We start from the raw sequence: 69,995 nt of genomic DNA, 5'->3' as shown, positions 1-69,995 counted from the left end.
ATCACCCCAGTTACAGGGAATTCAGCAAGCACACCTGTGGTGAACATGCATGCATGCTTGCAAAACATTCATACATATAAAATGGAATAAGCAAATCTAAAAACTTAAAAAAATATGGATAATTGAGTCATCACACTTAATAGAAGTCAAGTGACATGACATGCTTGTATGTGCTACACGGATGAAGACAACATTGCTCAAGTGGAATTCCTACCAAAATTACTTCAATATACAAAATACAAAAATATAAGCTAAGCATCTAAGCAATTTCAATGCTCTTAAGGACCCCCCCCCCAATCATGTTCAGTCAGGTGATGAAGCACACACTTGTAACCCCAGCCTGAAAACTCAAGGCCAGACTGGGCTGTGTACTGAGATACTACTCAATAAACAAAGGGCTGGGCATGATGGGTCAGACATGTAAGCTCTGCACCAGAGATGGAGGGGATTACTCTAAATTCCAGGCCACCTAGTCTACACAGGGAGTTCCAGGCAACTTAGGGCTACATAGGACCCCCCCCCCGACAAAGCCAAAAAGTATGTTAAAGAACACTCAAAAGACCAGGCATAATGGTCTTTTAATAGCACATGCCTTAAATCCCAGCACTCAAAAGGCAGAGGCAGGTGAATCCCTAGGAGTTCCTGGCTACCCTGATTTACATAGCCAGTTCCAGGCAGCCAGGGCTATGCAGTGAGATCCTGTTATTTTGTTTGTTTGTTTGTTTTAAAAATAATGCTAAAAAGATATTTCACTAAATATAGTGTGTATACTGAATTAGTTCCCTCACCACAACCCTCTGTGAGACAAGGTTTCTCTGTGTAGCCTTGACTGTCCTGGAACTTTCTCTGTAGACCAGGCTGGCCTCAAACTCAGAGATCCGCCTGTCTCTGCCTTCCTAGAGCTGGGATCAAAGGTGTGCACCACTGCTTCCTGGCCTGAATCAGATTCTTACTTTAAAAAAAAGTTGCTGAAGAGGGCATTATTGAGACAGTGGGAAGGTGTGATAATGTGTATTTGATGACTATGTTTTAGAAAACAGCAGTGTCAGTGTTAGTTTCCTGTGTTTTCACTCTGTGGTCAGAGGAAATGTTCTTGTCATTAGTAGATGATACTGAAAGCCTTAGCAGTGTAGTGGTTTTGCATATGCTGCTTTGAATGGCTCAGAAAAAAAAATGTGTATACCAGAGGAGAGGGGAGAATTTTTAAAATTTATTTGTAAATTTTTGTGTTTAAAATTTTGTAAGTTGAGCATGGGCAAACACAGAGGCCTTTGTAGCAGATCTAGTGGGTTTAGAAACTTTTAAACTTTGTTTTCCTTTTGTTTGTGGAGCTTTGGCAAATCCCATGTTCCCATGAGTTTTTCTGAGTGTGGAGGTGATGAGGTGACTCGGGTTGACGATGTTGGCTGCGCAAGCCTGTTTACCTGAGTTGATCCCGGCCCTCACGAGAAGATAAAAGGAGAAGGTGAAACCCACTCACATGTCCATTCCCCAATCCTGTGTGTGTGTGTGTGTGTGTGTGTGTTTGTTTTTCTATCTCTCACACAATTTAAAAATGAAAACATGGGCAGTGGTGGCACACAACTTTAATCCCAGCACTAGGGAGGCAGAGACATGAGAATCTCTGTGAGTTTGAGGCCAGCCTGGTCTACAGAGTGAGTTCTAGGAAAGGTTTCAAAGCTACAGAGAAACCCTGTTTTGAAAAACCAAACCAAACAAACAAAGGATTGGAGAGATGGCTTAGTGGTTAAGAGCACTGGTGTTTCTTCTGGAGGACCCAGGTTCAATTTCCAGAACCCACATGGCAGCTCACAACTGTCCTTAACTCCAGCTCCAGGGAATCTGCTGCTCCGTCTTGGTCTCCTTGGGCACCTCATATAGATCACACATACACACAAATAAAAATAAGATAAATCTTTATTACTCTTTAAAAAAAAAAACCTTTGGAGCTGGAGAGATGGCTCAGAGGTAAAGAGCAAAGACTGCTCCTCCAGAGGTCCTGAGAGAGGTGCTGAGAGCCCCAGCAACCACATGGTGGCTTACAACCATCTATAATGAGATCTGGTGCCCTCTTCTGGCACAAAGTCATACATGCAGATAGAGCACTCATACATAAAATAAATAATTAAATAAATCTTAAAAAAACGAAAACAGTTTTGTACTGTAAACAGATCTAATACTAGTGTCCTGTCTGTCTGTCTGTCTGTCTCACACACATAATTTAAAAATGAAAACAGTTTTGACCTGTAAACGGATCTACTATTAGTGCCTACCCCTAAGGTTATAAAATGAAAGACATTGATGGATGTGAGGGGCTGAGCCAATGCTTGGCACATAGTGCTCAGCAGATGTTATCTAAGCTATGACTGCATCTGTTACCTATATGTGTTCACCTGAAGGACACACAGGTGGGAAAGGTGGATTCCCCTTTTCTTCTCCCCCCCCCCCGTGCCAGTACAGTTGGCATGGTTATCAAAAACCTTATCTAAAATAATGTAGGCCTCTGAAATTGTCCTTAAGTCATCTTCTAGGGAGAATAATAGTGCTAGAGGAGCCGAAGGTAGAAGGGTCAGTCAAAGCCCGAGGAAGCAGGGAGGTGTGGCCGGGATCCAGATAAACCCTTGGAGACTTATAGGTCTCATGATACTTAGATTCTGACCCTAGTAAGTAAGTCACTGGCTACTTTACCAGCTTTGCCTATCTATGCTTAATTTCCAGAGGGTGTTGGCCCCCAGCCTTGCTAACTGCACAGGTCATACGTTTGATGTTGTTATCAGGTGTGTGCCTCGATCTCTGCATGCTTAATACTTGTAGGGAAGAGGGTTCCTTAGGAAGAAATCAAACCAGAAACCAGCATGGTCCTTGTATCAGAAATTTTAATGAAATGCTGATTTCTTGGGTTTGCTGCGCAGAGCCTGTGAGGGCCTGAGACATGAACGTTTGTGTATGGGGTCTCCATTTTCCTTCTTTGCTTGAGAGATCCACAGGCTTCTTTCCTGGTCCCCAAACCAAGCTGAGAAGCCTGAAGCTCAAAGTCTGGAGACTTCCTGTTGTCATGGGCAGGGCCTCAGGAGACCTCCCAGGCTCTAGGGGAGGATACTGCTATAATCTCTAAGATATGGTAGCATCTCTGCCCTCCCAGGAATAAGTGGAAGTAGGGGGTTGATGAGTGCCATCCCCAAGCTGGTTAGGACTACAGCAAGCAAGGACAAGTGATACAGGATCAGGCTCTAGAGACCCTCTATTCTACTTCATCTCCAAATAGTTGATGTATTCTTGAACCCACTTCTTCTTTGGATTGGCACACACTTGACGGTTCCTTCGGGTGACAAAGCTGTAGGAGAGAGGAAGGGGTTAACAGTGGGGCAGCTTTTTGTACATGGAGACTGAAAAGCATAAAGGGAAATGGTCGTGGGAGGTGGGTAGGGCTTTGTTGTAGCTCGGGGCTGTTTTCTTCCTTTTAGAAGAAGACATTTCTTCTGCTGTAACTAAAGGCTCCCAGCTACAGGCAGAGTTTCAATCACGTTAATTCCCCACAAACACACACAAATCTAGAACTCAGCACGGAGTAGGCCAAGCATTGGCCTTTTCTTGGCCCTCTCCCTTGCTCTAGGCCTTATGCTGAGTGCTGAATTTAAAGAAGTTGAGCATTGATTGAACTTAAATCAGAACCCGAGTTGAGGAAATTAAGAGGGACCCCTAGGACTTGCTAGTGGCTCTTCTTGGCCCTCTTAGCCTGTAGCTGGGTAGTCAAAGGACCAGGATAACAACTCCCGCAGTCAGAATTTCTTGGACTTCCATTTCCTCCTCCTTTAGGTGGCATGTGATACCAAAGAACAAGTCATCTTGGGTAAGTCTTCCCTTCCTTCCTGCCTCCATTTTTGGGGCCCGTTGCTCATCTGACTTCCCTTTTACCTGCCTCGTAAGAGCAGGTGTCCTCAAGGACACTGCGCCCCTTGAGTTTTCTTCTCTCCAGCTCCGGCCCCAGGCCTGGCACATAGTTGATACTTGGTGAACATTTATTAAGTGAGTGAGTAGATGGATGATTGTATTCATTTCTAACACACACACACCAGACCATTTAGATAATGACAATAGCAGGTTGATCATTCTCTGTACCCATTATGTGCCAGGGGATGGTCTAAGGACTAGTATTCTCTCTGTGACCTAGTCCCCTCCCCCCCAAAAGTGCCATAATTACCCTCTTTGGAAGTACTGCAGAGAGCCTGAGGGGCCTCAGTTTACCAAAGGACATAACTAGGATTCTAACATGGCAGGGATGACCAAGACAATGTGGCCTAGCCTCTTTTTGTTGGCAGTTCCTGGACTCTCTCCTCAGCCCTTTGCTTACACTCCATCCAACATCTCCACGGACTGTCTTGCTGCAACTTTGCCTCTAGACCTGTGTTGCCCTCTAGACCTGTGTTGCGGAACACGTTTTAACTAGGTAAATGTTAACTTTAACTGTTGCGTCTGTTTATGCTGCATTTATTCTATTATGCAAAGATGTGTTGCATTTGTTTCACCTTGCCTGCCTAAGTCATCTGATTGCTCTAATAAAGAACTGAATGACCAATAGCTAGGCAGAGAAACGATAGGTGGGTTGGCAAGCAGAGAGAAAATGAGGAGGAGAAATCTAGGCTTGAGAGAGAAAGTAAGGGATATGGTCAGGGCCAGAAGCCAGGCAGCAGCAGCCAGTCAGATAGGAGAAGCAGGGAAAGTAAGCAGGGAAAGTAAGAAGGAAAGAAAGGTAAAAAGCCCAGGGCAAAGCGTAGATGAAGAGAAACAGGTTAAGTATTAAGAACTAGCGGGGCAGTCATAGATAAGGCCAAGCATTCCTAAGTCTCTGTCTTGATTTTGGAGCTGGTTGGTGGTCTAAAAGGAAAGCCTGTGACAGACCTGCACACCCACACACCTCTCCATCCTGCATCGAAACCTCAGCACAACCCTTATAGCGCGAATCCTGACCATAAATCTGTTACCCTGGCTGATTGAGCCTTCAAAGCTCCTGACTCTTGTTTCTTTTTGCCTCCGGGTAGCACTCAGACTACAAGACTGCAGTGTGGGTGATTTCAACAGCCTCTTGTCTAGACCCCCCTGTTCCAGGTCATTTTAACTCTGGCCAGCTCTATGCTTTTCTTCAGTTTTCTGACACTCAGGGTGCTCTCCTCTCTTCCTGTGTCCCTACAAACCAAAGTAGAAGCCTGTGAACATGTTCTTAGATACACCCCACCCCCACACTTCTCCTAATCTTTCCATGAATAGCATTGTACAGTACTCACCTCTGAACTGCCCCCTCTTGCCCCTGGAGCTGGACACACCCCCTCCTCTCTCTTAGTAATATTTTATAGGGTGCTTTAGTCATTCTGTGTCTCACAGCTCTTACTAAAAAAAATCTCCGAAGTCAAGGATCACAGTTTTATTCATCTATGCCTGCTCATAATAGATGCTCAAGGGATGGTTTTTAAAAATGCTAATTTTTAGAGCTAAATTTAGTAATACTAAATATTAATATTACACTTTTAGAATCAGGGTCACAAAACATTTTGGTTTGGGGCTGGAGAAATGACTCAGTAGTTAAGAGCACTGGCTGCTTTTCCAGAGGTCCTGAGTTCAATTCCCAGTGACCACATGGTGGCTCATGACCATCCATAATGAGATCTGGTGCCTTCTTTTGGTGTGCAGTCATACATGCAGGCAGAACACTGTATACACAATAAATAAATATATCTTAAAATATTTCTTGGATTAGCACTTTTCAGTCTTTTATTGTCCCATTTTCTTCTTTTATTTTTGGATTTATTTTATGCGTATATTTCATCTGAATGTCTGTATGTGTACCATATGTGTGCCTGGTGCCTGAGGAGGTTTGGAGAGAGGGTATTGGATCCCCTGGAACTGGAGTTGCAGATAATTGTGAACCATCATGTGAATGCTGGGAGTTGAACCTGGATCTTCTGCAGGAGCAGCGAGTGCTCTTAACCACTGAGCCATTTCTATAGCTCTCCATCTTCATTCTGTGAATCATTAGCATCTTAACTGTCTCTTCAGCTTTTGTCACTAGTGACCTTGCTTTGTAACAGGAAGAGGGAGCCCTAGAGACAGGCTCCATCCCTCACTCACTGTGCAGCACTGAAACAAACGCCTCAGAATCTGAGCTTCATTACACGGAGAGACTTGCACGTACCTGTCAGGGCTACACACAGTTTAGATGTGTGTACATAGATGTGACAGAGATAGGACACATGTCCTTGACCCTGCCTATTTCCTCAGAGGATTAGCTGAGCAGGATTGGGTGTGAACTTTGGAAACTTTGGACTCTTAACTGGAGAGGGATGGTGGAGCGGCTCTTCTCCAGGATGTTTCAGCTTGTGCTCATATCAAAGTTTGCGTCCTAGGCACTGTGTCTGTCAGGGTAGGCAGGATCCTCTAAGGCAGTGGTTCTCAACCTCCCTAATGCTACAGCCATTTAATACAGTTCCTCATGGTGTAGTGACCCCAACCGTAAGATTATTTCCGTTGCTACTTCATAACTGCAATGCTGCTACTGTTATGAGTCATAATGTCAAATATTTTTGACATAGAGGTTTGCCAAAGGGGTCGCAAAGGGCAGATTGAGAAGCACTGCCCGAAGGATACTGTGTCCAGTTCGTTTTATGTTTCAGCTGGGGACTGTGCTGGAGGTGAGGAGCCGTGGATCCTTGAGGAGCCTAGAGGGTGGGTGGGAATGATAAGGGGCATTCTCCGAGAAAGGTCGTGACAGGGCTATAGTCAGCACGGCGGGGGTGGGGTGGGGTGGTCGGGGCTTCTGTGCCCCAAAGAGGAACCCATAGGGCTGAGACTCACACGACTGCGGAGTTGGAGCACTTGCTGCTGGTGTAGAAATACTCCTTGACATGGGCACGAGGCAGCGTAATGGAGAGATAGGAGAAGCAACAGGGAGTGGTGTCTGCGCCATCTGGGGGAAGGAAGAGAGGAAGAGGAAGGAGAGCCTTTTATTAAAGGTCAGTTGCACTGGACTTTTACTGGGTCGGCGTGATTTATCTCGAAAGCAGTGTCTGTTGTCATCTATCCTGGCAGAAATGGAGGCTCAGAGGACACAGTTACCACACTGGAGATTTCAACAGCAGCCCAAGAGGATCTGTTCAAACCCTATGTGGTCCCTGAGCCAAGCTTGTGCATTATCCTCTGTCCTATCACCCTGCGGGGCACCTTCTCTGCTCTGGACCCTCTACCTTGTTCTTCAGCTCCCCTAGTGGATTCCAAGCTTGGTTTCTTTGGGATGTAGAATGCAATCTAGGGAAGCATCCAAAGACTATAACTTATGATCCTATATGGGGCCTGAAAGCGCCTATCACACCCCAGGGTTTGACTGGGCTGTAGTGAAGGGCCCTGCACAGAGAAGCTCTTGGTGGTCAATCAGTTCAAGATGTCACACAGCGGCAGAATTGTCATCTCACATCAGAGCTGTGGGGCTTATCTTCCCAGCCAGATAGGGCTGCTCAGTTTCCACACTCCAGCAGTGTGCACCTTAGACAAGAATCTGTCTCCTTGGGCCTCTGTTTTCCACCATAAGTCAAGAACAGCTACTGCCTAGTTGTATTAAACAGGATGGCACAAGTAAAGGAATCTGTATGATGCCTGACCTGGATAGGCACTTAGTTCACCTCTCTCTCTCTCTCTCTCTCTCTCTCTCTCTCTCTCTCTCTGCCCCATTTCTTTTCTATCTATGAAACAAGAGACTATCACACCTCACACACCTCGGGCACTTTAAAAAGTATTAGACATTTCTTAGAAACCATTCTGGTGACAGATATGAATCATTTTCCAAGGTCAGCCTGAGCTACCCTGCCTTACCAGTCCACACTTAAGGGGTGCCTGCAGAGTTCCTAGTGTAGACTGTGGAGACACAGACAAGTTCATTGTGGGGGAAGCATCCTGCCATAATGTGGCTTAGAGACCTAACAGGGATGACAAGATCGCTGTCAGTAGTATATAAGACACTGAGGGGCTGAGGCAGCATACATACTATGCCTGAACAGAGGGGAAGACCTGGGGTGGCAGGGTGGGGTGGGCATCTAGACAGAGTGTGAACTGTGGTGGCCAGAGCCCTGGACTTACGCGGAGAGGCGGATGCGGGAGCGCAGAGGGTGGTAGCAGTGAGGATGACGGCGAGGGCAACTGCGGAGATCTTCATGATGCCCAGGGCAGAGGTTGTGGGAGATGCCTTCGTTGTCTCTGGATCCTCTGCAGGGATGCTCTGCCGCTCAAGCAGACCTTTTATAGACGCCAGGGCAGCAGAGGAAGTGCCCCTCCCTCGGATTGGGGGAGTTTTCACAGTAGACACCAGACACTAGCTGCTGTCACAAGTGAAACACACAGAATGGAAACAAAAACTGAAATCTCCTCCAGAAGTGTATAACTCTGTCTCTACTGCCCTCCAGTCCAGGGATGACTATGGATTTCCTCTCTGGACAAGCACAGTGCGGGGACGGGGGATCCCCCACATCACTCTTCCTCTGCAGCATCCTCAGATCATTCTTCCCAAGCAGCAGGGAGCTGCTGCCTTAAGGCAGATGGGGGTCAGTTAAGTTAAGGTCAAGACCTATTGATCTTCACTTGGCAACTCCCCAAGTTCTTCCTATTTTCTCCATGGAAGGGTGTTTGTCATGTGTGCACTATATCAGAAACAGAACACACTTGTGCCCTTCTACAACGTCAGACTTTATTGATAATAAATTAACAAGGGATAGTGGGTTTGCTGACAGCAATTTGTCAAGTAATCCTGATTCCCTTGATGACCAGGTAGATATAGAGATATTTACTGTATGATCTGAGGGTTAATATTAGTAGTTAAAACAGGAATAAAAGAGCCCGTGTCTTGTCTGTCCATCTATTTATCTATAACATTAATCTCTTTATCATCTATATATCTACCTAGGCGCTAAGGGAACTGATAGGGCTTCAGAAGAGTCTCTATGGGATTAAAGATTAAAAACTGTTGAGATCTGTTGGAGGTGCCTACTGAGGAGTCAAACTTCAGGGCCACATGTCAGAGCCAAACCTCATAGTCTAGTCCCAGCTATAGGAGCAAAGTGTAAGAATATGGAAGCTGTAGCAGGGAAAGGGAGGACTAGGTCCAGTGGACAGTGGACAAGCAAATGGATCGTAGGGCCAGGGAGATGAACTAGTGGATGGTAATTCCAGTAGGCCATGCCACAGTCGGAACGGATCTGAGCTCAAGTTCTGGGCAATCTGGAATTCTCTGTCTGTCAGCCCTTTGACACATGTACCATGCGGTCAGATGACAGGTGGATGGAGGCTGTTACCACCATGGTAAGTGTTATGAAGTCACCTGTCCTGTGTCTCACTTTGGTCCTCTGTCTATAAGCATAACTAAATATTAAAGAATAGGGACTCCTTGAACCACAGGGTTAGAGGTAGGAACCTCAGCCCTTCCAAAGGATTTGGTGCATCATCAATTTAGAATTAGGGACAATTAAGCCAGGGTGTAGGGGCCGAAATTTTTTTTTCGTTTTTTAAAAAAATATTTATTTATTTATTATGTATACAATATTCTGTCTGTGTGTATGTCTGCAGGCTGGAAGAGGACACCAGACCCTATTACAGATGGTTGTTAGCCACCATGTGGTTGCTAGGAATTGAACTCAGGACCTTTGGAAGAGCAGGTAGTGCTCTTAACCTCCGAGCCATCTCTCCAGCCCCTGAAATTGGTTTCTGAATAAGAGATTAAGTACCTATCAGCAGTGACCAAAGTGAATATTGAAGAGTAACCAAATAAACACTTTGCTGTTGCTTGCTTGCTTCCTTCCGTCCTTCTTTCTTTCTCCCTCCCTCTTCCTCCTCTTCCTTCTTCTTCTCTCTCTTTCTCTTTTTCCTTCCTTTCTTTCTCTTTTTCTTTTATTCATTCTCTCCCTTTCTTCTTTCTTTCTCCCTTCCTTCCTTCCTTCCTTCCTCCCTCCCTCCCTCCTCCCCCCACCTTTCTTCCTTTTCTTTTCATTATTCTTTTTGAGGCAGACCGGTTCTTTCTATGTAATCATGGCTGAACCAAACTTATTATATGGACAAGGCTGGACTTGAACTTGAAGCAATCCTCCTGCCTGTGTCTCCTGAATACTGGGATTTATAAATATGTACTAACACATCTACCTTGTAGTCCCAACACTTGGGAGGTGGAGGCAGGAGGATCCTGAGTACTAATACATCTACCTTTTAGTCCCAACATTTGGGAGGCTGAGGCAGGAGGATCCTGAGTTTGAGCTTTTGAGGAAGTTGGTTTAACTTTAGAGGATGCAGGTGTGTAGCTTATGGTCATAACTTACAATGATAGATCTCACTGAGTTAGTGACCATTCTCTACCCCCCTTCATTGTTTCTAGAGAAACAGCAGCTCTTGTTAAGGCTCTGAGATGGAGTGGGAGGAGCGAGACAGATAATACACAAGTAAATATATGCTCCTTCACTGAGAACCACCTCTTCACTGCCTTGTCTCTTGTCCTTTGTGTTGAGAAAGGGCTCACACTGTAACTCAGCCTGACCTCAATCTTCATTCTTCACAGTGCTGGGATTCCAGACTTGTCTCTTAACTCTATGTGCATAGGATCTTCTAGAAGTTTATTTTCTTTTATGTGTATGTGTGTGTATCTGCTTGTCAGGATGTGTACCATGTGTGTTCAGTGCTCTTAGAGGCTGGAATAGGGTGTTGGGTCTCCTGGAAATGGAGTTACAGGCAGTTGTGAGCTGCCCAGTGTAGGTGCTGGGAATCAAACCTAGGTCCTCTGTAAGAGTAACCAGTGCTCTTAACGATCTCTCTAGTCCTGAGCACAGCATCGCATCATGTTTGGCTTCTGTTGGTCCTTTGTATTCTTCTCCTTCTTTTCAGCAAATGTTTTGGATAGGATAGATACTAAATCAGCAGTGAGTTAGTTTCAATCATTTCTTATGGCATGTTGACTAAGAACCTGGGCTCCCTAGAGTTGAAAATCCAGTCTATTATTTATTTTCCATTTTAAAAATAAAACAATGTATATTTATGGTACATCATGAAATTTTGACATAGTGACATGTTTACAGAAGGCATATGAACATGCTTGTCTCCTCATATAGTCACCGTTTTGTATTTATGTTGTACGAGCACCTGAAATCTCTCATCAAATTTCCAGTACCAGACATGGTGTGACTAACTGCAGTCCCCACACTGTGTTTTAGATCTGCAGACTTATTCATCCTGGATTACTGCAGCTCTGTGTACCCCGGGCCACTGTCCTTCCATACCCCCACCTCCCTGCCCCGTATAACTGCAGATCTGCTCCTTGTTGCTTAAGACTGTGTATATTCATGAAGTCACGGTTTCCCCAGTCAGCTCTCTATTGCTTATTAGTGACTTTGAGCAACTTGCTATTTCCTTTGGTCCTGCGTCTTCCTCTATGAACTGAGAAACTGCACAAAATCTATGTTGGTTAATCAAGCCATTTAAGATAAGATGATTTTTTTGAACTAATTTTTTAGAGACCTGAACAGATACACTTGTGGGCTTCTGAGTCCTTTTGCCAGCTCTTCTCAACCCTGACACCCGTGGTGTGTGTTTACATCAACCTCCCTGATAGCTCACAGTCCTCCAGCCACGCTACTCACCCCTAGCCTGGTCTAGTATTTGCTTTGCTTTCTTTCATTGAACTCTTTTCCCAAGCGGAGCTGGCTCTCGGCCCAGTCAGACTGATGTTATGAAGCCGGTTGCAACCAAAGGAAATGAAATTCCATTTCATATGAATCCCAGAGCTTTAGTCAGACAAGGGGTTTCCCCAGGCGTATGTGGGTCAGCGATGGCTCTTCTGGCCACTCCTATCAAGGTGTGTGAAGCAGGGAAAACCCAGTTTCTAGGCATCTGGCTCCCAGGAACACCAGAAGCAAAGCCGTTTCGCCCCAAGGGCTTTAATTTCCCCATACGTAAATTGTAGTATGCTTCTTGATTGGATCCCTTTCTCCTTCCTTACATCTGAGACAGCGAGCTGCTGGCTCCCACCCTCTGCTTCCAGAGGGTCCTGTTGGACAAGGCACTTACCATGTGCCTTAACTTAGTCATGCCACTTAACTTAGTCATTACCCCTGTTTCTAAAGCCGGCTTTCAACCACATTCAAACTCGAGGTTTGCAGCCTAGCCCCGGCAGCTCTTCTCACCTTCACCACACGGGCTCTGAGCACGCACTTGCTTTCTGCACCTGGAGACCGCATGCGGTGTGTTTGCTGATGAATGTGTGTGTGGGTCAGAGAGGAGCCCCACAAGGGTCAGGGGAGCGAGGCCAGAGTGGTGGGAGCTTGTGTTCTTCCAAAATTGCTCATCAACAGATAACTTTAGGCCTCCTCTGCCATGAGAAGAGTGCATTTTCATTGCTTTCTTCTGCACGTCGCTTCGAGAATTCCTTTTTCCCCCCCATACCCCTGGTGAAATTCTTTATCCTTTGCTCTTTAGGAATGCTTACTGCCAGAGCGCAGCCCCTCGGTTCTGCTGCCCCTCCCCTCCAGAAGGAAGGCTGATGGAGCAAGGCAGACTTGAATTTGAAATCAGATAGCTCTTGCTTTCTCTGCACCATTTGTTAAATCTACTGTTTCGTTTCTGTTATGGAACCTGGGCTGTGAACGGGTACCCAGTCCTAGGAGACCCAGGAGGACCAATGGAGGCAATCAGGCAATGGTCTATTGCTGGCTCTCAGTAGACATATACTTAAAAACCAGTTCCCAAACTTCCACGCTCCAGCACTTCTTTCCTACCGTTCTCTCCTCCCCAGGAAAGAATTCGTGTCAGCTGAGACTTTGGGGGCAGAAAGTAATGTCCCATCAACTCCAGGCGTCAGGCTAGACCCTTGAATAAACTCCAAGTCTCAGGCTAGACCCGTGAGAGATTATTCTATCTAGGAAGACATCAGTCCTGAATTCTCTGCCTACCATGCCTCTTCTCCCTTCCTGGTTGCCACGCCCCCACAGGCTGCCCCGCCCCCAATGCCGCCCGCCCCATAGGCTGCCCCACCCCCACAGGCTGATTTTGACAGACGGGCTTTTAAAGACAGTGACAGAAGTCCCCGGATTCTGTCCCTTTTTTGATCTGGCCCAGGAAAGTTCCTGGTTCCCTACGACCTTCTTCCGGTCTCATAGGCGGGCGTCTCCGATTCCTGGTTGTTCTATGCTGTCTCCCCTTCCGCCACTGCCCACCCCATCGGCACCAAAGCCTCAGAGTCTTCTCCCCTCAGAACCTCCCTAGGTCTGTAGTATTAGGGATGCTTGGGTGGGTAGGGAAGTCCCCTTGGGGAATTTTGTTAAGTTGGAGTTTGGAAATTCTACACTTTAGTCATGCTTCCTAACGTGGGCTTTGGATGTGGAGTGAGCAAGGAACCCGGATGTAGGAGGCCTAGAGTCTAGTCCCAACCGTGTGCTTGACCTCGCTGTGAGAAGCTGCGAGATTTGGCAAGGCTTTTGTGAATCTTGGTTTCTTCAGCAGAGGAGTAGAGGGGAAACAGTACCGCTTTGAGGCCCTTTCCTTGTCATTTAAAAAATAAAATAGTAGGTGATTTCTAGTGCACTGGAGAGAGTTAGAACTGGATGCCCATTTCCCCGAAAGTCAGCACACAGTACTCCTCCTGTGGGTAAGGCTGGGAGGGTTTTTTTGGTCCCTTCATTTTCTGGATCCTGGAGACTCACGGTACCACCCAGCTCGTGCAGCTCCTTCCGCAGGCAGTTCCGTGGTCCTCCATTTACCCTCCGTACCACCCTGTCACTCACCCATTTCAGCCTCCACCCCTCCAACCTTTCGTCTATGCAGTCGAGACATCTCCTGTCTATTAACGTACCTTGTTCACAAACGGATAAAGCAGCATTTGCTGGCTCAGTCAAGAAGGTGATGTGTTGGGGGTGATGTGGAGCAGTTGATAGAAAGGTCAGAACATAGGAGAAGCGAGTGAAAGAGGGGCAGGTGGCAGAGTGTTGTCTCTCAACTGGATACATGCTGTTCTTGTAACACTGAGGATTCCCAGTTCTAGGAGAGGAAATCCTAGCTTTGTGATTGGCTTGCTGGGAGGAGGCTCCTGATCTGTAGGACCATTGAGAACAATGCCGTGGGGAGGAGGGGTGATTCAATGCAGGAGTGTCAGGGTGTCACTGAGACTGAAGCATGTAGGCCATGTAGAAAAACTAAACAAATAAACTGACCGATCCCCTGCTCGCTCACATCCCTGTCTTCATCCACTCTCCTTCTTCTGTGTTCTTAGCCCAAAACTACACCTTTACGGAGTGCCCATCATATTCCAAAAAATAAGCTAAGCACTTAGACATGGTATGTTTGCTTTCTGTGATAAACACCACAACCAAAGTGACTTGGGGAGGAGATGGTTTATTTCATCCTACAACTTACAGTCCATCGTGAAAGGGATTCAGGGCAGGAACTCAGGGCAAGAACCAAAACCCAGATGGCAGAGGAGTGCTGCTTAATGGCCTGCTCTCTCCAGCTCAGGACTACTGTCTGAGGGTGACACACCACTCCGAGGCCTCCAGTGAGGAAGATCTAGAACCTCCTCATATGGGATTGACCATATGTGTAATTAAAACACACTAGTTTCTGTGTACTTGGAAGGCGTGCCTGAAAGCCCACTGCTGGAGACGAAGCCACTTCCTTCTAGGTATGGGACATTAAGAGATGAACATATCAGAGCCCCAGATGGTTTCTTATCTCAGGGAAGCCCAGAACGCAGCTGGGATTCAGCACACGGGGGCCAAGGTCTACCTCACTTTCTACATCCGTGAAACGGGAAGCATGAACATAAGAATCGTTTCCTTGGCTGCCTTCAAACGCTGCTGTGGAGGTGAAGTGAGTCACTTTCCAAGTGGCAAAAGGGGAAACTGAGTCCCATAGTTCCATGCATCCCAGAGTAGCTCCTGTGTTGCTGGCTATTTCTACACTGCCCACCACCCACCGGTGACACTGGAGAGGATTTGTAAAGTGGTTTTGATCCTTCGGTAGGAGGCAGAGAGCAGTTAGTACTAACCACCTCAGAGAAAGTGAATGAGCAAGGCTCTGGGGCCTAAGGCCGGTTGGGAATGGCAGCCGGATAATGATGTAGGTGTGCGCCTAGGCTTGGTTTCTTGTGGATTCAGATGGCCTCAATGATCTGAACTCTGAGCCCTTTGGGAGCCTACAATTATTTCAGCTCGTCGTAGGAAGGAACTGGGTTCTCCAAGCTGTAGCCAGGTCACCCCAGGAGCTGACGTCGACGGGCCTGTATGAAGCAGCTGGGAAGGAATTCACCAAGCTAGGAGGCAAAAGTAGAATTTGTAGACACAGTGCAGGGCATCAGGCAAAGCAATAGAGAGAAGCTACTGGCACAGAGGGAGTCCAAGGGGTAGTTTTTATTTTAATTAAAAAATTTGCAAATGTACAGCCTCACTGTGTAGTCCTGGCTTGGACTTGGAACTTGCTGTATAGGCCAGGCTAGTCTCAGACTCAGGCTACCTCTGCCTCCTGACTGCTGGGTTTAAAGTCAAGCATCACTACGCCTGGCTGCTTTGACAGCCGGGGTGGTTCCACAACAGCAGTTAGGCAGTATTCCAGTGTCCTGGATCGCAGAATCTTCCTGTGTCTGGAACAGTTGTAGCTGGAGCCTATCATGATTAACCATTGACCACAGCTTGGGGTTGAGACCACGATAGCCCTGACCCGAGTCCAAAATGGGTCAGTATCCTTACGAGTTCTAAAATGACGTTCATGCTTTACAGGTAGGGTTTGCGATAGCTAACATTCTAAGGGGGAAGGCCTGCTCAAACACCAGTGGCCTTGCTCCGAGGCAGACTGCATCAATAGCAAAGGCAGTCTCTTTCTAAGACTAGTTTGGCTCCCCGCAGCAGTCGGTCCCAGAACAGCACTGAGGTCACTGTTTGAGGTGGGAGGGGCATAGATTTTTAGAGGAATTCACCGTGAATTTGCAGGATGCAAGGCCATGACTTTGTAAGACAGGTCACCTCTTTGAACTTCAGCTCTCTCATCTGTGAAATGGGCTGCTAGATCATGGGAAGCGGCCTGTCAATGGCTCTGACTTATCTTCACTTACTCTCTGATGAGTTTCTGGGCTAAGCACAAGCCTGCCTGGCCCTACTTCACTAATCTCAAACAGCTAACCGTCTTTTTTCATAGGAAAAGCATTTCCTTGGCTGTCCTTCATTGGTGGTGAGCCGTGCATTACTACAACATCTGTGAAATTTGGCACAGTCTGCTAAACAAATTTGGAAAGAGCATAATGAATTAATAAGCACTTGGAATCCTACTTAATCCGACTTTCAGGGGGTCATCTCTCATTTGCACTCACACATCTACAGCTTACTCTATGTGATATTGGGGTTTGTGTTAATGCAGAGCGAGTGGGCACAACTGAAGTGTCCATCATAAAGGGCTGATAAATAATGCGGGCACTTTCATATGTGGCGTGTCGTACATCACCATGGGAAGGAGGCAGATCCCACACACAGAGGTAGAATGATCTGTAGGAAACGGCATGTGTAAGAAGGAAGAGTGGAAGAAAGGCCGATCGTTTACTACAGTGGGTGGGTATGCTGGGGTAAAATAAACTGAACCAAGAAGAGAGCTGAGCTGGGGGTAACTCAGTGGGAAAGCACTTGCCATGCAGGTATAACGCCTTGAGCTCAGCTCTTGGATTAAAGAGCTGTGTATGATAGCATGTATTTGTACATGTGCTGGCACGGTCCCTGGGGCTCACTGACCAGTCAGCCTAGCCTAGTCAGTAATCTCCAGGCTGATGAGAAGACCTTGCCTTAAAAACAAGGTGGACAGTTTCTGAGAAAAGACACCCAAGTGGTGTAGGAGGTCCTTCTGTCTATGTGTTGCTTTTATTGGTTAATGAATAAACAAACTGCTTTGAGCCTATTGCAGAACAGGCTATAACAGAGCTAGGAGGGGAAAACTAAACTGAATGTTGGGGAAAAAAAAGGGCAGAGTCAGAGAGAAGCCATGGAGCTGTTGCCGGAGACAGACGCACGCTGAAGACAGAAGCACGCCCGAACTTTGCTGGTAGGCCACAACCCTATGGTGATGTGCAGATTAATGGAGATGGGTTAAATTAAGATGTAAGAGTTAGCAAATAAGAAACTAGACCTAATGGGCCAAACAGTGATTTAAATAATATAGCTTCTGTGTGGTTATTTCGGTAACTAGCGGCCTCCCTACAACACCTAAGGTAGATTTTTCTTTGCCTCTACACACATGTGAGCACACATGTACCTATGTACCTACACACACACACCTTGCTTGAGCAGAGAGAGAGAGAGAGAGAGAGAGAGAGAGAGAGAGAGAGAATGAATCACCTATCATTAAAAACTAGTCAAGGTTACTTCCCTGACAGGAAGGTGAAGGAGGAAACAAGGGTCAGGGTAGGAGATCCCTTTCCCTAGTATACCATTTCGTACCTTTAGAACTTTAATTATCTGAAACTGTTGGCACAAACCTATAAATTCAGCACTCAGAAGGCTGGGTGAGAGGGAGGCTCATGAGTTGGAGGCCAACTTGAACCACACACTGAAAATTTGCCTCCAGAAAGAGCAATTAAAAAAGAAAACACCCCCTCTTCCCACCAAGCCCCTCAAACAAATGAAGAACTTCACGCCAGGTACGTGTTCAGATGTCGGATCAGTTCTGAGACGTTGTGGCTGGTGTTAAAGGACGAGCTCCGACACAAAGCTTCAGGCCTCAGAGCTCACTGAATCCTCTAAACAGACCCCCTGCTCTTGGTAAGGCTCTCTGAGGTGGTCTGACTCCTTCACAGCCTGCCTATGCCAGCCCCCTAGCCTCAGCCTTCACCTCACCCTTTACTGCACCAGGGAAGTGGGCTTTTAGAACCACGCTTAAAATAAAGCAACTTAGCTCTGTGCCTTCCTCTCAAAGAACAGGAGTCGGGAAGAGAGGGAGGGGGAGGTTATAATCTTCTCTGACTGAGGGTGTTGTATAGGGGATAGAGCTCTCCCCAGAGTTGCATGAACTTTGGTTCTGATGCTGGCCTCTGCGTTTGAAGCTTCAAAAAGTCAAGAAAGTGCCGTGGTCCTGCTAGGCAGTCCCTCCTCTGTAAAATGGGATGGTTTCTCCTTGGTGCCCGGGAAGAGAAATGGTCGTTTTATGTGATGCCTGGCACACACTAGGTGTTTAATAAACAAAGGCGCTTGTGCTCTGTGGCCTCTGTGATGCCTGACAGAGAATTCCCATGAAGCTCAGTCCCAGACCCAGTGAGAGACACAACTGCTCTCTGCAGAGGCTCTCTGAGGCCATGTGACACACAGTGGCTCCTCCCTGACTCAGCCCCTCACCCCAGATCTCACCTACTCTCCCCTGTACCAGGTAACATATCATATGAGCATTTCCCTTGTAAGCCTCACAGTTAAAAGTACATAGTGTTATTTTCCTCATGTCACAAGCAAGATGGCCTGAACTAGTTGGCACAGCTACTGAGTTCACAGCCCAGTGTTAGTTTTTGTTTCCAACTGCCCTCCTGTGAGCTGGGCAGGGAGAGGGCTGCTGTGTCAGAAATGGGAACAGAAAGTGGCAGGAAGAACCACAGGCTGGAATAGGGAAAGGGGTCACAGAGGGACTTGGGTGACCGAGGACTTTCACAAGAATATCCCTGCCGTTGTGAGGTGTCCATAGACAAGACTCAGCTGAACCTGAGGGATTCTGGGGCTTTGCTGGAGGGGAAAAGGCCCCCTTCTCTGAGGCTGACAGGAGCTGTAGAGCAATGAGACACAAGAAAAGGCAGGTGGGCAGCCAGTCAGTCCTGCCACAGCAGGGAGAAGGGCAGCAGGCCAGGGGGAACCACTGTGGGGGTACCTCAGGCTTCCCCATGGACCTCCATCCAGGGCCACATGGTCCCAGGGTAATGCCAGCAGTAACCACAAGTGACAATCAGACAAGAAAGCCCAAACACACAAAGAGATTCAAAGGAAAAGATACAAATCATTATAAGAAATACAAGGGCTGGGGCTGGGGAGCTGCCTTGGCAGTTATGAGCTCTTATTACTCTTGCAAAGGAACTAAGTTAGATTCCCAGCACTCACATAATGGCTTACAACCTTCCATAAATTCAGTTCCAGTGGCTCCAATGTTGTCTTCTGATCTTCATGAATGTCAAGCACACACATGGAACATAGACGCACATGCAGGCAAAACACTCATGCACATGAATTAAATAAATCTTAAAAAAAGGAAAAAGACAAAGTCTTCAGAAGTGCCCAGAGTCATAGCAAGGATCTCCGAGTGCATACTCACATGGACAGGACATGAGCATCTGCTCCCAAAACTTAGTTGGATGTATATTTCCCCTTGTACTTTGATGGCCTGGTGGGATACCCATATTAGCCTTTCTCAACCATGTCCAGGTATTTGGGGGCTCATAGGGCTATCTGTGTCTACAGGATCTCATTGAACTACCCTCCCACAGTAAGCATGGCTGTGAGTCTGCCTGCTGACTTTCTGGTAGTTGGAGGCTCCCCTTGAGAAAGGACATGACTCATCAGTCTTGGGGGTCCCTGCAGCCCTTCCTGTCTGGACCTTCCTGTCAGCTGGGATACATAAGCAACACCAGGACCCCCCAGCCTACACCAGGGTCTCCTGTTGGTCTGGAGGACATCTGCTTTCTTTAATAATTCGAGCAAAGATGTTGTATGTTTCCTCTTTGGTCCTTCCTGACAGGGTACGTAGCAAGACTCTACTCTCTGCCTGCCTCGTGAACCCCGAGTGTGCTTGAGTAACAGAAGAGATAAAAACAGGAAAATATGATTTCCTACCAGGAAATGGGAGAGCCCATCTTGTGATAAGGAGTCCTTTTCCACCGTCGACACCACGCACAGTGTGTTTATCTGCTTGTGAACTTGGCAGCCTGTTCTAGTCCCTGAGAGGGAGCATCCTGCCACTCCAGAGACACTTCTCCACTGCTCCCTAAGACCCTCCTCCCTCCTGAAAAGATGCTGAGTTCCACTCAGTGGACCCAGTCGAGCCCTCAGAGCTGGGTGCATCAGCCTTCCTGTGCCTTCACAGCATAACCACACCCAAGGAAGACACACAGACACCACCACCTTTACTTTGTCGTTGCAGATAACCACAGCGCTGTGAGCTCGTGAGCGCAATGACCGTGTCATGTACAGAAGACAGCATTGCACAACACTCCCCACCCTCCTTCAGCTCCTATGTTCTTTCTCCCCTCTTCTTCCATGGGGCCCTTGGAGCCTTGCTGGGGTTGCTATAGGTGTTCCATTTGGAGCTGAGCATTCCATAGCCGTGGATTCTCAGCTGTCTGACCAGTTGTGAGTCTTTGCATTAACTCTTGTCCACTGCAAAAGGAAGCTTTTCTGACCAAGGCTGAGAACAGTACTACTCTGTAGGTATAAATATTTAGAAGGCAGTTTGCCAGCATGAGTATTCAGGAAAGCAACTGCAGTGGATTTCCTACTACAGTCTGTGATCTCCCTAGCCATGAGAAAACCAAAAATTAAATTTATTTTTTATTTTTTTGCATATGACTGTTTTGCTTATATGTATGTCTGTGCACCACATGCATGGGTGGTGTCTGAGGAGGCCAGAAAGGCAACATGGCTCAGTACCTTTCTCAGCTGGGCAGGTTGCATGCTGCATCTTCGGTGGTCTGGGCAGGAATGGCAGAAGGAGCTTCCTGCTTCCCAGAATATTCCTGTTCTCTTCACTCCACCTCTACTTTCTGTCTGGTTTTCCCACCTATACTTCCTGCCTGGCCAATCAGCATTTATTTAAAATATGATTGACAGAATACAGACAATTCTCCCACACCAAAAGGGTACTGTCTTCCCCAATGGGACTTTTTCTACACCTATTGTCTCCCAAAATAATAAGATCATAATAATCCTTGTGTCAAAATGTTTGGGATAGCATGCATATTTATAAATATGTCCTGCACCTTGTTTATATGTATTCCAACTTCTGCCCACAAACCTATCATCTAAAATGCAACAGATTTTCCCAGGCTCTTCCTTTGTGGTAAATAGATTATTGTTCTGATTTATCACCCTTCTTAGCAACTGGCTAGTACATCTACACCGTGTGCCATAGAACCCTGTGGTGTAATATTTCATTTGTGATTCAAGGCCGCGACACTTGGTTTGGTCAGTGATACTTTTGCGGGTGAGACCAAGTAGAGACTAAAAAAGTACATGCAGCTGGAGAGATGGCTCAGAGGTTAAGAGCACTGACTGCTCCTCCAGAGGTCCTGAGTTCAATTCCCAGCAGCCACATGGTGGCTCACAGCCATCTGTAATGAGATCCGGTGCCCTCTTCTGGCATGCAAGCATACATGGAAGGAATGTTGTATACATAATAAATAAATAAATGAATCTTAAAAAGAAGTGCATACAGAGGTGAGACTGCATCTCCCGTGTTTCTAACACCCCAAAAAGATGTGCTTTGACTATCCCACTGTTGCAGGAAGGTGAGAGGCACTGAGCATCCTCTCAGAACCAAAAGAGTAGAAAGTCATCACTGTTAGTGACTAGACCGTGGCAGACATCAGCATGGTAAAGTTGAGAGAAAACTATTTCTCTAGGATCACATTGCTGCCTAAACCATGTTGCTTATAAGCAAAAGAGACAACTCAGTGCCACTAAGCCTGGTGACCTTAGCTCTGTCTCCCAAACTCACCGATGCTTGCAAGTTATCCTCTGACCTTCACAGGCGCACTGTTAACACTATCCTGACCCCAGCCATAAGCAAACAAATAATGTAATTTATAAATGAGAAAATTTAAACAAAACTAGTTGCAACAATATCTTTTGAATGACTGCTAATTTTCCTTTTCTTTTTTTGAGATGGGTTCTTGCTATGTAGCTCAGGCTTTGAGCTTATGATCTGCCCGTCTCAGCCTCCTAGTGCTGGCGTGTATGCCACCATGCTTATTTGGTTACCATTTCCCCCAGCTTTGACTAGTTTCTTCCACTCTGGACAAAGATAACTGCAATTATTATTAAACGAATCCCAGCTTCTTCTTAGTCCCTCAAAATATTCAGCAGAAGCCCAAACCGTACAAAAGCTCCTTTCTACTTCTTGCTTTGGTGACTTGCCTCTGCTTGGAAGCAAACTGCTTGGAAACAAACTGAATAAAGCTTTGTTGGTGTTTTCTTGGCAGTCTTTATCATACGAGCTCTTCTGGGCACAAATAATAGTCATTTGGCCGAGTTTAGTTTAGACCATGCGACTTGTGGTCAGTGAAGTGAATCCTTGTTGTCTACTGAGGTTCCATAGTCACTGGGCTTCATGCCCCGAGTGACGGGGCTGGGATTTGAACAGAGGTTAGGGTGATCCACGGCTGCTATGCTTGCTGTGCCTCATTGCCTTTTGGGAGATATCTCTCCAGCTTCCATCCTTGCCTATGCTGTGTTTCTCAACTTCTGTGTGTAACTCCACCTGAAAAGCCACAAGATCATTGAGACTGGGCACTGACCTGGCACGGCAGGTCGTTTGGTATTTGGTTTCTTGAAGGAGCAAAGCATGAGAGTCTGATCTATATTTTTACCCCTCAGGAAGGTCTGTGGTAGACTTCGGATGTAAGGGTGATCTTTCACATCTGTCTGTCTGTTTATTTATGTGGAGATCACAGCAGGATAATCTGACCAGAGGACAATCTGCAGGTAATTGCTTCTCTCTGACCACTGTGTGGGCTCTAGGGATCGACCTCAGGTTGTTAGGTTTGGGGGCAAGCGCCTCGATCCAGCGAGCCATCTCCCTGGCTGGATCTTTGGTTCTTACAGTAGCTGCTTCAAAGTCCTTCTCTAGTGATGCCATTATCTGGTTCACCTCAGAGCTGGCCTCTATTGCTTGAGGCTGGATCTCATTTCCCGGTGAGTCGCTTTGGAATGTGTCTTGGACACTATGAATGTTATGCTGCGGTAACTTGAGGTTCTGCTCTACTACCCCACTGAGTTAGGTTCGAACCGCAAGCTGTCATGGATAGCAACTCAGATCTTAGTTTCATTCTTTAGCTGCCAAATGATTTTAGTCTAACCGAATTCGTATGCCTTAATGGTCGGCCAGAAGCTTGCATTTGTACAAAGACTTTGGGATTCCCCTCTGGTGGTTTTCCCCCTTTCTGTGGTTCCCCTCTGTTCTCCCTGGTGACTGTTGTCCCAGGTGCCTTCCTCTGCTCCATGGTCCAGAAATACCACATAGTTTTTATTGGGTTTTAATGAGCCGTATCCATCGTCAATGGCAGCTGCTGTTGACCTCATGTTACTAAAAGATTTTAAAGATCACAACCTAGGTCCTGGCCACCCTGACAAGCTCTCAAGACACCCGTAAAAGAGGCAAGTCATAGTGAAAAGCAGAGTGACCACTGGGAAGAGATCAGTGACAACCCCTCCTAAGTCCTTTTTTTTTGGTGTGTCGGGGGTTATTTTTTTGTTTTTTGAGACAGTGTAACTTTGGCTGACCTGGAATTTGCTCTGTAGACCAGACCAGCTCTGAACACAGAGATCTGTCTGTTTCCACCTCCCCGAGTGCTGGGATTAAAATCGTTCATCACCACAACCAGCCCGAGTCCTTCTTTGAGGTACTGACATGTGACTTAGGTTTGAGTAGAGGACAACAGGTATTGGTAACTGAGCAGTCCTGTTCAAGGTGTGGTCTGTTCCATCATTGGCCCATCATTAACTCCCGTCTGGTTTGCAAGGTGGCCTTACCATTTGTCAGAACTGGGAGAAAAATTTCTCCTCTAGTGGTGCCAATCTTCAGATTTCCCTCCCCCACCCCCCTTCTCAGATGCCTGGGGAAATTCCAGTTCTTCGGGTTCATTATTTCAGTAATCTGATCGCCAAAAGGAGGATGCCCTAGTTCACTTCCTTGTTGCTGTAAATAAACACTCTGAGCAAAAGGATCCTGGGAGGAAAGGTTTTCTTTTGGTTTGCAGGAATTCAGGCAGGAGCTTGAAGCAGAAGCCAGTGTAGGACCGCTGCTAATTGGTTTGCTCTCTGCCCAGGCCCATCTGCCTAGGGGTGGTGCTGACCACAGTGAGATGGGCCCTCCGATATCAATAAGCTATCAAGAAAATGCCCTCCAGACATGCCCCAAAACCAATCTGCCTGAGACAATTCCTTAATTAAGGGTCCTTCTTCCCGCATGGCTCGAGTTTGTGCCAGATGACAAAAACTGGCACTGAGGGATACAAGTCTCTCTTCAGAACATCTTTTATTCATTTATTGCTCGTTCGTTGGTTTTATTGAGACAAGATTTCACTTTGTAGCTTTCTTTAGATTGTCCTTGCTTGGGCCTGGAGAGATGACTCAGTGGTTTCTAGCACCGACTGCTCTTCCAGAGGACTTGGCCTTGCTTCACAACACCCACGTGGCAGCTCACAGCTCACACACAGCTCACAGCCGTCTGTAACTCCAGTTCCAGAGAATGCCCTTTTCTGGCCTCAGTGGTTCACAGACAAACATGCAAGCTATGCAAGGGCCAAAGTTAAACCTGCAAGCCCCACTTGTCCAAGGACAGGTAGCTTCCTAGAATGCTGAAGGCTGTTGTTTATAGGTTATAACAAACCACGTGTTTTCAGTCCCCTAAACAATTTTTTTTGACTCAGTTGCCCTGGATATGCTTGTTTGCATGTAGTCAGGAGGTATGTGGGCAGGAGATAAGTCAGGATGTATGCTTGCCCCTGATTGGACCTGATGGGAAATATGGTGACTTTATGGTTTTGTCTTTCTCTCCCTCACATTCCTAAAGCCAGCCACTAAGGTCTGTTCCCTTATTTGACCACTTCCTTCTCCTAAGATGGACCACCAAGGCCCAGTTATCAAAGTATTGAAGCCCAGCAATCAAGAGCCTCCTTGTGGCTACCCTCATTAACATGCCCACCAAAATAAACCAACTTCTCCTAACACAGGGCTTCCTCCTTCCACTTCCTTTGAGCCACATCTGTCTCCTCTCTGTCCAGAGGCAGTCATTTGTCTCCCCGGGGCAAATATTCCTTGCCCCTCTCCCTTTGTCCTTTCCTTCCCCTCATCCTGTCTCCTGTCTTTGTCTTTTACTCCCTGTCCTCTGTCCCTCTGGGGCAAACATGCTGTGTGCCCTTTGCTGACTCCAGTTTTTTTTTACTGTTGTCTAGATGTGATAATTACCATCTGCTGTGTGGAGAAGCTTCTCTGATGAGAACTGAGTGACACACTGATCTGTCTGCCTGTCTGTCTGTCTGTCTGTCTGTCTGTCTGTCTGTCTCTATCTATCTATCTATCTATCTATCTATCTATCTATCTATCTATCTATCTAGGGTTTCCATATGACTTTTTGTTTTGTTTTGTTTTGGTTCAGTTTTTCAAGATAGGATTTCTCTGTATAATAGCTGTGACTGTCCTGGAACTCACTCTCTAGACCAGGCTGGCCTTGAACTCACAAAGATCTGCCTGCCTCTGCCCCCCAAGTGCTGGGATTAAAAGCATGTACCACCGTGTCCAGCTCCATGTGACATTTAAAAAGATCTTTAGTGTTAGCTGTCCCCCATGTTAAAAGCATGATGGAATTAGTAGGAAACAAAGTTTCAAATTATTATTTAAAATTAGCCCTTTAAAAATTTTATTAAAAGTAGGTCAGTATTTGCAGAAGTGTCTTCTCACATCATTTTCACTCCTACAGGTAGACCAAACACACACACACATACACACACACGCACATGCACACACATGTACACACACATGCACACACACACACACACACACACACAGGAATTGCTGCATGCCTGCTGCTCACTTCAATTTTCAATGCCTCGCCAAAGTCTAGCTGCTTCTGTAGTTCAAGTTCTCAGTCATATTTTCAAAACTGCTCCTCAGGGTTTATTGCCCTTCCTTGTGGAGCAGTTAGTCAGGTATTTTAGGTGCTTGAGTCTCTGGGCTGGAAGCCTAATCCAGGGGGATTGGTGAATTAGGACCTGAAATAGGGTTCTACTAACGTTACTTTTCTTGGAGGGCCTCATCAGAGGGGACCAAGCTGTTCTTTCGCAGTCTTCCCATTACTCCCACCCAGCTTCGTCACATTTTGTGGAAACTGATGTGTGTGTATGTTAGTGTATGGTCTCTCTACTCACTCAAAACTGAGCTCTGTGCAAATGGGATTTAATCTTCATGTCCGTAGTTTAGATCAAAAGCCTTAGTTCCCTGACAAGGAGAGAATGCAGGCAGAAGAGGGGAGGTGCCTTGGTAACTGGACATACAGACACACAGGTGTTCTGAGCTTGCCAGCCGTTTGCAAAGAAACTAATTGCCATGGCTTTTAACCACTAGGTGGCAGTATCTACCAATTTTCCCAGGATTAAGGTAGTCCAATTTCTCCAGGATTGGGTTGGTCCTAAATTAGCTCCAAATCCTTCTCTTTCCTCCGGGAAACAATTTAAAATGCTTGTGGTGGCTCATCTAGACCCCTACCCTTGGCCTGCAGCCCAAATGGCCATATAACAATGACTACCATGTCCCACCCCAAAGCTTTGTCTGAATCTCAAGACAGATGTTTAGTGAGCCTTGGGTAGGAGCAGACAAAGGACAAGCAGCAGTTGGTCCCGACCAAGGGAACCGGGCAGCTGAGTTCAACTGGCTCGAGCTGTGCCCTGAATGCAATGGATTCACTCCTCTCCTGTGCATTTAAGAATGGGGTCAGGTTATGCATTATCTTTACAAGAACTGAGAAAATTGTCACTCAAATTTCTGTGCTCTGTGGTGCACAAGAGAAACCCCCTGCTTAGGGTCCAGATGCAGACTCCTGTTGTAGCCACACAGGGTCAGGTTCTGAGTGTGTGTTCAGAGCACTAGGCTGTGTGCTGTTCATGACAAAACTTTTTTCCCATTGACTTCTCTGTTGTCATAGACAATGTGGGGACCAGACACCACCCAGTGTCTCTGCCTTCACTTACCAGTGAGTACCTGCTGATAAGCAGCCTTTCTCTGGGAAGGTGCCTGGGAATGTGGAATCTGCTGTGAGTGGGGCAGGGCACTGGACGCTTCACACCTGTGAGCTGGTACTATTCTTCATAAACCTACAACCGGGAGCGTCTCAGGCTCCACTCCATAAACCTACAACCGGGAGCGCCTCAGGCTCCTTTGTACAGCAATGTTCTCTGAAGCCGAGAGAGGCCGAGGCCTTTACACATCAGTGTACACGTGTGTTCTACATTCTCCTGTCTTTGAAACAGTCCCTGGGCCTGGTGTGGTGCCACGAGCCTGCAAGTCTTGCACTCAAAGGCTGAATGAGGCAGGAGGATCACCAAGGCCAACCTGGACTGGGGAGCAACTGCCTTTTTCAATAACCAAAACCAAACAAACATCCTCCCTCGAGCCCACATCTGCTTCTCACTCTTGCTGAAGTTTTGCTTCATTTCATAAAAAAACATCTTAGTGTTGTTTATAGTGCTGGGCCAACTTCCTCCCCACCCCTTTGGTTGGGCTTCTGTCAACACTGCCACTGAAACTTCTCTTGTCAAGGTCTCTGGACAGTCTTGATTCATTTTCAGTGACCATGTCTCTCTTCTTCCATAGGTCAAGGTTCTGTGCCTCCCACCACCCACCCCTTGGCTCCCAGCCACACTCTCTGGAGACTCTTGTCTCCCTGGCCACTCCGGCACTCTGTTCTTGTGCTGGCCCAGCTCAGCACACGTTCAGATGCTCCTGGGTCTGTGACTCATGACACATCCTTCTCCTGATGACATCTGTGGCTCCCAAACTCTTTTTTTTCCCCCCAACTTGACTCTTTCCTGGCCCTGCAGGCACACAGAGTCCACTCTCTCCTCAACATAACTGCATGGCCATCAGCAAGCATTTTCAAATTAACACTGAATTCCTAAGCGTATCCTCAAAGAGCTTTCCTGTATTTTCTGTAAATGATACCAACACTCACCTAGCTGCTTAAACCTGTCGTTCTCAGTGTGTGTTTCCAGTTGTGCCCTCAACCTTTTCTCTAATTTCCTACAGTCTTTTTTTTTTTTTTTTTTTTCCACATCGTCTGTCCCTCTTTGGTCCAAATCACCATCCCCTGTAGCCTAGGTTGCTACAGGAGTCTCCTACTGGTCTCCAGGGCCCTCATCAATCCATCTCAGCATGGCAGTCAGTGCTGCTTCAGACATGTGTATCAGATGACATAGCAGTGGCCCCAGCATGCTGGAGAGGAATCACTCACACCTTACCCTCGTTCACAAAGCTCCACCACACTTCCTCTGTCCCTCATTACTCACGCAGCTGCTCTCCTCAAGCCCTCCCTACTCACTGTATCCTAAGCACCAAGTTACTATTTCTGCCCCAGGACCTTTGCACTGGCTCCACCCTCTGACAAGAAAGCTTTCTTCCCATACTGCTCTCATAGATACTGCCCTCATCTCATTTAGCCCTTAGGTTAAAGATTGTCTCTTCAGGAAGGCCTTTATAACCATCCTCTTATGAAGTTAGCCAATCACATCCCTGGCTTTTGAGACTCTGGAACCCAAAGCCTCCACACAGTGCCTGCCAGTCTTCAAGGACCTGCATCATAGTTCTCAGTTTCTAATTCCTTGCTCTGGGTGCTGCCTCTCTCTCTCTCTCTCTCTCTCGCTCTCTCGTATGTACATTGGTGTAAGGGTGTCAGATCCCTTGGAACTGGAGTGACAGGCAGCTGTGAGCTGCCATGTGGGTGTTGGAAATTGAACCTAGGTCCTCTGGAAGAACAGCAATGCTCTGAACTGCTGAGTCATTCCCCTGGCCCTGCTGACTGTATCTCACGTGATGCTGTGTGTAAGAGTTCTCTCCCTTATCTCCTTCCCCTAAACCTCTTTTGTCAAGTCAAGTATGTCAGGGGTCAAAGAATTGATGCCCTCTGAGGATCCCAGGCTCTTCTTATGGGAGCCTTAAAGTTCTAACCTTTAGGACTTCCTTTCATGGTTCAATTAAAGATGCCATGATAAGCTAAAGGGGAGGGGGGCTAAAAATCTGAGGATTAGAATCCGAGGGTTAAGAAGTCTGCTCACAACAGGTTCCATCTATCCATATTTCTTTATTCTTCTTCTTTCTCATTTCTATCAGTTCTCCCAGTTCCAAGAGTTCCTAGTCATATATATTTTTTAAACCAGCAATTCCCCAGCCTGGAATTCTTTTGCCCCTTATAAGGGTTCTCTCTCTCTCTCTCTCTCTCTCTCTCTCACACACACACACACACACACACACACACACACACACACACACACACACAAATCTGAGGCTGTCAGCTCAAAAGTGCATGCCTGGTGAATTCCTTAATGGAGAAAGTTAGTTAAGAAAGGAATTAAATCATCAGGAATTCTAGACAGGAAGGTTAGTGCACTATGCTACATTTTTAGGTGGTTAGTAAAGAACTAAAATGTTGTTTTTCAGTGTGCTGCTTTCCCCCTCTCCCAGCATGCATAGAATCAGGTAACCAGGGAACCTACATAAACAGTCAGAGAGAAGCCAGGGCTCTTGATCAGATAGCACATACAGCAGATGCTGCAGTTTCTCTGGGCCTACAGGTCTGGAGTACATACCTAAGCAGTAGAGATGGGGGTGGGGGAGAGTCAGAACTCTAAACTATCAGTTCCTGGGTAAGCTGTTATCAGCTGTTCTGGCCCTGGGGTAAAACCAGAGCAGCAGTGCAGCAGCTTTATCAAGTAGTAATTCTGTGTCCTTGGAGATCTGTGAATATCTTAAACGGAATGCTCTTGGCTGAACCTTAAGCACTGGCCAACCGCCTGCTGATGAAGAGAATTGCAGGAAAGCTGAACTCTGTGTTTACATAGGAAAGAGAAATGGAAGCCTGGCAGTGAGAAACTGTTTTCACACATAGTGAGGGAGAAACAGTGCTGAACTGTGGGAATTAATCCCCAAATATGTAACATAAGAGAAAAATCTACAACAAAGGACAGCCACTCATTCACAAAGCAATAATGCCAAAAAGCCTTGCTTCTTGGTTTAAAAATCTTCACCAAAGGCCTTGGCTGTGGTAAGTCCCTCTGAAAAGGCAGCTGAACAATTACTGTATAATGTTGCAGCTTGCAGCACTCTTCACTGCACAGTCTCCTGTTTCTTTCCTTGATCTTTTCACCCCTCTTCTTAGATCCCAGGGGCGAGCCAGTTTCTTTTCTTAGTCCACTCAGGAGTCCTTCTGCAGTCTCTGCCCTAGTCTATGCCCACAACCTCGGAGGGGAGTTTTTTTTGCCTTAGGCGTGGTTGCCAATGTGTTTTCTTGATAGGGTTTGTTCTGCCTATGGGATCTTGTTTTAGTTTTTAAGAGGACAACTGTGCTTTCTACTTGCTTATAATGATTGTTCCAGACCCTGTGAGGGTTCCAGCACCTCTGTGATGCTTATTCCAGACTCCATGAGGGTCATAGCACCTCTGTGATGCTTGTTTCAGACCCCATGAGGGTCACAGTACCTCTGTGATACTTGCTCCAGACCCCCTGAGGGTCACAGCACCTCTGTGATGCTTCAGTTCTAGACCTCGTGAGGGTCACGGCACCTCTGTGATGCTTATTCCAGACCCCATGAGGGTCCCAGCGCCTCTGTGATGCTTGCTCCAGACCCCCTGAGGGTCACAGCACCTCTGTGATGCTTCAGTTCTAGACCTCGTGAGGGTCGTAGCACCTCTGTGATGCTTATTCCAGACTCCATGAGGGTCACAGCACCTCTGTGATGCTTGCTCCAGACCCCCTGAGGGTCACAGCACCTCTGTGATGCTTCAGTTCTAGACCTCGTGAGGGTCACAGCACCTCTGTGATGCTTGCTCCAGACCCCCTAAAGGTCACAGTGCCTTTGTGATGCTTGCTCCAGACCCTGTGAGGGTCACAGCACCTCTGTGATGCTTCAGTTCCATTTTCAGATGAAAAAACCAGCTCTGAGAGTTTAAGGCTGTTGCTAATAAGTGTTGCACTCTGGGGAGAATTAAAAGTATTTTTTTCCCCCGTATTTTGCGTATTGCTTCTTCAAAGCCTTTTAGCAGGCATTGGAAAATAGCTGAGTGGAGGCCAAGCCCCAGGCAGCCCACACCATGGGCCAGAACATTTCAGGCACAAGCTCAAGTGTCCCTTCCTTTAGTCAGATGACCCCAGTCTGCTCCATACTTAGATGAGGCTCAGGTTTGCATAGATTTAAGATTTCTTTTGCTTCAAATATGCTTCCAGGAGCTGGAGAGATGGTTCAGTGGTTAAGAGCACTGGCTGCTCTTACAGAAGTCGTGAGTTCAATCCCCAGCACTCACATGGTGGCTCACAATTGTATATAATGGGATCTGATGCCCTTTTCTGGTGTGTAGATGTACGTGCAGACAAAACACCTATATATGTATATATAAAGTACATAAATAAATAAATCTTAAAAAAATAAAATACACTCTCAGAGTTGGAGGAGGATGGGGCTGATATGACCAAACAAACCATATATATGTATGAAATTCTCAAAGAATGAATTTTAAAAACGTCCACACTTCTAGTGTCAGATGTACAGTGGTGGTTTGAATGAGATGTCCCCTATAAGTCTCAGGGAATACTTGGTCCCCAGTTCTTGGTGCTGTTTGGGGAAGCTTAGAGGGTGTGGCCTTACAGGAGGCAGTGTGTCATTGGGGGTGGGGTTTGAGGTTTCAAAAGCCACACACCATTCCCTGCTAGTTCTCTCTGTTTCCTGCTTGTGGTTCCAGATGTGAACTCTCAGCTGCTACCCTGCCACCTCTACTAGGCCGTCATGGACCCTCTGGAACCATAAACTTCCCAATAAACTTTTCTTTCTACCGGTTGCATTAGCCATGGTGTGTGTGTGTGTGTGTGTGTGTGTGTGTGTGTGTGTGTGTGTGTGTGTGTTTAATCACAGCAACAGAAACGTGACTAATACATGTACCAGTGACTTACAGTGTGTCCTTGCTCAGGTTTCTGTCTTCTCAGGGTGGGTTCCTTTCACAGGAGAGAAAACTCCCTCCTTACTGTTTCAGTTTCTTTTCTTGTTGCTGACTGTGGTAGCTTTGAATGTAATTGGCCTCCATAAGCTCATAGGAAGGGTCACTATTAGGAAATGTGGCTTTGTTGCAGTGGGTATGGCCTTGTTGGAGGAAGAGTGTCACTGTGGGAGTGGGTTTTGAGGTTTCCTATGCTCAGGATACCATTCAGTATATCAGTTGACTTCCTGTTGCCTGCAAGATGTAGGATTCTCAGCTATTCCTCCCACACCATGTCTGTTTGCATGCCACCATGCTCTCCATGATGATAGTAGACTGAACCTCTGAAACTGTAAGCCAGCCCCAATTAAATGTTTTCCTTTATAAGGGTTGCTGTGGTCATGGTGTCTCTTCACAACAATAGAAACCCTAACTAAGACACTGATAAAATATTCAGACAAAAGCAATTTATGAATGAAAGGCTTTGTGTTCACCAAGTTAAAGATAGAGTCAGTCATGACAGGGAAGTCAAGGACGGCAGGAGCCCGAAGCAGCTGCTCACATCACATCCACCATCAGGACCAAAGCAGCTGCTCACATCACATCCATCATCGGGACCAAAGCAGTTGTTCACATCACATCCACCATCAGGGAGCAGAGAAGGAAGAATGCATGCTGCTGCCCAGAGCCCTCTCCATCTCTACAGGTCAGGACCCTGCCTAGGGAATTGTATCCTCCTACAGTAAAGTCTTCCCACATCAAGTAAAGTAATCAAAACAAACAAAACCCACAGGTGTGCTCAGAGGCCCATCTCCAGATGCTTGTAGATTCTGTCGAGCTGACAATGAACAGTAACTGTTACCTGACCTGGATGGAGTCTGTGCTCTAAAAGAAAGTCACACTGGAATAACAAGGCCTGTTTGGTGAGCACCTACTAAGTACTTCCTTGCATGGCTTCTTACTCCTTTCTACATTGAGAAGTGAGTTATTATGGTCCATTTTACAGATTAGGAAACCGGACCTTGGAAGGACTTAGTATATTTCTAAAGCCTTACAGAAAGTTGCGGAGCTGGGATTTGAATCTGGGTTTGCCTATGTGACTTTAGAGCCAGTGACTTTAAATGATTTCTATTTATTTACTATTCTGTTTTTATGTGTATAGATATTTTGCCTTCATCAATGTCTGTGTACCATATGCATGCCTTCTGTCCACAGAGGCCAGAAGCGGGTGTTGGATCCTCTGGGCCTGGAGCTATCTCCTGGGTGTTGACTTCACAACCTTGGTGTTCTTAACCACTGAGTCACCTCTCCAGACCCTAGAAACAGTGATTATATTTTATTATTATTATTTTTTTTGAGGCAGGGTTTCTCTGTGTGGCGCTGGATGTTTTGGAACTCACTCTGTAGACCAGGTGGCCTCAAACTCAGAGATCCTTCTGCCTCTGCCTCCCAAGTGCTGGGATTAAAGGTGTGTGCCACCACCTGTCCTGCTGGGACAGTGATTTTATATATTTTTTCATAAATTTATTTATTTTACATCTGGGCTGCAATTTACCCTCCCTCTGCTCTTCCTATCCTCTCCTGCCACCCCTTTCTCTGTTCCCATCCCCCAATCCACTACTCTGTTTCTGGTTAGGGAAGGACAGGTCTCCCACAAGTATCAATAAAACATGACATATCAAATTAAAGTAAGACTAAGCTTCTCCCTATGTATTAAGGCTGGGCAAGGTGACCAAGGATGGGGAGTAGAGTCCCAAAAGTAAAAGTAAAAGAGTCAGAAACAGCGCTTGCTCCCACTGATAGGAGTCCCACAAGAGGACCAAGCTACATGCTGTAACATATACAGAGGGCCTAAGTCAGTCCCATATAGGCTTCCTGGTGGTCAATTCAGTTTCTGCGAGCCCCTATGAACCCAGGTTAGTTGATTCTGTGAGTTTCGTTATGGTATACTTGACCCCTCTGACTCCCACTATTCCTTCTTCCCTCTTCTGAAGGATTCCTTAATGTTTAGCTTTGGGTCTGCATCTGCTTTCATCAGTTGCTAGATGAGGCCTCTCTGATGAGAACTGGGTGAGGTACCTGCCTGGTCGCTTATCCGCTATTGCTAGGAGTCTTAGCTAGAGTTATCCTTGTAGACTCCTGGGAGATTCCCTTGCACCAGGTCTTTACCTGAGTCTGAAATGCTCCCCCCTTTCCAGTAGTCTCTTTCAGTACTCTCTGCTGTGGGATAATCCTCTTGTACACTGTAAAGATTTGTCATTAGAATTAGTTTAAAAAAATGCTGACAGGCTAGAAGCTGGGCAGGAAGTTAGGTAGGAAAGCAAAACAGAATGCTGGGAAGAAGGGTGGGGTGAGGAGTCATAAGCCAAACACAAAGGAAGCAAGATGAGAATGCCTACTGAGAAAAGGTACTAAGCCATGTGGCTAAATACAGATAAGAATTATGGGTTAATGTAAGTGTAAGAGCTAGTTAGCAATAATCCTGAGCTACCAGTCAAGCATTTATAATCAATATAAGCCTCTGTATGATTAATTGGAAATCAGCTTTTGGGTATTTGGGAACTGGTGGGCAGGAGAGAACCATCTGTTGACAACTCTCCCACTTCATTGCCCCTCCACCTGATCCTTCAAGCTCCCATCCAATCCCACATCTGACAGAGGGCTGATTTTCAAAATATATAAAGAACTCAAGAAACAAGACATCAGCAAATAATCCAATTTAAAATTGGGGTACATATCTAAATAGAGAATTCTCAGTAGAAGAATCTCAAATGACCGAGAAACACTTAAGAAACACAATATCCTTAGCCATCAGGGAAACGCAAGCTATGTTCATAGCAGAGTTATTCGTAATAGCCAGAACCTGGAAATAACCTAGATGTCCCTCAGCTGAGGAGTGAATAAAGAAATGTGGTGCATTTACACAGTGGAGTGCTACTGAGCTTGTAAAACAAGGACACTTGGAAATTTGAAGGCAAATGGATGGAACTAGAAAAAAATCCATCCTGAGTGAGGTAACCCAGACCCATAAAGACAAACATGGTATGTATTCACTCATAAGGGAATATTAGCTGTAAAATAAAGGATAACTATGTTACAGTCTACAGACCCAGAGAGGCGAGGTAAGAAGGAGGACCCAAGGGGAAACTCATGGATATCCCTGGGAAGGAGAAATAGAGACGATCTCCTGGGTGGCTTGGAGACAGGGATTTAAAATCATGTCCCCTAAGTCCAGCTCAGTCTTTTGGCAGTAGTTAATCATGTGTGTCTTATATGGACTCTCCTCAGAAGAAAATCTTGTTCACATGGCCTCTCTGAAGGCCATTAACATTTGGAGATATCCTTGGGATATCTTGGTGTCCACCCCAAATCTTCATGGTGGCAGAGAGAGGATGTTTGACCAGAAAATGTTCTTTATTATTCAGAGTTACTTTCTTACCTTCATTCTGTCCCAGTTTATCACTCTTGTTTTTATGTGTGAACTTTATTTACTTGGGGTCAATCCTTTGTGTCACGCGAGAGTAGAAAAAAATCTACAAATACAGTTTTTCTATTCTACTCCCTGCCAACTGGCCTCCTGTGTTCCACAAAGCTAGTCATTGTGTAAGATACTTGCAGATAGATAGGTTTATGTAGGTGAGGTCTTTAGGATGGGCAGGGTTTAAATAGCCCTATTATGGGAAAGAGGAAGTGTGTGAGTTCGAAAGACAGGAATAGCTCTTCCAAACAAACACAACCGACCAAAGTCCTTCTGACCTAGGAGTTTCTAGCAAGCTTTATATTCTGTGCTGGGTGGGGATTTGCCTTTATGTATATATGTATAGTCTCAATTAGGTCTCCAGGTTGCTATCTAACTTTGAATGACAATGCCATTTCAGTTCCAATCTGCCAGTCATGGCCCCATGTTTCCCGTTTTCAGTTCCATCATGTTCTACAGGACTTTGAACCTCAGTTCCCTGAGTTTGGCCATGATACTGGCTAAGGACCCCAGTACCTTTTGCTGCTTGGGTGTATACTCTCATACTGTTTTGACATCTGTGTTGATCTGGTCTCTGCCACTTCTCCCTCATCCCATGTCTAACTCTGTGAATAAATAGCCAGGTATGACTATATATTGATGTTGTTGGTGACTGTGTAACTGTCAGGCTGTGAGCTGGAGACAGAGGCTGGAAGATATGTACCTCTAACCCTTGAGGTCTGATTGAGTGCAGGGCAACGATTGATAAATTCCTACTTCGAACAAGGCGTAGAAGCTCACATCTCAGGGAGGGACAAAAGCAGTCAGTGCTGGTCCCTGGCTGGGGGTTGAGGGTAGAGTCATCCACTTTCTCTACTTCTGTGTCCCCACCTGGGTGCAGTGGTGACTGATGGACCCTTATACACACAAAGATGCTTTCGGTGCAAATGACAGAAACTAAGATTCACTGACTGTGAGTAGGATTTTAAAAGGGTGATGTGAGCCATGTGGTGGCGCACACCTTTAATCCCAGAACTCAGGAGGCAGAGGCAGGTGGATCTCTGTGAGTTTGTGACCAGCCTGGTCTACAGGGTGAATTCCAGGACAGCCAGGGCTACACAGAGAAACCCTGTGTCAAAAAACCAATAAAATAAAATAAAAATGATGTGTGAGAGCCAAAGTCATGCTTTAAATTTTAATTACAGTGCCTGAGAGATCAATTAAATGAAAATACCTCTAACCTGTATTGCCTTGAACAAAGGTAGATACTTCCTGAAATGCTGGAGGATATTGTTTATGGGAGATAACAATCCACATATTTTTGCTCAAAACACACTTGTTTGACTTAGCTGCACTGGGATGTGCTTGCTCACATGTGGGTAGGAGGGATATGGGCAGGAACTAGGTCAGTATGTATGCTTGCTCCTGATTGGACCTGGTGGGAAATAAAAGGTCTTATGAGTATACCTGAAGGCGTAAGTCACAAACAATCCCACACCAGTTTGGAATTATGATTAATAAAATGGTTATTTATTTAAAGGGAAAAATCTTGCAGATCACCGTCCCAGACAACAGGGCAATCAGGAAAGGAGTCTAGTAGCCGGAAGCAGAGCTGGAAGAAAGAGAGTGAGCACAAACAAAAGAGACCACGCCCAAGTGGGCTGGTTTCTTAAAGACTATTGGCTGAAGGAGCAGAAGTAGCTCCCGCAGCATATGCCTTATAAGCCTTGGCAAAATTGATTTAGGGTCATTTTCTGAGAACCCAGGAATGAATCTGGGCAGGGTCCATCATCCTGACCAGTATTTAATTAAAGCTTGCTAAAAATTTGTCTTAAAATTGTGGCAGTGGTCTTATTCTCACCCTGTGGATTAACAGATGCTGTAGGTCCTTTGATGGACAAGCTGGAGAAACAGACTGTAGACGCTCCACACCATAGAGCATTTTCAGCTATAAAAGAAGAGTGACATTCTGATGAATGCTATAACATGAATCAACTTTGAAGGTGGGATATTGCTTGACATTGGTATGCCTAGGTTGTGGAAACCCCCAAAAGACAACCACAGAGACCGAGTCCTGTATGTAAAAGCAAAGAGCCTTTATTCAAGTTTGAACTCAGACTCTCCATGTGTCCAATGCATTGGCTCTATCAGAGAGCCTTGAGGTCAGGTGGGATGGGGTTTTTATAATAGCAGAGGTTGGGGTGAAGGGATTCTAAGGCTCAGGACCCCTGATTGGCTGACATTTGTCTAGGGGTGTCCCCATGAAAGAGGATGGATGTGTGCTGTGTGTTGGGCTTTGGAACTTTTGGTATTTTCTCTTGGATGGTGTATTTCTGGGTGGTGCCTGGGTAGTCTTTCTTGGAACTAGGTATTGCCTTAGGATAAACTGAAACTCAGGCCTCTTTTGAGCTTGTCATGGCTGGGCCCTGTAGACATAAGACAGTCATAAACGGAAAAGTACTATGTAAATCCACTTGTATGGTTCCTGGAATAGTGAAGTTCACACTGACACAAAGCAGAGTGTCCCCAAGACTGGGGAGGCAAGAATAGTGACTTGTCATTAATGGGTACAGAGCTTCCAAGTGAGAGACGATTCTGGGATGAGTAGAAGTGATGGCTACTTAAACATGTGGATGCATTGAACTGTACATGTGAACACTATTGAGATAGAGAATCTTCAATGTATCTGAATATACATGCAAAACCAACTTAAACCAATCAGCATTATTTCAGAGATGATAAATGCCACCATGGCCTTATAAGATTTTTGTTATTTTGTTTGAAGGAATAACTGTTAAGATGCTGGGGGAATCTCATGGAACTAAAAGATGAGCTGACTCCCCAGCCTGGAGCAAAGTCAGGACATAGGATAGCTCAGAACGCCCGGCCATAGGCCAGTGGTTCTTAACTTGGGGGTTGAACAACCCTTTCCTATGGGCCCCATATCAGATATCCTGCATATCATATATTTACATTATGATTTATAACAGTAACAAAATTTCAAATTACAGTTATGAAGTAGCAATCACATAATTTTATGGTTGGGGGGTCACCACCACATGAGGAACTGTGGTCAAGGGTTGCGGCATGAGGAAGACTGAGAAGCAGTTAGACTTCCTGTGGGATGTGTCCAGCAACTTCAGTGTTTCTAGCCTCTGAATTTCCATTCCTTCTGGAGCGTCTGCTTGGGCAGCTGGATCAGGTGGATGAGCTTGGCCTGGAGGTGTGGCCAAGTCTTCCAGCACTGCTGCTTCAAAGCAGTCAGGAGTCCTTTAAAAAAGAATTCAGTTTCTTGGTCAGTTCTTTTTTTTTTTTTTTTGGTTTTTCAAGACAGGGTTTCTCCTCTGTGGCTTTGGAGCCTGTCCTGGAACTAGCTCTTGTAGACCAGGCTGACCTCGAACTCACAGAGATCCGCCTGCCTCTGCCTCCCGAGTGCCGGTATTAAAGGCGAGAGCCACCACCACCCCACATTCTTGGTCAGTTCTTAGAATGATCACCCCACCACTCCATGATTCAGTTAATATCTTAACCTATGGTCTGAAAATATTAAGTAGAATGTCCCAGAAATACGCTGTTCCTGAGCTTTTAGTTTTAGATTACTCTGAATAATGTGACAAAGCCTTATGCAGCTTCCCTGCCATAGCTGAAGTAGTGATCCATGATATTGCTTTAAAAAATCAACTTTAACCATGTTAATGAATAATACACAAGTCTAAAACATGGACAAACATTTGCCCACAAGACTTAGTATGTATACTCAAAACTGTCACGTGGCTCTATGGAACAGTCACCCTCAGGGCCTGCTGTATTTGTTCATTTCATTAAAGCCTCATGGTAGTGTGTATAAGAACTGGAAACATTTACAACAAATTGCCCTCCACTAAAAATAAGTGTGCATCATTTCTAGTATTTAATATTTCTCATCAAATCATTTATTTCTATCAGTAGCCCTTCCAAAGTACCATGTAGTCATTCTTATCTGTTAAAGAAAGAAAAAGGCAAAGTTATGAAAGAAAAATATTATTTTTCTAAGCAGTCCTGCATCCAGAACTTCTTACACACACACACAGACACACACACATACATATACACAATCACTTTATTGTGACAGGCTCACAAATGAACACATCACACTGCTCCATTAGCATAGCCATTCAAACATTGGCTAAGTCCCAAACCTTATGAATCTCACTGAACTTCCACCCAGTTAGAAAAGCCATTCGGAAGCCATGGAGCTTTGGTTATGGTTTTAGACTTTCATTGTGTTTATATTTTATACACTTATCAGCCACAAATTCGAAGAAACACCAGCAAAGTTGAAACTAGAAAAGCAATGCTCCCATAACTTTGTCATGACTTTGGGCCCTTGCTGCATCCTGTCCTTCCTTGTCACCTTACGTCACTCTTCCTTGTCCTCCTTTCTATGTGTTACAATGTGCCCTCACTCACATCTGTTCATACTGCACATCCCAGGCTGGGACAAGCACATGAGGGAGCGCATGGGGTCTTCTTGCTGAGTTTGTGTGACCTTATTTAATATTATACTTTGTAGGTCCCCCACTTTTCTACAAGTTTCAATTTTTCTTTATGTCTGACTAACATTCTGTGTTACACGTGTACCACATTTTCATTATCTGTTCATCAGTTGATGGACATCTAGGTCAGGTCCATTTTGTTACTATTGTACATGGGGCAGCAGTAGACATGGATGTGCAAGTGTCCGTGTTATGATGTAGTGTTCTCTCATATATGCCCAGGAGTGGCATAGCTGAGTCACAGAAGGTCTGTCTGTAACTTTTTAAAGGAGCCTCCATACTGGATGTATCCGTTTATACTCCACCAGCAATAAATAAGTGTTCCTATTTCTGCAGAGTTCTGACATCTGTTGTGAGATTTCTTGATAATTGCTATTCTGACAGCCTCTAACGAGAGTCAGCATACATTCATATGGATTAAATGTATACGTACATTGTAATAGGAAGGTCTTAATCAAAGTTTTGGTATCAAAAAATGATTTGACCATGCTATGTATTGCATGTTGGCATTTCTCCATTTTTCTGCAAACTTCATTTTGTCTTGTGGGGGCGGGGAGAGGGTGGGAGAGAAGGGAGTCTTAGATCCTCAAATAGCATGCTCAGTCACTCTTTTGGGGCTCAGTTTGTTGTCCAATAGTTCTAGCAATCTATGCCAGTACTGAGAGGAAGGGGTATCTAGGTTCAAACATCTCATTCCGTCTCTCTGCACCCCTTTTAATTATATGCATTTGCGATAATTTCTCTAATGCTTCCTTATTTTCCTCCCATATAATTCTTTCTGATCTCAAGATCCCCACAGGATACGTGACTGGCTTGCTAGACTCACCCACCTTTGGAATCTCTGGTCTCAACCAATCCCAGTTCTACTTACAAGAAGAAATGAAAGACGGCAGCTGAGTTTGAAGGGACCCCAGGGCTAATGTGACCAGAGACCTGGCAGTGCCTTTGGCATTGCCTTGCTGCCATTTGCCTAGTCTCCTTTTTCGTCTCTGGATTGCAGAGGCAGGCGACCCACTCTGCTGGTTGTAGAAAATAAATGCTGTGCCAAGGACGGCGAGGAGGAGGAGGGAGGCCAAGAAAATCTTCATCATCTCGGCGGGGTAGTCCGGCGCCAGGGCAGAGCTGAAAGGCAACGCCTACCCCGTAGGTCGTCCTTACTCTGACTGCTCAGATCTCTGGACTCTGACCACTGCAGAACTGATGATGGAGGAGGAGACACAACAGGCCTCTCTCTCGGCTGAAAGAGAAAGTGCTGGAGTCCAGAGCTGGTGCACAGTTCAGGGCCATAGGATTGGAATTTGTGTCAGAAGAGGCACGGAGGTCTGTGACAAGGATGCTCTGTCAGCTACCTTGCATGGCCGTCCTTGTTTAATAGTGTGGTTGTATGACCACCCCCTGAGGCCACGGACATTTAGAGGGGGTAAACAAGTTGTCAGGGCCTCAGTTAGATAGGTTGTACCTAGAACAGAGCCATTGGCTTTCACTATGTTTCCTACAATTGTCTCTGTTGAGGTGGGGGGAGGATTGCGGAGGCCCAGTTTCCCCTTGGTGATTGGCCCTTGTGGAAGGGTAGAAAGCAGGGTTAGAGACAGTGAAGATTAAGGCAAGGACAGGGTGTAGTGGCCAGTGAGGAGAATATCCTCCATCTCCAGTACAGGAATGCTGAAATGACTTTGCACTCCTCCGGGACCGTGTGTGTGTGTGTGTGTGTGTGTGTGTGTGTGTGTGTATAAGTGCCCATCTGTGCATGTACCCACAGAGGCCAGGTGAGGGCACTGGATCCTCAGGAGCTAGATTCAAGGCTTTGGGATATTCCCAATATTGGCGCTAGGGCCCCAAACTCGAGTCCTCTAGAAGAGCCGGAGACACTGTTAACTGTTCAGACATTTCTCCAGCTTCTCCAGCAATTTTAGCTGCAACAAGCTAATGTCTCCTGAGTCCTGCAAGTACCCACTCATCCAGCTGTATGCCTGTGGCCAATTGTGCCCACAGAGGATACTGTCCAACATAATGGATCTGCCGACCAGCTTATGAAGCCTTGACTTTGCCTTTTGCACCTATGGCCTGGTCTCCAGCCTGATGATCTCCATAGCATCTTTGTTCCTTTTGTTGTTCCAGGGTCCAGGTCCAAGTCAAAGGCAGCATCCAGAGACGTGGAAGATGCAGGCAGTTTTGCCGTGACAGGACTGTGTTCAAATTGACAGGTTGAACAATGGGAAACAGGGGTAGAATAGTGATGTGCAAACCGTTAGGGGCTTGGCGGCTTCTAAATGTGCTTGGTCGCTGGTGGCTCAGGGCAGCTACAGTTTTCTGTTATATGCATAAGGTTCACGTATGTTGGGACCGTTCCTTGATCACTGTTTACAAGAGGTGAGAGGGTCTGAGGAAGCCTGACTGTGTATTTAGTATTCTGGTCCCTTTGTGACTCTTGCCTTAGCCCACAAAACCTGGTCTGTAAAATTGGGACCAGAGGAGGGTGGTTGGTAGCTAAAACTTGCTAAAGGTGTGGAAATGAATTACCCTTCAGGTGAGAGCTTCTTGGGTGAGAGCTTTTTATAAGAGAATTATTAGCATCATTATGGTGCCACAGGTGTGTGGACGAGTCCTGAAGGGAGGGACAGAGAGAACTCCTTGTTCTCATAGGTTTCGCAGAGCAGGCAGGGGAGGTTCCCCATCACATGACTTAGCCTGTGCATTTAGGAGTCCTGGATGCTCTCTAGAGGCCTGGGGTGGGGGAGGTCAAGAAGGCGCTAGATGAGAGAGTAAAGCTGAACTGAGCTATGGTTGTGAATGTCTTCAGTCCCAGCATTTGGGAGGCAGAGGCAGATGGTTCTCTGTGAATTCAAGGCCAGCCTGGTCTACACAGTGAGTTCTAGCCAGAGAGACTCTGTCTTGAAAAACAAAACAAAACAAATAAAATAAAAATGGCGAGTAAAGCTACAATTCAAGGTTGCCTTGGACTGGCCACAGCAGCAGCAGCATGGACAGAGGAGGGACTACAGGGCCGCAGCAGAAGATATCCCTCAGCTCCCTTTAGCTGTGCCTTTGTAGGCTAGAGGACTGTAGGGGGCCAGATATATTCAGAGCCCCAGCTTGTAGTCTAACAGGGTCATGGTCCCTACATTTAGTACACACAGACTCCAAACACACAAACTGTCATAGGCCTAGAAGGAAAGCCAGCCCATTCTGGAGCAGAGACCTCCACTCCATCCCTGCCTCATTCTTTCCTTTCCACCCACCCTCTCATCCATCCCCCATCTATTTCCTGAGCACCATCTGTGGTGCAGGCACCCTTCTCCTATTAGCCTGGTGTGCATGGCCTAGCAGGAGACACAAAAGAGAGTAGAACAAATACAGTATAACTTGTGTATGTGTACAGAGAGGGGAGGATTGGATAAATGTATATCCAAACTATCCCTATCTTATACAGCAGTGAAAAAAGGCCTTGGAGGCAACGCACAGGCATGCACCCACACACATTCAAACACACACACACACACACACACACACACACACACACATACAGACTTACATGTCTACACAAATATGCACACACACATCCATGACCACACACACACATTTACATAGACATACACACACAGAGACACACAGATATATACCCACAGGTACATAGACACACATACACAGACATATTCCTACATACAGATCTACATAGACACACACAGGGATACACATATATACACATAGATATCCATCATACACACAGATATACATATACACACAGACATACATCTATAGACACACACACAGACAGACATAGACATGCAGAGAGACACACAGATACACATTAAGAAGCAGACATGAATATGGAGATACCCCCCCCCACACACACACTCACACAAACACAGACACATACACACACTCACCTCAAGGATAAAGACTCGGTCCCTCCAAATTTCTAAATTGTCTAAACATATATTTTAGAGGAAACAAAAAAAAAAATCAATTGGCTTTGGAATTTGGCCCTTGTATGAGATGCCGGAACTGCAGCTAGAGGTGCCTGCAGGATCCTGAGAGGTCGAAATGTTGACTTTTATATTCATTCAAGTCCTTCTTCAAAGGTAAACAAAAACTGCTGGGACTTCAAAGTCCTACAAAGCATATTCTTTGTATCAGTTGTCATTCTTTTTGGGGCAAAGCAGTAGAAACTGGCTCTGGTTGATATAAACTAAAAGAAGCTGTTTCAAAGATTTGGGGTCATGCACAAAATTGTGAGGAAGGCTTGGAAGAGGCATAGTACTCTACAAAGATCAGTTCCAGGGCAGCAGCACTATCTCCCCAGCTGGTATGGACGCTGCCCCTCTGCTGGGCACTGCAAATGCGCTGGTCCTAGGATGTGTGTGTGAGCTGCCGGTCTGGAAGCTGGTGCATCACCACTGTCACAGAGCAAGGCCTTTCTTTCTGTACTTGCCTGTAACACTGGCTCCGGGCTGGAAGTGCTAAAAGGGAGTCTGAGCACGGGCAGCCAGGGAGTTGAATGTTCCTGGCCTGGATTCCATGGGCACAAGGGAGAGTGTTTGCTTTTGCTGTCTTGTACAGAAGGAGGAAGCTCAAGGGTATATTCTAACAAAGTGAAAAATGAACCCATGGAGAGATGCTGTGAACTACCTATCATGGGGAATGAACTCCTGGCATGTGATTGTGATAAGGAGGCTTTCCAGAATGACGGGCTTTTGTTTTTGGCAGACATAGCATAATTTCTCTGAAGCAAATGGAAAGTCAGGCAGTTCTGGAAGAACTTCCCTAAGAATGAAGTAGGTACCATAAAGTCCATGGTATGACTGGAAACACGAAATAATATTATAACAAAACCCAGGAGTCTCTGTTGGCTAGTAGAAAAAAATTGTGGGGAAGCCAAAATCTATACAAGACTTTTGATGAAGCAAGTAGGCTCAAAGTATAACAGTATGACTTAGGCAGATAAGGGCTAAGAAAAAACCGTTCTCATAAATCAAAAGGCTCTTCATCCCAGACTTGCAAGGATGGCTCAGCAAACATAAATCAATGGATTCAATCCACTGCACAAATGAACTCAGTGATACAAATTTCATAATTATCTCAGTAGAAGCAGAAAAGGCCTGTGACAAAATCCAACAGTTCTTCATGGTTAGAACCCTGAAGACCCTAGAAATGCAGGGGACATATCTCGTTGTAATGAAGGAAGTAAACAACACACCTGTAGCCAGCATCTGCTAACCGAAGACAATCTAACTGGCAAAACAAAGGGTGTACAATAAAAACTTCAAAACACTGAAGAAAGAAGTTGATGAAGATCCCAGGGGATGGAAAGACCACTAATGCTTACAGTTTGGTAGGCTTAATATTCTGACAGTGGTAATTCTACCGAAAACAATCTACAGATTCAATTCAATCCCCATTAAAATTCCAAGGCAGTTCACCACAGGATTTGAAAATAACAATCTTAAAATTCATAAGGAAACACAAAAGATCTTAGATAACCCAGCAGCCCCGAACAATAGAAACATTGTTGATGGCATTGTTATTTACAGAGCCATGGAAACAAAAATAGCTGATGTAAAAACAAACTGATCAATTGAATAGCATTGAGGAACCATCAAACAAGGACTACCTCCAAAGATTTTTAGATCTGTCTGATGGTTCCCTCACTGGTGGGTAATGTACATCTTCGATATGAAGTCTACATTAGAATAAGCTGTGTTCTCTGAAATTTAAAAATTGTATTGTGATGTCTTTTGCTTTGAAGAAAATAGACAAAGTTATGTGGTTCCTCCTGTTCCCTATCCCCCCATTCCCACCTGCTGGGGATTCAAGGAGAGTGAGTGAGATACTTCCTCCCGAATAGTCCAATTTCACCCCCGTTCCTATGCAACTGAGGAAAAGACAGACTTGTGGCTGCATGGATGATCTTTATTAGGGGGTTTTGCTGAACTAAGGGTGGCAGGAAAATCAGTTGGGATAGGCATACATATGGGCTAAGGCCGGATGGATTTCTTCCTAGTGGAGTGGACTTAAGCCGACATCAGAACCAGACACATTCTCAAGCCCCACAGACCACTCTCCTACTTTGTCCACTTAACAACCTGCTGGGAAGCTATGCAGGAAAACCCAAGAGTTCTTCTGAGGCGATCATGGTGGCTACAACTCAAGGTGGCGCTAGTCACAGTGAAGGTGAATTCATAAAAATACTGCAAACACTACTAATTAAAGGGCAGAATAGGGCATCAGATCCCCTGGAATTGGAATTGCAGTTAGTGTGAGTGGGAATTGAACCCAGGTCCTCTGGAAGAGAAGTCAGCAATCTTAAACCACTGAACCACCTCTCCAGCCCTTGCCCTCTTATCTTAACCACACGCTATGTGTAGACACTGAGGTCAGCTTCAGAGCTTTCACGCACTTCTCAGTTTTCAGATCCCTGGGGTTGGCACAGATAAGATCCCCCTTAGTGACAAAGCTATCTGTGTTGCTTTAAACTGGAACAGAAAAGCAAATCTTTTGTCTATTAATCAAAACGAACATTTAGCACTCCTTAGGTGGTCACTGTGGAAGACAGAGGAAAAGTGGCTGGTCGTACATGCCCTTCTTCTCAAGCACATGCTGTTGTTCGCAGGTCTGTGGTCATGAGTTTGGCTTCAGGACTTTTATGCATTTCTGAACTTTCAGATCTCTGGGGTTGGCACAGACCCAGTTCCCCTTCTTGGTGACAAAGCTGGACAAAAAGGAGAAGAAAGATTACAAACAGAAGTCTCTAGTAAATAGGGAAGGGAAACCCAGTCCTCTGGACTCTCTGCCCACTCAATAGTCTATTCTTTCCAGGAGGTAGCTCAGGCCACCTCCTCTCTGAGGTCTTCTCTAGGCCTGCGAGGTTCTCTAATGGCTGTGGAGTGACTTGAACAGTCTCCTTCTCTGTGCCCTGAAGTATTCTCCACGACACCTGGCAGTATCCAAGGATGGGACTTTCCTAGATACTGACTAAGTCTTTCAGTATCCTGGAGGCTTCTTTGTTCCCAATACAAAGTGAGTGAGTTGGACACTTACATGATGCCTGGCTTGATACAGCTACCACTGGTTGGGAAATAATAGACAAATTTTGAACACTTGGTCCGTGAGACATAGGCATAGGAGAAGCAGCAGTCGGAAGACTCCTCAAAGCCTGTAGGAAGAGAAAGGGTCACTCAAGGGCCAATTCTTTGCTTTCAAGAGTTCTGGCAGGGTGTGTGTGTGTGTGTGTGTGTGTGTGTGTGTGTGTGTGTGTGTGTGTGTGTGTGCAGGACTTGGAATGTTTTCTCCTCATTTTACACTCATTGTCATCTCCCTTCACACCCTCTTATGGTCTACAGCAGACTGCAGCAGGGCTGGGAGCGTGTCCACAGATGGGAAGCCATGCACAGTCACCAGTGGCAGCTTCTGCCCCAAGTGGGCAGATCGGGTGCCTAGAGAAGGGAATAGTGGGCGGAATACTCATGGCCCATCCTGATCTTCCTGGGGATGTTGCTAGAAATTCTTTAACATCCCTGGTGATTTCTGAAGAGCATCTTCAACCCCCTCGTGACCTCGTTCTGTTCTGTCATCAGGGAAAAGGACGCTCTGGCACGGATCAGCCCCCATCTGGTGCTTCTCAAAGCGTGTTGTAATGAAATATTTACCTAGGTGAAGTACCCGAGGTGCAAGTCCTGGCTCTGCCTTCAGGACTTCTCTCTCTGCTGCTGGAAGAAACAGAGTGCAGAGAGCAGCATCATTGTCTCAGCGTCCCCACTCACCCACCCCCTGTCCTCACCAAAGCAGATACGCCCCAGTGCTGGACCTCCATCACACCTTTGGGCTCTAAGGACTGTCTCCAGGCCCATTAGGCCCCTTTGGTGACATGAGATTTTTCGGGGATCATTTGGAAACATTCTGCTGACTCTGAAGCACTCTAAGTTAAGTGCGAATGTAACATGACGACGTTAATGAGGTGTCTGCGTAAGTGGTACGCCCACAGTTCTTGGTACGTTTTTCTGAAATCTTCAGGAATTTGGAAACTGCACATTTCCCCTCAACTCCTTTGGGGGCACAAGGTCCCCTGAAGTGAAATGGGGCTCCTAAGAGTCTAAGTTTATAAAAATGTCTGGTTAAGGGATGCTCTACAGAAATCACCAGGGATGTTATGTGATATCCAGAAACGTTATCACTTCTTAAAATCCAGAAGATATGCATCCTGAAATGTATCTAAGGCCAAAGGTTGTTGCTAAAGGATTGGGAATTTGCATTGTGCTAAGAAAAGGCAACTAACCCTTTACATCATGTCTTCAATAGTTTCGTATGAATTATGTGTAGCAAGGTGTTTTGTTTTTTTTTTAAACATGCTTGATGTGATGTGGGTGGGTTTCCAAAGTAAATCTTAAATAGCCTTGCCTTTTCCTAAATACTCCATTACTAATTCACTCTTCGTTTTACCCTTTACTTCTGTGTAGTCTTAAGTTACTGAAGGCTTCTCTGCCTCAGTTTCCTCATTTGGAAATGAGCACAGCTATAACAATATACAAGGCTGTGCAAAACTGCTCATCTTTGAGCTGCTTTCTTCCCCCGCCCACAAGAATGGTCAGTTTCCATTTGTCCTACCCCTCAGGGATGCTGGAGGAGGAATGAATCAGCTCCTGTGAGACAGAACAGCGTCTGCGTGGCACATAGGGAGTGCTAAAATTCTTGTGAGACAAATAGAATGGCTAAACGACTCTACTAAGCGTATTTATTTTCTGATCTTATGTATTCTGATATCTTGACAGCAGGGAGAGGTTAGCCGATTCTTAACAAAGGCTTCAAACCGACTCATGCTGAGTCCGACCCCTGCTTTCATCTCATCCTCGAGAGCCATATTGGCATGTCCCTTGCCCTAATGTTTCTTAAATTTAGATCTTAGGCAATTAGAGACCATCCATATATTCAAAATCTGCCAGACTTCTTCAGACTAGGAAGCCTCAACTATACCCTGCACTGTGCCCCTTTTCCCAGTATCCCCAATACAGAACCTGAAATGAGTTTCTCTATTTCTATTGCTTATACCTCCCGACCCAAGCCCAGTATTCTTAACTCCCTGGGGTCTGATAGACCTCTCTTTCTTGGAAAAGATAAAGAATAAATTATTTTATTTTACAAGACTTCTCTATATTGAGTCCTAGTCACCACCATAAACTAAAATATCAAAGCTTCAAATGAGACGGTGACCATGGGTGAGCCATTTTCCTGGCTGACCCCAATGCCTTGAAAAAAGATTGGTTTTATACTAACTGGTGTCGAACAGTTCAAGCATCACAGAACTCTTGTCTATTTTCACAAACTTACTAACTATAGTTCTTTTGAACTAGCTAAAACATTAGCTAACATTATCTTAAGTCATCAAATAATTCTAGCTATGAAAAGGAAAATAATTGTTTCTTCAAATAGAAGCAACTCATCGATCGACCAGGATCCACGGCAGTGATTCTCAACCTTCCTAACACTGGGACCTTTAATACAGCTCCTCATGGTGTGGTGACTCTCTTCCCCCACCATAAAGTTATTTTCGTTGCTACTTCATAACTGTGTTTCGATACTGTTATGAATCATAATGTAAATGTCTGATGTGCAGGATGTCTGATACCCACAGGTTGAGAACCACTGATCCAGAGGCTGCAGGCAGAGGCGGATCTGTAATTGGGTGCTGTTTCTAAATAAACGCCATTGCTCTCTCTAAGATAGAGATCATTCACAACAGGCAACGCTGGCCTTCTGGGGTCTCCTCCCCAGACTTCCAGTTACCATGGGACTCACCACATATGATTCCCGGGGCCTGGAGTCCAAGAGCAGCTGCAAGAACGAGGAAAGAGAAAGCAGTAGTCGAGGGCTTCATCCTACAGGTGGACAGACCCAACTGGTCTTCGGACTGCTCTCTGTCCCCTGCCCTGCCTCACTATTTATAAACGTAAGATGATCCGGAAGTCTCGGGTTACACCACATAATGCCACTCTTTGACTACATAATACTCAGCATGGTTGCTCTAAAAGAGGGAACGAGGCCCGGAGAACAAAGGGAAGTAGAGGGCAAAGGTGACACGGGGCTTTCCAAACTGTTCCAATCGATTCAGAGAGAGTCAGTATTTCCAGAAGGGTTTCTCCTCCCACGAGCTTCCTTCAGTCCTTTAGTAATGACCACAGGGTGGGAGTGGGGGGGTCCTTCCTCACTTGGAGGGCTTAACACGGAGGAGACTGACTCATGCATACTTCCAGTAGACCGAGACAGACAGATTACACATGTAGACTTATCCGCCTTACTAGAGATATATAAAGTTGATGTCAGCTCCTGCTTTCATTATTTTTCTTTAATTCTTAAAAGATTTTACTTTATATTCATGAGTATTTTGTTCACATGTATGGATGTGTGTATGTATGTATGTATATTACATATTGCATACATACAGTGCCCATGGATGTCAGAAGAGGGCATTAGATCCCCTGGAACTAGAATTAACAGATGCTTGTGAGCCCCCATGTGGGTGCTGGAAACAGAATCTGGGTTTTTTGCAGGAGGAGCAAGTGCTCTTAACCACTGAGCCTACTCTTCAGCCCCTTTAGATATGTTACTATCGTTTAACTTAAGAGGGGATAAAAAAAAAATCTCTTTAGAACGCCTATGAGGAGAAACATCTAAGGCTGAATGTGGTGGTGCTCACCTTTAATTTCAGCCCTTGGGAGCCAGAGGCAGGTCTGTCTCTGTTAGATCGAGACCAGCCTGGTCTACAGAGTGAGTTATTTAATCGCTATGAGTTCGTATATGTTTGATCTTTATTTGCAGTTTTTTTCTGATGTGGTAAAATAAAACAGGAAGAGAGGACTAGAGAGAGAGAGAGAGCTCATCGGCTGAGAGTGCTTCTTGCTTTTGTGGAGGACCCAGGTTCGGCCTTCTGAGGTCAGAAGCCTATTTCTATCATGGAATGGATTTTCTTTCTTCAACTACGATTGAACACTTTGTTGGCGATATTGGTCTGGGCTGGAGGTTCATGTCTTCAGAAACTTGAAGAACGCCCTACCAAGCTCTTCTGGTCTTTAAAATCTGTGCTAAAAACTCTGTTATTCTGATGGGCCTGTCGTGATACATGACGTGATGTTTATTTCTTGTTGTTTCTTACATAGTTTTTGCTGGGAACAATAGTTGTTTAATCGTGATGTGACAAGAAGTTCAGGCCTGGTGTATTGGTGTTCTAGACACCTCCTCTGTCTGAATAAATGGTTCTGTGCCAGGATTTCACTGGAAATGTTTTCTGTGCATTTGGAAAGGGGTTCTTCACCCTCGTTTACACCTGTGATTCTTGTATTTCATCTTCTCCCAGTGTCCCCAATGGCTCGAAAGTCCAGCTTGTATCTTTCCATTAATTCATCTTTGCCTTGTACCTTACCTTCAAGCTCGGATGTGCTGTCCTTCCATTCTACTGATTTTATTGCTGAGGCTTTCTGTAGAACTTCTAATCTGACTCATTGCACTTTGCATTCCCAGTAGTTCACCATGGTTTTCTTCAGTGTTCCTGTGTCCTGCTGAATTTCTCTTTCATATCATGCATCATGTTCCTTATCAATTCAGATGTTTGTGTTCTCTTGAGATCCTCCTTTTATGCATGGAGAAGGGAGAGGACCAGTTGAACTGTAGACTCTTGTATTTCCTATGGTTTATGCTGGTATTAAGTCTGTACTGGACAGGCGTGTGACATCCTGTACTGAGTCTGCACTGGACAGGCATGTAACATCCTCTACTGAGTCTGCACTGGACAGGTGTGGGACATCCTGTACTGAGTCTGCACTGGACAGGCGTGTGACATCCTGTACTGAGTCTACACTGGACAGGCGTGTGACATCCTGTACTCAGTCTGCATTGGACAGGTATGTGACATCCTGTACTGTACCTGCACTGGACAGGCGTGTGACAGGCATGTGACAGGCATGTGACATCCTGCACTGAGTCTGCACTGGACAGGCGTGTGACATCTTGTACTGTACCTGCACTGGATAGGCGTGTGACATCCTGTACTGAGTCTGCACTGGACAGGCGTGTGACATCCTGTACTGTAGCATGAGGGCCGGCTTGTTGGGGTTTCTGTCCCTGCCCAGTACCCCACAACCGGCAAGTCCCAGAGAATCAATCACTCAGAGATCTCTATAAGTTATAAAGCTGATTGGCCCATTAGGTCAGGCTTCTTATTAGTCCTTGTAACTTATATTAATCCATTATCATTATCTATGTTAGCCACACGACTCAGTACCTTTCTCAGCATGGCAGCTTACATCTTTCCTCTCCGGTGGTCTGGGCAGAACTGGAGAGGGAGCTTCCTGCTTCCTAGAATACTCCTGTTCTCTTTGCTCCACCCCTACTTCCTGTCTGGTTTTCCCACCTATACTTCCTGCCTGGCCAATCAGCATTTTATTAAAATACATGATTGACAGAATACAGATAATTCTCCTACACCATTTCCCCCTCTTTTTTTTTTTAACAAAGGAAAATACCCATAGTCCATTTTTTGGGAATGTGGACGTAGTATTCCAGGCTACTTCCAGCTGGTTGGGGGCGTTGATAATCTTATGGGGACCTAAAGAAAATTTAGAGTTATGAGCAAGTTCTGTCTGGAGTGTCCTGTGAGTCTTGATCATCTTAGGCAATATCTTGAATCCATTCTGGATGTAGAACTCAGACATCTGGGCCATCTGTTCCTACTGGAGATTTCTCAGGTGGTCTTCCTTGATCATACTGGATTTTTCTTAACTCAGAATGAATCCACAACCTCTCATTTTCAGTGGAAACAAAAGCAAAATCTCTTCTCCAAAGTAACGTACCTTTTGACTTCAGTTTTGAAGCCAAGGTATTTTCAAAATACCTATCTTGGATTAGTTCAGCAGCATTTATAAACAAAAGTCTTTTAGCAGCTGTTGCTCCTTCCTCAGCATTCAAACAATTCAAAGAGAGCATAACATATAGTATGAAGATTCTCCATGTATTTTTCATCTTTACGTGGCTTTATTTTAACCTCTGTTTCTCTTATTTTTTCTTTTATTATTTGAGACAGTGTATATCTTTGTCCTGGAATAACTCTGTAGACCAGGCTGTCCTTGAACTCACAGAGATCCCCACTGTCTCTGCCTCCCCAGTGCTGGGATTAAAGGCATGTGCTACCACACCTTGAACTCACAGAGATCTGTCTGTCTCTGCCTCCCAGGCATTGGGACTAAAGGTGTGTGCTACCACACCTTGAAGTCACAGAGGTCAATCTACCTCTGCCCCTTGAAACCACAGAAGTCAACCTACCTCTGCCTCGCAGGCATTGGGATTAAAGGTGTGTACCGCCATACCCAACTACTCTCTTTCTTTTTAACTTTAAGAACTTTAACTTTTAGCCTGCATATATTTTTAACATATAGTAAACCATTTAGAGGTTTTCTTCAACTTTGAATCTTTCTTTTCTGTTTATCTCTCTTTTTCTGACCACATGAGTCTTTATGGAGAGGAATAAAGCCGTGGCTTTGACGACTAGATCCAACTCATTCCGTAGCTTTCCAGCCTCATGGCAGAGGTACCGCCAGAGCCATTTTCATGATCATAACTCTACAGTGTTTCAAGGTCCCTGCCAGCAAGCAAGCTGCAGCATTCAGCTCACAGACCATAAATCAGTCGGACTGCCTGCCTGCAAGAGTCAGAGTTTGTCCTGGCAGGACTGCCCAGAAAGCCGGCATTTTAAAACAGTGCAGCTTTTTTCCTGTTATGGCTGAAAGCCGAAAAGCATGCCTTCAGCCTTTCATCAACACCGTTTAAGTGTTTCGTGACAGGACCTCTTGAAAGAGCTGCAGGGTTTTGCAGCTAAAGCTGAGTCAGGAAGCCTCTCTTAGATGAGGCTTCTCTAGCAAGCAGAGCAGACCCGAGAAATTGCTGCCACCAAGAAAACATGCTTTACTCTATTCCTTCCCAAGCTTTCTCAAGCTTTTTGTGGATTCAGTTATCCACGTCTGGGCGCCACTGTACTGTACCTGCACTGGACAGGCGTGTGACATCCTGTACCGAGTCTGCACTGGACAGGCATGTGACATCCTGTGCTGAGTCTGCACTGGACAGGTGTGTGACATCCTGTACTGTACCTGCACTGGACAGGTGGGTCCTTTTGCACCGTCTTTTGCTTTTTCAGGTCCCACTCTTTGCAGAACAGAGTTCTGTGGGCCTCCTAGGTTTCCTTCTGTGGTCTGGGCAGACTCTCTCATCCTCCTACGACTTGCCAGATTGTAACCCTGGCGTGGTTTATGCTTTATCTGGAGGGTGTTTCCCAAATGAGTTGGGAATGTGGAAGGAAACCACAACACTGAGGTTGGTTTAAGCGGAGGACCTGTCTTCATACTTTCAAGACCTCTTGAGTATGAATCACTCTGCTGGGGGAATGCCCCTGTAGATATTGTGTCAGTTACTTTAGCTGGCAACATGCCATAGCTTCGAGTCGCCGGGGACGAGGGTCTTAATAAGGAATTATCTAGATAAGGTTGATCCTTGGGCACATGTTTGGGAAATTGTCTTGGTTGTTAACGAAGGTGGGAAGACCCATCCTGTATGTGGATGGCACCATTTCAGGTGCCGGGCCCTGGACTGCGTCAGAGTAGGGGAAGCTGGATGAATAGTAATACAAGCAAGGAATGAACATGCATGCATTTATTTCTCTCTGTCCTTGGCTGTGGACGTGCAGACTCTTGCCGCAGTGACTCCCCTGCTGTGGTGGTGGACTGTGACTTGGATCGTAAGCTGAAACAGAACATTTCCTCCCCTGCGTTGCCTTTTGTCAGTGTGTAGGTATCTTGTATGCTCTTGGAACTTCAGAGGTCTTGGGCTTTATGGCAGTGAACAACAGCCGGCTCTAGGATTTGGTCTGATCACCTGCTTCAGGCTCAGAACTTCAAACCCAGGATTATTCTCAGTTGATGGGATCTGTTCCTGGTCACTGAGGGAAGGGTTATTGCTCTTATGCTTGTCTCAGCCTGAGCTAACTTGTGACTTGAATCTTCAATTCACCAGTGTCTAGCCCTCCAGCCTTCCACAGCCCAATAACTTCCCTCACTAGAGGTTGTGGCAAGCCAAGTTATGACTCCCCAACTGGCAGCTGTTCCCTAGTCTCGGGCCCCCAGAACAGCTCGGTTTTGAACAGTAGAGTTTTATCTCAAGAGGGCACCTGGCTGCTGCCCTCCTACTCAGGCGGGTGAACAGATGGTGTTTCTCTCCACCACTGACCCATCCAAATGCGGAAATATTGTCTTAGCAAAACCTGCAACTGTCTCTGAGCCTCATGAGAGGTGCAGGCTTGTCCTGTGACTGGAAGCTGTCTTCTCCCACTGGGGAACAGCATGACTTAGACTGTATTCATCAGTTACTTCTCTGCACGTGGGGGTATTTCCGGCCCCCCCATCCTTTCATTCTCTTCCATGGCTCTGAAGCACCTCTTAGCTTTCTCTCTGGATTAAAGAGTATTTCTTTTCTTACTCTGATTCTCCACTTGACTTGCTTATGTAGAGGTAGCCTCTAGTCATCCACTTTACTCGCAAATGCGTATTTCATCATAACATAATCTAATACATTATAGCAATACAAAGACTGTAAGAGCAGTTAAAGGGAAGGTCCGGGTTCATGGCTGATCCTGCCTTTGTACCTCAGCTTCTCAGAGACCCCTAACATTCCTTAACTCCACCACACAGGGATAAAACCCAAAGACATTTTAGCCAATTTAATGGCTCCTGCAATAATGGGTGAAATATATCTTTGATATCTTCTACATTGGAATAAGCTGTGTTCTCAGAAATTTAAAAATTATAACAACATGTCTTTGGTTTTGAAGAAAATACCCAAAGTTACATGATTTCCCTTGGAAGTTCAAGGTGAGTGAGTGTGCTATTTTCTCCCCAACAGCCCAATTTCAGACTGGCCCCATAGTTCTGTGAACCTGCAGAAAGACAGACAGACAGATCTGCGGCTACATGGATGCACTTTATTTTTTGGGGGTGAGGGTGATGCTTATTGCTCTAGGGTGGTAGAAAAACAGCTGGGCCCTCACAAAGTTGAATATGTGTATGGGCTAGGGCAAAACCCATTTCCTATTGGCTTGATGTACGTGGCTTAAGTTAGTATCAGAGCCAGACACATTCCGAAGCCCCCAGAGGCCACTCTAATAGTTTATCTGTTTATGGTCTGCTGAGGAATTATGCAAAAAACAAGAAAAAAGTCCATATAAATACTACACGAGCTGCTTTCAACCAGAAAAGCAGAACGAACGTTTTAAACATCTATAAAAATAAATGCTTAGAGCCTCCTAGGTGGCCGCTGGGAATGACAGGAAGAAGTGACTGACAGTATAAGGCCTCCTCAAGCTATGGCTGTGCTCCCAGGTCCCAGGATTTGCTTCAGCCGTCTTATGCATTCCTGAACTCGCTGATCATGGGGGTCGGCACAGACCCGGTTCCCCCTCTTGGAGACAAATCTGGAGAAAAAGGGGAAGGAAGATTACAAACAGTGGTCTCTAGTAAATAGGGAAGGGGAGCCCTATTCTCTGGACCCTCTAATTTTCTACTCTACAGTCTGTTCTTTACAGGAGAAGGCTCAGCATCACCCCACTCAGGGACTGTCTTTAGGCCCGAGATTCTCTAGGCAGACGCCAGCCTACTGTCTCCTTCTCTACACCCTGATCTCCTCCCCCTTACCTGGCGAGATCCAAGGATGGCCCTTTCCTGCAAGCCTACTCACTAGGTCATCTAAGAACCCAGAGACTCCCCTCCAGGAGGTGAGTTGGACACTTACATGATGCCTGGATTGTTGCACCCACCACTGGTTGGAAAATAATATACAAATCTTGAGCACGGGATCCGTGAGGCGTAGGAGACGCAACAGTCTGGAGCGTCTCCAATGCCTGTGGGAGGACAAAGGTCCACTCAAGTGCCAAGTCATTGCTCTCAAGAGTCCTGTGGGGGTGGGGAGCCCCACAGGTGGTGAGAAGGCCCAGAACTGGGGACATGCTTCTGCTCTAACAGCTGGGTTCAGGACGCCCAGGCACACGTAGAGAAGTGAGTGACTCCCCACGGCCTTGCTGCTCTCCCCAGAGATGCTCACCATCCTCAGGGCCCTCCCATCTTGTTCCATCAGTAGGGAAAGTGAAGCTGCAGTACAGTGTCCACCCAATTCTTTAAAATATGCTGTGTCTGCTCACTTACCTTGGTAAACTGCATGAGGTTCAATGCGATGAATGACCCTCCTTTCTCTTGTTGCTGTTTTTAGAAGAAACAGACAGGGTGGGGAAAGAATGTCATGGGTGGCGGCATTATATCAGCCCCTCCATTCACCACAGATTCCAATCCCAGTTTTTGGTGGCCTTGAAGTCTCAATTATACAGCCTCAGTCTTCGGGGTGCTAACAGTACTGTGTGTGCCACCGTGCCGTACTCCCCTTCTCCCATCCGAAGGCAGGCAGACTCTGTTGCTGGATCTCTGCTAACCTATCTGGGTCGAAGGTGTTTGCCCTAAGCTAGTGTGTCTTTTTGCTATGAGATTTCCCCCGCCCTGTGATCCTTCAAGAATTTTGAGAAATAAAAACTTTCTGTAGATTCCGAAGTACTAAAAACCAGCTGCAAATCTAACACAGATAAGTTAACTGAGCATGCATTGTGAGATAGGCCACATGTGTCTACACATCTGGAATCCACAGGGCTCTAGAAACAAGTTTTCTAGCAATCCATTTGGTGGTATGAAGTCCTTTACAGTGTAGTGGAGGTTTTTTCCTTCTAACTGTTTGTTCCATTAGTATAAAGACACACATATGTTATAGGAACACGGTTACCCTGTTTGATTACAGTGTGTTTCCTAGATCAGAGCTAGGATAGGAAATAAGCAGGTGTGTGTGTGTGTGTGTGAGTGTGTGTGTGTGTGTGTTGGGTGCACATGTATATGTGTATGTTCGTGTGGGGGTGGGGGTAGGGGTATGGAGGAGTGAGTGTGGGGAATGTGTGTGTGTGTGTAGGGGTGTATGTGGGGGTGTGTGGGGGTGTGTGGTGAAGGATGTGATGTGGGTGTGCCTGTGGAGGTCAGAAGACAACTCATTTTGTGAAGTTTGTTCTCTTCTTCCGCCTTTCTGTAGGATCTGGGAAACATAACTCAGCTCACCAAGCTTGCAAGGCAGGAGAAGTCTTTACTACTGAACTATCTTGCCAGCCCCATTTAAATATATGTATTTCTTAAATTTTTAAAATGCTTTTGTGTATCTATTATTTTTTGCTTTTACATTCCAACTGAAGTTTCCTTTCCCTCCTCTCCTCCCAGCCCCTCCCCCACTCCCCTCTGTCCACCCCTTCTCTGTTTCTCTTTCGTCATTTAAATAATTTTTAGTGTCCATTTGAATGGTATCAAGCACAGTCAAACTAGTGTGTAACTAGCACCCCATCCACTCATAACTTCTCCAGCCGGCAAAACTGAAATTCAGAGCCCATTGAATATTACCTCCCATCTTCCCCCCTCAGCTTAGCAATTATCACTTCCCTTCCTCTGTGTGGTCTCTTTCTGAAAGACGGAGTGTTGCTGTATCTGTCAGACTGACCTCCGGTTCATGGTCCTCCCACCTTCCCCGCTCGCGCCAGCACCACCATGCGCCTCTTTTGTCTTTACATATCTACTTCTTCCAGTAACGCCTGTGACTGGAACCAGGCGGTGCTGTCTCTTCGTGACTGGCATATCCCACTCACCAGAGCCATCCCCCAGTGTGCATCCATTGTGCTGCACGCACCAGAACGCCCTACCCTCTGGACACTGAGGAATACTCCCCTGCAGAAGTGTGCCTGTCACATTTCGTTTTCCCTTTCATCTGTTGATGGGTAGGCAGTGTCTCCTCCTTCTTTGTGGTGCAAATAATTCCGCTAGGAACGTGAGTGTGTCAAAGTCTTTCCGTATATCCACTCTGAAAGTTTTTTGATCAATACCCAGAAGTGAAATTGTTGTGTTATATTAACTTATCAAAACTCTGCATTGCAAAATTCATGTAGTGCCAAAGATTCTGGATAAAGCATTGTAAACCTGCCTTGTGATATGAGGCAAATGCAGTTCAATCAGCTCTTCCTTTTTCTCCCTGTCTCCCTCTCTCACTCCTGTCTTCTGTTCTTTCCCCTCCCTCCCTCCCTCCCTCTCTCCCTCCCTCCCTCCCTCCCTCCCTCCCTCCCTCCCTTCCTCCCTCTCTTCTTCTTTCCCCTTTCCTTTCTTCCTCCTTCATTTCCCTCTTTTCTAATTTGAAGTTAGGATATCACAGCTGAAAAGATAGTTTTAAAAGTTAATATTTAAGATGGGTGTGGTGGTGCACACCTTTAATCACTAGCACTAGGGAGGCAGAGGCAGGCGGATCTCTATGAGTTCCAAGGCCAGCCTGTCTACAGAGCGAGTTCCAGGACACCCAAGGCTATACAGAAAAACCCTCTCTTGAATGCCCCCTCACCAAACAGAAAGTTGATATTTAGTGGCTGGAGAGATGCCTCAGTAGTTAAAGCACTTGCTGCTTTTACAGAGGACCAGAGTTCAGTTCTCAGCACGCATGTCAGGTGGCTCATACTGTATGCAACAGCTTCTTACAGTTTCCAAAGGCATCTACACACATGTGTACATGCACATGCTCAGACACACACATACACGAAAATAAAAACAAATCTAACTGAAAAATTGGTATTCACTTCTTATATCAAAGCATACATTAATGATTTTAGCAGTAAGGATTACGTTATCAATTCATTCAGCAATTGTTTCCTAGAGTCCTTAGCGTATCCCTTTTATAGAGCTGGTTTACCATATTTGGAGCTTCCACACCCAGAGCCAACCATGGACATTCTTCCTGAAATATAATTGAAGCCCTCGAGACTCCTCCTTGCCCTTGTTCCCTAAGCAACAATATAATGAGTACTCACTGGCATTTAAGTGGTTTTAAGTCTTACAAATGTCTAGAGTTTTTAATGCACAGATGAGTATATGCATGGGTTAAAAATGGACAGGAAATATGTGGATTTTGATATTCACATGGGGTCAAGGAATTATGCCCCCAGGACACCAAGAGATGGTGCAGTCAGCTGACTTGCATAAAGGAGGCATGTGGATACGTTGTAACATGCTTCACCTATTATAAGTGGAGCTTGCAAAACCCAGAAAAGATAAAAATGACCACGTCATTCTATACCCATTCCAAGATAGCTGCTACTCCAAGTCCACTGCTTCCTAGCCTTTAACCTTAAAGCTATGACTTCCACAGTTCTGTTTTCTCATTTATAAAATTGTAGCAATCACAGTAATAGAGAAAGATATATAAAATCGCCGGGTGGTGGAGGCACACGCTTTTAATCCCAGCACTTGAGAGGCAGAGGCAGGCAGATCTCTGTGAGTTCGAGGTCAGCCTGGTCTACAAGAGCTAGTTCCAGGACAGGCACCAAAGCTACAGAGAAACCCTGTCTCGAAAAACCAATATATACACATATAATCATTAGTGGTCTGCTGTTTTTCCCCACGAAAAAGGTAAATTTCCATTGTTTAATATGATGCTTACCCCCCAGGCTTGTTAGAAGGAATCAATGTGCTAGAAGCCCTAAGACAGAACGGTAGCTGTCCAGCACATAAGAATGCTGGGTATGCGTTTGTCAAATAAAAGAATAGCATGGTTAAAAGAACTTGGATAGAGGTGATTACTTACTCATCCCATGTCTCCAAAATGATTGTTATTGGATGTGGTGTCTGATACTTTATCATGTAAGTCTGCTTCTCCTCAGACTTAGAATCTTACTCCAGTTCTTTGGAGCTAACACAATCCTGTCAGCTAAAAGAAATGTATCAAGCATATTCGTTTCCCCAAATGGGACCCCGCATCCGTGTCCAGTTTTCTCCAGGGTCTAAAGGCTGCAGACAGAGGCAGGTCTGTAACCTGATGCTGTTTCTTAGTAACTCCCATCACCATGTCAAGGATGGAAAGCAGTTCCAGAGGGCAGTGGTCCCTCCTCTGTCTCCTCTCCAGCTCTGCAGTTCCCATAGACTTGCCTACTGGGTGAGAGGGTTCAGTGAACTTACCATGTGTGAGCCCAGCCTGGGATCCAAGGACAGCCACAAGGATAAAGGTGGAAACGGCAGCCCCCAAGTTCCTCATCCTCCTGGAAGGGAGGCTCAGCTTGCCTGAGGGTTTCTGCTCACTGTGCTCTGCCCCACTGGCCTGCCCTGGTATTTATATGTGAGGAGGATCAGGAAGTCCCAGGGCAGCGCTCAGAATGCTGTTCCTGCCTATATAATATTCATCACGCTAGCTCTAAAAGGGGGAACAAGAGTGAAAATGCAACAGGAAGTAGAGGACCAAGAATGCAAGAGGAAGTGGGCACAAAGGTCACGGTGGGCTAGAAAGACAGGGAAAACAAAGGGGCTGTGGGAGGGAAAGGAGCCCCTCACTCCAAAGTCCTTTGAAGAGTAAGGCCTGCTTGTGGTGGAATTAGGGTAGGAGCTAGCCTGGAAGGGAGTGTGGAGAAACGTGGTCATTTGGGATCTTTTCCAGTTTTTGCAAGCTCCACCCAGAACATGGGAAGCATGTTACAGGCTGAGAGTCAGAATTCCAGCATAACTAACAACCAAAAAGTTGCCTATAGAGATAACATTCTTTGTATACAGAGATCTTTTCAATAAGAATGCTACCATGGCCAGGGGTTATGCTGTTTATATATTTATTAAATAGCAATGAACTATGTTTAAACTATGTTCAATAATAGTTGACGTTTAAGTACGACTTAATTCCTTTCCCGGGTGTGAGTATGGAATTTTCCTGAGAATCTTAGAAATAAGACTATAAGTTTCATTATAGTGAAAATGTAACTTAACTTCCTTGTGGGAGCCTCATGACCTAGGCGTTACCATATCAGCTGTAATCCTACCCAATGCACCTCAAGAATCGGTTTCTGAGCTCATTTACCAAGAAAGAGAAAACAAAACTCTTAGCAGCCCTTGGGGTGTAACTTCAGAGGCCACCAGAGTTACATGTGGTTGTTGTAACAACTTAATTCTAACTGAACCGTGATAATTCTAATTGAACTGTGACTCTCTTAGGAAGTCCAGGCCTACACCTGAGTGTGTGCTGTCCATTTTCTAAGTGTCTCTGTTCACACTCGTATTTAAGCTTATGTTTTACAAATTCTCCCCGTAATAAACTCCAACCCTAGGGCTGGAGAGACAGCGTGATCGTTAGGAACACTAACTGCTGATGCAGAGGACCCGAGTTCGGTTCTCGACACCCACAATGGGAAACTTGAAACTGCCTAAAGCTCCAGCTCCAGGAGGATTTGACTTGTGCCTCTGGCCCCTGCGGGCACTTGCACATGCGTGCACACACCCACACACAGACACAATATATATACATAGTTAATAATAGGAAATAAATTGTAAAAAAAAAAACCCTCCAACTCTGCTTCATGTTGCCTGCCTCTGAAATTCTTTTATGAGACGCAGTCAAGCATTCTTCTTCTCCTGGGTTAAGGTCTCTGAAAAGAACTCTCCAGACAGCCAAGTAGTGGCACAAACCCTTAAACCCGGCACTAGGGAGGCAGAGACAGGTGGCTGTCTGTGAGTTCAAGGCCAGTCTGGTCTACAGAGTGGGTTCCAGGACAGCCCGGGAGGTTACATAGAGAAATCCTGTCTCAAGAATTCAAAGCAAACCAAACCAAAGCAAAGCAAAACAAAACCCAAACACAACAAAAACAAAAACAAAAACAAACCAACACAAAAGCTCCCCTTGGCTGGTACAGGTAACATGGAGCTGTGTGCCCAGTTCACACCCTATTGCCTAGTGCTACTGACATCCTTCCTGGTGACCACAAAGGGACCAGCTCTGAAGCAGTGTTGGAGAATTTACTTGATGACCACTTAGCTGCTCCGCTCTCCCGTTTTGTCCCACATGCTGCTCTCACTTCTTTCTCTCTGTTTCTGGCCAGAGACTCCCACAGTGTTTGATGAGTGGCCCTGGCCTTGAAGGTAGGACTCTCCTTGGAGCTATCCATACCCCTCTCCTGGGTCCAATGGAACCGTCACGGTGGTCCAAAAGGACACCACCATAAGGGCTGTTCCACCAATAACATACACCACTCGTGGGCCTCCAGCAGAGCCATTGGAGACCCTGTTGGTGTGAACTGACTGTGGTGTGACACCCAGAGTCTCAAACCTCATTAAACAACATGCGCTGTGTCCGAAACACACCAGGAAAGGCTGTTTCTGTGGGTGACACCCTCTAGTCCCTTTCCTTGAGCCTAAGTTCTTCCTATTAGTCCTCCCAGCTGTTCCTATTTTGTTTGCTTTCTGTGAGCCCAGTCACCTCAGGGATAGGGAACTCTGCAGTCTCCTCACCAGTATTCAAAACTTTCTTCCGCTGAAGATTCTGATCCCATTATAATTCCAGTATCTCACCAGAGAATGTTCCAAGGTTTGTAGAACTTGCCAGTGCCCAAACAGGCAAATTTAGACTCCCTGGTTCTCATATCCTGAGAAGGCTTAAACCCCATCTGTTGACTATAACTGTCTCTTTTAAACTACTGCAGAGACACAGTTCCAAGAAGGTCTGCAGGGAAGCCTGGGAAGAAATCATTCACTCGAATTTAGTTGGTTAACGACTGAGAGACAGATCATTTGATTGTCCAGTCCAGACTGATTGCCTTTGGATACACAAACAAGCAAAAGAAACACAGTTCAGTCTCAGTGTAAGTTAAAAAGTGGGGGAATATGGCTCCAAACAATATTTCAGCAAATTTTAGTCTTTGAAGGCATCATTTCTCCCACTGTGGCTCAGCGTTAAGAACAAGAAAAAAAAAACATTAAACTCTGCACAGGCCTCGTCTTTTGGCTTTCACTGGCTGTCTGCACAATCCCTGAAAATAATTAACCTAAGCTCTACACCTTTGAGATGTATTTTTCTAGTTTTTGTTGTCAAGGGTTGTACAAGTGGAGGCACAGACTCCAGACTAAAGATCGTTTAGTGCTCTGGAGGAAATAATCAGATCATCAATGTGATGTAACTACAGCCTAGCAGGCAATAAACATAAATGGAAGCTACGAACTATGTGGTCTGTTTTTCTGTGCAGCTAATCATCTGTGCTTGGGTTTATATATTATTAACATGGCACCAAATGTCTTAGACGATAAGCGTAAGATTTCACATAAACAGAAATGTTCAATTAGGCCAGGCTCTTTTTGGCCCGTAGTGTGGCAGAAGTTTTAGAACACCTGTCCTGGCCTTGGCAGCCCTGGCAGGTTTAGTTTGGCTGCTGTGTCCCATTCACCAGTTAAAGGGATGAGTTATGGTGACAGTCAGAAAGGGGAACTAACCCAGAGGTTCGGTGTCACTGGGGTTCATCTGGGGACTGACGTGAACTTTAGGTTTAAGCAGAGAAGGGTTTAAAACAATAGACAAAAGGTTTGTGTAACTGGGCAGTCTCAGTCAAGCTGTGATCTTGTTGATCTTCCTCTGTTCTGGTCGTACACTGTGATTAAAATAGCTCCGTATTGCTTTTAGGGACAGCTGGCTTTCAGGGGATAATTGCTCGTGCTCCGGGGTGTGGCCCACTTTCACAGGTGATTGCTCTCATCTGGAGTGGGGCCTGTTGGGCTTTATTCTTCCTGGAACCCAAGGCTTTGGACAATACCTTCTCTTTGTGCTGTCAGTCCTCCTTGAGTGGTTCATGTGCTCACCTGCTCGCCTGTGTGATAAGTAGGTCACGGGAAGAAAAGAAGACAGAGACACCAAAGTTGTGGCTGTGGCCCATCAGCTTCATCCTTGGCTGAACTGCCTTGGGACACCCTGACTGCCCGGCGGCGGAGGGTTGATTGGGCCGAAGTCCTGAGGTAGGAAGTGGAACACAGAGATGGACACTCACCCCCCACTCCTGCCCAGCTTGTCCCACTGGGGGCTGCATTCCAGGCCCAATTCTTGAGAGACTTCATGACTCTTGGCACCCCAGAAGACAGTCAACTGTCCTACTCACTTGTGCCTCTGTGGAGAAGAATCAAAATCCCACAGTCCAAAAATGCCATATGGTCCTGTTTTCTTTCTCTGTAATAACCCAGGAGTTTAAGCGAAATCACTATTTTGATAACCTAGGACAAAGGACAGGAGCATTCCGGGGCAAAGGTTGACAAGCAAATTTCACTCAAATACTCCCCTGTCAAGGGCACAAGTATCTTTTGATGTAGGCTGGTGGCTATTCACACTGGGTACAGCCGTACCCCACCAAGGAGAGGAGAGCTGGAAGACTGGCAAGGAGTCAGATTCATCCTGAGTCTCCACACTCTCAAATGTATCTTGAAGATAAGGCTGCTTATACTTGGAAAATGTTCAAAGAAACTTAAAAACTCTTTTCAGACCAGGGAAAAAGACACCTAAGCCTCTTCCATGCAAAGATCAGTTCCATTTGTAAGGGCAGCCTCACGGTATGGTGTTTGGCTTCGCTTCCTTCTTTCTCTCTCAGGCACCCTTGATGCCCACTTGGTGATAGCAGGTGATGGCAGTCTTACACAATTAATCAAGCCCACCATAGGATTCCCTCTTGTAATGGTCTCTGTACATAGCCACCAGGATGCTTTTCTCCTCACCCCCAGCCCATGGAGTCTCGTTCCTAAACTTAGAAGTTCAGATGGTGCAGCCAGCGGTGCTACAAGACCTGATGTCCTTGCTGCTCTGACAGGCGCCCAAGTAGAGCGCGCGTGCCATTCTTACAGAGCTGTGCATGGACACAGGGTGATTGGGACAGTGTGTCCTCAGTCCTCTGAGAGTCACACACCCATTAAGGCCCTGTTATTCTTGGTGCTAATTTTGGGATCAGCTATAATAATCTCTTATTGTTTATATGGCTTGATATCCGGCTAATACCCTGTCTTCCAGATTTTCATGGAAGGACGATCCAGATCTGCAAGCCCAGGTCCTTTGTGCATTTCCTTCCTCTTTAGATCACACCTGCTGAGACTGTAAAAAAAAAAATTGTGTGTGTGTTAACATAAGGGTGCCCACAGAGCTCAGAAAGGAGCATTGTGTCTCCTGAGCTGGAGTTGCGGGTGGTTAAGAATCGTCTGATGTGAGTGCCAAGAGCCTGGCTTCCTTCCTTTGGAGGAACAGCGAGCGCTCTTAATGGCCAAGCCAGCTCCCTGGCTGAGACTTTTGGACCCTTAACAGGCAGGTCCTACACCTCTGTCGAGCAGTGAAGAAGCTAAGAAAATAGATCTTTCTCATCAACCTTTAAGATTAAAAGCTCAGCCTTCTCACAAGGGGAAACTGAGGCGGGATAGATGAGGTGATTTAAGGAGAAATAGGAAAGGAAAAGAACACCTCACTGTGAAGTCTGGTTGAGATTTTGCCAGTGGAGAGGCAAGGATTCCAGCACCATTAGAATGTGCTGTGAAGACTGCCTACATAGAGGTAATATTTCCTGTGTGCGGAGATATTTCATATAAAATGTGTCTTATATCCCCTGTGACTCATGGCTTTACCTTATCAGCTGTAATCCTACCCAATGTACCTCAGAAACTGACCCATGGGCTCATTTAGTGGAAAAGGGGTTCCTTAGCAATGCTTCCATGTGTGACGTCAGAAGCTATCACAGTCAGGCATCTTGCTACTCTAAGGCCTGCGAGAAGTGCCTATCCACACGTGGGTGTGTGCTATCCTACAGATCCATCCTCCCATTAACAACCAGGCTTAAATCTATGCTAAACATCTTTCTTTTTCTCCATACCTTTTAAAAAATTATATAATATATTTTGATTGTGTTTCCCTTCCCCCCAATTCCTCCCATATCTTCTCCACCTCCTTATCCATCCAACTTTACGCTCTTTTTCTCGCTTTCAAAACAAGCAAGAGACAAAAAAACAAAAGAAAGAAACACAAAAACAAAAAGCAAAACAAACAGAATATCAATAAGAAAAAAAAGCCAAAATAAAGCAAAATGAAACAAAAAGTCTACAAAAATACCATTGACTTTGTAAAACCTCTTCTTTATAGACTTTCTCTGCTTCGTTTGAGCCTTCCCAGAATCCTTCACTGTATGGTCAAGAATGCCAGCCCCTCCTAACTGAGTTAACATCTGAAAACTCAGGCTGTGTCCCTGGCTCCCACTCCCGTGGCTTCTGTGAAGATGACTGGACCGCCTGTTTGGAGTTCCTCAAGTGTCTCAGTGGGTAAAGGCAGAGCAAATGGTTTAAGGAGGGTTTCCTTCTCAGAGGTTCATTTAGCCTCTAAATCAGAGTAACTTTTTTCACTTCTTTTAGACTTGACCGACCCCAAGTTCCCAGTAGCCAGTAAGCATAGCGAACCCACCACGGGGAACTCTCTCATTTGTAGACCTGGCCGTGTGGTTCTTCTCACACTGTCTGTAGATTATAGTCTGTTTCTCCTTTCATCTGTATTCCACATCTGACTCATAAATAAATTTTGAATTGGCCTTCAAAAGCATATCTAAAACTTCATTTTTTCTTGAAGGAAGAACCGTTTCTTCGTAACTGGGATGCCAGGAAGCATCACTGCCTGTCACTTGCAGATGCCAGTCAGTAGAGACAGGAACCTAATCTTTCAAACCGTGCTTTGTGGTTTTCAGATGACTCGGCCGCTGAGAGCACCCGCCGCTTTTGCTGGGGACTGGAGTTTGTTCTCAGCACCCACAGTGGGTGGCTCACAACTGCATGTGACTCTAGCTCCAGGTGATCTGACTCCCTTTTCTGGCCTCATGGGTACTGCGTACACGAGCACCCCCACCCACCCCCACATACATACACATAAATTTTTAAAATATTTTAAAAACAGTGCCTTATTCTGACAATCAGGAAAGACAGTGGATTAACACCCTAAAAAGTCCCCAAATATGTATTTCTTATTGCATCAACAATGTCACACTCCTCAGCACTGCCTCTTTCTCCCCCTGGCATAAGTCACCCTTGGCTGTCACCAGGATTATTGCGAAAGTCCCCAAACTTGTCTCCACCTCTTCTTCTTCCTCTATTATCAGCATTGTGGCCACAGCCATTCTGTTAAAGTCACAGATCAAAGGAATCCTGCGTGAAATCCTGCAATGGACTTAAAAAACAAAACACCCATTATTGTTTTTAAATTTTTAATTGATTTTTATTGAGCTCTACATTTTCCTCTGCTCCCCTCCCTGCCTCTCCCCTCTAATTCTCCCCCAAGGTCTCTATGCTCCCAATTTACTCAGGAGATTTTGTCTTTTTCTACTTTATACTTTTCATGTAGATTATATCTATGTAAGTCTTTCTTAGTGTCTGTATTGTTGTCTGAGTTCTCTGGGATTGTGGTTTGTAGGCTGGCTTTCTTTGCTCTATGTTTAAAAACCACCTATGAGTGAGTACATGTGATAATTGTCTTTCTGTGTCTGGGTTACCTCACTCAAAATAATGTTTTCTAGCTCCATCCATTTTCCTGCAAAATTCAAGCTGTCATTATTTTTTTCTGCAGTGTAGTACTCCATTGTATAAATGTACCACATTTTTCTTATCCATTCTTCAATTGAGGGGCATTTAGGTTGTCTCCAGGTTCTGGCTATGACAAACAATGCTGCTATGAACATGGTTGAGCACATGCCCTGTGGCAAGATTGAGCATCCTTTGGATATATACCCAGAAGTGGTATCACTGGGTCTTGAGGAAGTTTGTTTCCTAATTTTCTGAGAAATCACCACAATGACATCCAAAGGGGTTGTACCAGCTTGCATTCCCACCAGCAATGCAGAAGTGTTCCCTTTTCCCCAGAACCTCTCCAGCATAAGTTGTCATCAGTGTTTTTGATCTTGGCCATTCTTACAAGTGTAAGATGGAATCTCAGAGTTGCAAAACACCCATTCTTGTGCAGCCCAGTCCTTATGATAAGCTAATGTCCCTAGCTATCCCTGTTTGGTCTGTTTTGACAGCCTGTTACCCTCCCCTGCCCTCACAGTGTCCTGATCATGCAGTCTGCTCCAGTCTGTGGCTTTCCATTTTCCCTGGCTGTATTGCTTGATTTTCTCTCAAATATCCTCAGTCATTGCCTGCTTATCTGCTTGTCTCAACATTATTTTAGTAAGACATTACTTAGCCAAGTCACCTAAAATATCAGCTCTCCTACCCAGCTACCTATTTTTTCCTAAATATTTAACATTATCTAACATGCTACTTACTTTACTTCTGAGGCTTTTAATGCCTGCCTCTCCCACATGGCCCTCTGCAGTTCTCCTGGCTCTCTGTACTCTGGGTGTTCCTGGAAACAGAGCACAATAACTATTAGGTGCACTTAGTTTATGTGGAAAGTGTTTCAGGGAGCAGGGACGGACTACTGGATTAGAGGGATTTGTGCCAGGCTGGCCTTGGACTGATACCCTCCTGATACCAGCCATCAAAGTGCCGGGACTCTATTCACAGGCCACCATGCCTAGCTGGATTTTTGAAAAGAGGACTGTGAAGTTTCACCTGGGAGAGTGAAGGGAACACACTTGTCACCTGCTTTTTGCCCATGCGGTACTAGGAAAGCATCGCTCCAGGGGCTAGAGAGATGGCTCTATGGGAAAGAGCACGCTGCCTTTGCAGGGGAGCCTTGCTTGATTCCCGGTATGTTGAGTGGTTCATAACTGCCTGTGACTCCAACTCCAGAGAATCTGGTGACCCTGGTCTCCATGAGCACTGCATTCTTGTGTGTGTGTGTGTATGCAAATTAAAAATAATGCAAATACTTTAAAAAACTCAAGATCTGCCCACAAATTCTTAGACACACCATATATTGAGCAATAAAGTTAGTGTCTTTCCCCTCGGAACCGAGAAGACTTATGCCCTGTTTAGTCATCAGAGCATGTCACATGGCCTCTGAGCCTCGTTCATAGAAAGCCCTGGAACTTCAGCCTCTGTTCCTGGAATTCTCAATATTGCTGCATTCACCTACTAGGTGAGAGGGTTGTCTAGCTTGAAGAAGTCACTTGCTTGGTAGAAGGCAGTTCTAAGTGAACGTGGCCTTCAAGTCATCTTAATC

The 69,995-nt window shown here is 45.7% G+C and overlaps 3 protein-coding genes and 1 long non-coding RNA gene across 6 annotated transcripts; all 4 read right to left on the bottom strand.

Annotated features, from left to right (window-relative positions):
• Window positions 1–2,858: 2,858 nt before the first annotated feature.
• On the bottom strand, window positions 2,859–8,282 carry Ccl5 (C-C motif chemokine ligand 5). Its single transcript, XM_048437805.3, has 3 exons — window positions 8,122–8,282; window positions 6,847–6,958; window positions 2,859–3,334 (listed from the first exon to the last, which is right to left on the bottom strand). Exons 1-3 carry the CDS (start codon window positions 8,195–8,197, stop codon window positions 3,247–3,249), a joined length of 276 nt encoding a protein of 91 aa, XP_048293762.3. The 5' UTR covers window positions 8,198–8,282; the 3' UTR covers window positions 2,859–3,246.
• A 29,205-nt stretch (window positions 8,283–37,487) lies between these two features.
• On the bottom strand, window positions 37,488–41,226 carry LOC125402830 (uncharacterized). The gene is made up of 2 exons (XR_007232767.3): window positions 40,822–41,226; window positions 37,488–38,685 (listed from the first exon to the last, which is right to left on the bottom strand). It is a non-coding gene; the product is annotated as an uncharacterized LOC125402830 (long non-coding RNA).
• Window positions 41,227–45,839: 4,613 nt separating this feature from the next.
• Window positions 45,840–49,956, bottom strand: LOC125402833 (C-C motif chemokine 6-like). 3 transcript variants are annotated; one of them, XM_048437799.3, is made up of 4 exons: window positions 49,740–49,954; window positions 47,597–47,653; window positions 46,989–47,103; window positions 45,840–46,659 (listed from the first exon to the last, which is right to left on the bottom strand). In XM_048437799.3, exons 1-4 carry the CDS (start codon window positions 49,816–49,818, stop codon window positions 46,569–46,571), a joined length of 342 nt encoding a protein of 113 aa, XP_048293756.2. In that variant the 5' UTR covers window positions 49,819–49,954; the 3' UTR covers window positions 45,840–46,568. The 3 variants fall into 3 exon arrangements, with proteins under 3 accessions (XP_048293756.2, XP_048293755.2, XP_048293757.2); XM_048437798.3 differs by having other exon boundaries at window positions 47,597–47,656; window positions 49,740–49,952; XM_048437800.3 differs by lacking the exon at window positions 47,597–47,653 and having other exon boundaries at window positions 49,740–49,956.
• Window positions 49,957–55,942: 5,986 nt separating this feature from the next.
• LOC125402831 (C-C motif chemokine 6-like) lies at window positions 55,943–61,205 on the bottom strand. The gene is made up of 4 exons (XM_048437797.3): window positions 61,046–61,205; window positions 57,179–57,232; window positions 56,769–56,877; window positions 55,943–56,451 (listed from the first exon to the last, which is right to left on the bottom strand). Exons 1-4 carry the CDS (start codon window positions 61,119–61,121, stop codon window positions 56,337–56,339), a joined length of 354 nt encoding a protein of 117 aa, XP_048293754.2. The 5' UTR covers window positions 61,122–61,205; the 3' UTR covers window positions 55,943–56,336.
• Window positions 61,206–69,995: the final 8,790 nt, after the last annotated feature.

This window comes from Myodes glareolus, chromosome 9 (assembly GCF_982192425.1).
Source record: "Myodes glareolus chromosome 9, mMyoGla1.1, whole genome shotgun sequence".
Lineage (NCBI taxonomy): Eukaryota > Metazoa > Chordata > Mammalia > Rodentia > Cricetidae > Myodes > Myodes glareolus.
Note: the sequence above shows the minus strand (reverse complement) of the source record. Positions and strands in the feature narration are given on the sequence as shown.

Bases quoted from the DNA above. Each gene is read 5' to 3' on its own strand.
- LOC125402833 (XM_048437798.3), bottom strand. From the start codon at position 49,818: ATGAAGCCCTCGACTACTGCTTTCTCTTTCCTCGTTCTTGCAGCTGCT. The intron at 47,657-49,739 runs GTGAGTCCCATG...TGTTTCTTCCAG, and splicing joins GGCCCCGGGAATCATATGTG to CAGCAGAGAGAGAAGTCCTG. The intron at 47,104-47,596 runs GTAAATATTTCA...CTCTTCCTACAG, and splicing joins ACCTCGGGTACTTCACCTAG to GCTTTGAGGAGTCTTCCGAC.
- LOC125402831 (XM_048437797.3), bottom strand. From the start codon at position 61,121: ATGAGGAACTTGGGGGCTGCCGTTTCCACCTTTATCCTTGTGGCTGTC. The intron at 56,878-57,178 runs GTAAGTGAGCAG...GTCCTCCCACAG, and splicing joins ACCTCATGCAGTTTACCAAG to GCATTGGAGACGCTCCAGAC. The intron at 56,452-56,768 runs GTAAGTGTCCAA...CTTTTTCTCCAG, and splicing joins TGCAACAATCCAGGCATCAT to ATTTGTCTCCAAGAGGGGGA.
- Ccl5 (XM_048437805.3), bottom strand. From the start codon at position 8,197: ATGAAGATCTCCGCAGTTGCCCTCGCCGTCATCCTCACTGCTACCACC. The intron at 6,959-8,121 runs GTAAGTCCAGGG...TCCTTCCCCCAG, and splicing joins TCCCGCATCCGCCTCTCCGC to ATGGCGCAGACACCACTCCC. The intron at 3,335-6,846 runs GTGAGTCTCAGC...TCTCTCCTACAG, and splicing joins TGCTCCAACTCCGCAGTCGT to CTTTGTCACCCGAAGGAACC.